At 38.7% G+C, this 71,668-nt stretch overlaps 6 protein-coding genes and 1 long non-coding RNA gene across 8 annotated transcripts; 3 read left to right on the forward strand and 4 right to left on the reverse strand.

The window, feature by feature from the left end:
- Positions 1–5,908: 5,908 nt before the first annotated feature.
- On the reverse strand, positions 5,909–7,488 carry LOC102786016 (adenosine receptor A1-like). Its single transcript, XM_006782828.3, has 2 exons — positions 7,150–7,488; positions 5,909–7,019 (listed from the first exon to the last, which is right to left on the reverse strand). The coding sequence occupies exons 1-2, from the start codon at positions 7,476–7,478 to the stop codon at positions 6,389–6,391; spliced, it is 960 nt and encodes a 319-aa protein (XP_006782891.1). The 5' UTR covers positions 7,479–7,488; the 3' UTR covers positions 5,909–6,388.
- Positions 7,489–18,309: 10,821 nt separating this feature from the next.
- On the forward strand, positions 18,310–20,998 carry LOC102785748 (adenosine receptor A1-like). The gene is made up of 3 exons (XM_006782827.3): positions 18,310–18,665; positions 18,793–19,115; positions 19,906–20,998. Exons 1-3 carry the CDS (start codon positions 18,636–18,638, stop codon positions 20,513–20,515), a joined length of 963 nt encoding a protein of 320 aa, XP_006782890.1. The 5' UTR covers positions 18,310–18,635; the 3' UTR covers positions 20,516–20,998.
- Positions 20,999–21,820: 822 nt separating this feature from the next.
- Positions 21,821–22,754, forward strand: LOC118453692 (uncharacterized). Its single transcript, XR_004843408.2, has 2 exons — positions 21,821–21,985; positions 22,098–22,754. It is a non-coding gene; the product is annotated as an uncharacterized LOC118453692 (long non-coding RNA).
- Positions 22,755–23,684: 930 nt separating this feature from the next.
- rplp2a (ribosomal protein, large P2a) lies at positions 23,685–25,652 on the forward strand. The gene is made up of 5 exons (XM_006782826.3): positions 23,685–23,799; positions 24,922–25,045; positions 25,119–25,167; positions 25,259–25,354; positions 25,523–25,652. Exons 2-5 carry the CDS (start codon positions 24,923–24,925, stop codon positions 25,597–25,599), a joined length of 345 nt encoding a protein of 114 aa, XP_006782889.1. The 5' UTR covers positions 23,685–23,799; position 24,922; the 3' UTR covers positions 25,600–25,652.
- Positions 25,653–27,769: 2,117 nt separating this feature from the next.
- On the reverse strand, positions 27,770–31,789 carry LOC102784867 (uncharacterized). 2 transcript variants are annotated; one of them, XM_006782825.3, is made up of 6 exons: positions 31,496–31,789; positions 30,342–30,938; positions 30,103–30,213; positions 29,794–29,855; positions 28,563–28,823; positions 27,770–28,300 (listed from the first exon to the last, which is right to left on the reverse strand). In XM_006782825.3, exons 2-6 carry the CDS (start codon positions 30,928–30,930, stop codon positions 28,262–28,264), a joined length of 1,062 nt encoding a protein of 353 aa, XP_006782888.2. In that variant the 5' UTR covers positions 30,931–30,938; positions 31,496–31,789; the 3' UTR covers positions 27,770–28,261. The 2 variants fall into 2 exon arrangements, with proteins under 2 accessions (XP_006782888.2, XP_087697478.1); XM_087841352.1 differs by lacking the exon at positions 31,496–31,789 and having other exon boundaries at positions 30,342–30,975.
- Positions 31,790–39,446: 7,657 nt separating this feature from the next.
- On the reverse strand, positions 39,447–41,231 carry LOC102784402 (potassium voltage-gated channel subfamily A member 10). The gene has a single exon (XM_006782823.3). The coding sequence runs from the start codon at positions 41,229–41,231 to the stop codon at positions 39,540–39,542; it is 1,692 nt and encodes a 563-aa protein (XP_006782886.1). The 3' UTR covers positions 39,447–39,539.
- An 18,835-nt stretch (positions 41,232–60,066) lies between these two features.
- On the reverse strand, positions 60,067–67,303 carry LOC102784117 (potassium voltage-gated channel subfamily A member 2). The gene is made up of 2 exons (XM_006782822.2): positions 66,513–67,303; positions 60,067–65,561 (listed from the first exon to the last, which is right to left on the reverse strand). The coding sequence occupies exon 2, from the start codon at positions 65,422–65,424 to the stop codon at positions 63,928–63,930; it is 1,497 nt and encodes a 498-aa protein (XP_006782885.1). The 5' UTR covers positions 65,425–65,561; positions 66,513–67,303; the 3' UTR covers positions 60,067–63,927.
- Between the last annotated feature and the right edge of the window lie 4,365 nt (positions 67,304–71,668).

The following is a 71,668-nucleotide window of genomic DNA, read 5'->3' on the forward strand; positions in this document are numbered from 1 at the left end:
AGGAAAACTTCCCAGCCTGTAACAAAATATGAACCACACACAGAAGCCTTCGAGCCTCATCGCAGTAGTAAAATACCACGAAATAAACAAACCCACTCTTGCACTTTACTTCACATTAGATGAAAATGAAAATGAAAAAAGTGCAAGTTGTCAGCATTAGCCTTTTAGCAGTAAAATGTTATTTTAGTTTAGTCCATGGTTAATGCACAATTTTCCTCAGTGGAAGTGTTTAGAATTACTAAAATAAAATTGCAGTGCTTAAAGTTTTCAATAGTATCTTAAAATATCTTTACACTGCTTTTCATTGGAAAACAAAACAAAAAACCCCCAATTCAGATACCATCGAGCTGAATGTATTAAAGAGGAAGCCGATATGTAACCACTGATAACAAACAGCAACAGCTTATATGTTAAATAATTTTAAACACAGAATTTACTGCATTTACCGCAAATCAGCACAGCAACTCTGAACTATAGACCAACTGAAGTCCACACCAAATGTCCTTCAGATCTGGGCATATTTTATTTGTTATAGGGTCAGAGATTCAAAAACTAAAACCAGTCTAATGGTATTCTAGCATGCTGTTGGGAGTTAGCCCCGTTCGAATCAGAAGCAGATATTTAATGGTGGTCCAGTGGGTCTACCTTGTCACCACAAGAACGAACACCAGCGTGTGGGATTAGACCCAGAGACACTTGAACATCTCCACCTGGAGCAGAAACTCATTCCCACTCATGCATAGTGCCCTTTTCTGGCTGAGAACCATGGTTTCAAACTTGGACATGCTAATTTCTCACCCCAAGGCAGTGTAAGCTGATGATGATCAGATGACCACATGATCTGCAAAATGTAGAGATGGGATCCTGACCCCACCAAACCTAACACTCTCCACCTCTTGGTTGTGCCATGAAATTCTATTACTAAAAATTAACAGAATGCGAGTAAATAACAAAGAAATTGAAAAAAGTCAGCTATTTGATTTTCAGTTGACATGAAATATGTTTTAATATAAAGACATACTGCCCACAAGATGTATATTCACTCTTTTTTACTTTAGTTTAAACAGGATCAGGATGGACTCAGACAAAAAATAAATACCTGTTCAACATATGGACAAAGCATGCTTATGGAACAATGGACCTTTCTTTAGTAGTATACACCTAGCTTACATAGCTGGCAATGCACTGAGCATCTGGCAGCAGGCTACACCACCATACCTTACTGTGTGGCATCACAACCCTTGTCTGACATGGCATTCTCTGATTGCTTGGCTGCCAACGCTCTCCTCCCCCCTCAGTTATGGGCTCTGCCATGCTGCATCCACGACATCACCCACTTTTGTCTCACTGAGATTTAGCTTGGAAGGCAGACAATGCCCATTTCTTGGCACAAAACATTGGAAGGAGCAGCATAGGAGAACCCAGATCAGTCCCCGACACTCATGCCCTGTATTCCGCAAATCATCACGGACCAGCGCCAGTTTGAAATGGGTATTTTTTATGCATTATTATTGTCTAAATACTCAGTTTGCTATCTGAGCATTTGACAACACAGATTTTGTTAAGAAGTCGTAAGATTGCTGCTGTGAAATGAGCTTCTCTGGGCATATATACATACCCGAGGCAAAAGAGAATAACCGTGTCAGTGATATACTGATTGGAATGCTAATTGTTCTGAGTATCAGAGAAAAGTTATGGATGAACAACAGAGCAGCCATTTTCCCTTGATCTGCAGCTTGTGAATATGACTATTTCAAAGCGTCACTTCTGGTTGCAAAAAGCGAAATTCTTCTAAGAAACATATGAGTCTAAACGGTCACATATCATGTTACATTATGCAGGTGGGGTGCAAGTTTATCATGCTGACTGAATGGAAGAAATGGTGCAAGTTATATTATTACTGTAAACAGGTGTTAAACCTAGCTATAAATTATTAGTGAATCGTATAGTGATAGTTGGTCACAACACAAATTTGATTTGTTCTTGCTTTCTCTCCATCCCCTCTGCATTGGCCAGCCAGTTAGAAGAATCTGGTACCATTAAGCATCTGATTAATTCATCATCTCAGTTAATGCCACTCACTCCCTCAAGCCCCAGTGAGCATGCCCTGTCACCACAGCCACACAGACTGCCAAAACATTTCAATCACTGTTGACATTAATTGGGCCAAAGAGGAATTCAGAATGTTAATGAGCAGCCAAGCGGCTTTTCAGTGACCACCGTTCACATGCAAATTTATGCAAAATGTTCCAGCCTTTTCACGGTCTGGTCATCTACCACAACACTGCCTGGGCTGAGCTGTTTCGACCAAAGCATGGTTCTGTCTGGACTTGGACAGCTCCGCCCAGCTTGTGTCCCAGACTCCAGCTGGCACAGTAAACAAACTTCTTTCTCAGTGGTTTTAAATTGGCTGTCACACTGAGCAAAAAGGGCAATTTGAGAAGTCAAACCTTCCGTTTCTCTATTAAAGACCCCCCCACAACAACCACCACCACCAAAAAAAAGCCCAAGAACAACCAATTTACATTGCTCTTTGTACATTCCCCAACATTGTTTGGAGAGGTCTATGTTTTCAAGAATTGCAAGGAGGAGACAGTCGCTCCACAGATGTTGAGGATGGGTGCCAAACAGCTCCCTAAAATGGCTGAGGTACAGCCATTTTTCTTCCTTCGCTATGCATTACTTTCTGGTTGTAGAGATGGAAGGAAGCAGACTATAAAAAAAGACATGATTATAAAGAACGTTGTTTTTCTAGTTGTCTTGAATTATGGACAAATTATTAGAAACTTTTGTCTTGCTTTATGTGCTATTTTTTTTAATTAACTTTAATTTTACAGGGTAATGTGTCTGTCACATTTCAGTCTTTAACACTTGTCAAATATATTTCATATGTCAAGAGCCAGTAGTCAGATACAGGATATCCGTTACACAAACACAGCAGCTCTATAATGAACTTGATTTTAGAGCTTAGGTTACAGTGGAATGTGGAAATGAAGCTAGAAAGTAATTCTTGGTAAATCTGATACCATACTACATCATTCTGTGGTATCAGTGTATTTAATCGATGTGGTCTATAGTGGTCAGTCGAAAAATGAAGAAAAGACACTAAAATATTTCATCAACTGTTTTTCCGAGGTGAATACTGATATCTAAAAACGTGTGTTTTTTCTCTTTGTCTCACAGTTTGACTGACACATTTTCTACTGCTACGTGAAAAACTATCTGTCCTTAAGGTTGAGGTAGTAGATTGAATAGTTGTGGGGTTTACGTCCTCCTTTTGAGATAACTATACAATCTACTGTCTTTCCTAAGGAAACAGGTTAATCTGCGGAGATGCCAAATCCTATATGCACGAGAAGCTCCCTGGATAAAGGAACGCATCACTTATGAAAATACAAATAATCTACCCACACCTGTTTAAAGACAACTGCAGTCCAAAGAAAGACTGTCATTTAATTATGTAATCGAACAGTAGAACCTGTCTACCCTTTCTAATTGGTGTATACTGACCAAAGCCTTGTTATTAAGGCTTTTCATTTGGGTTTGAAGTTGAGCCTAGCAAGGTGAGGTAGTAGGTTGTATAGTTTGTGGGATGGACTCAATCCTATTCAGGTGATAACTATACAGCCTATTACCTTCCTTGAGAGGTACAATAAGTGCTTGGAATGACATTTCCTCACTGAGCTAAGTGATGAAGGAGCCACTCTGATGCCATCTTGTGGCAAAAAGACTATTATAGCTCCACAAATGATCTTAACTTTGGGACCTGTATTGTATTGTAACCTGCATTGTATATATCTGATATAGTAATAACAGATTTACAGAATAAAAAACAGGCATATTTTCACTTGACAAGTTAATTTTAAATGAGCTGCAATATAATTCAATGACAAAACGTATAGCTTAAAGAATGCATTTCAATGAGCAAATGTTAGCCATCTAATTTCCAGTATGACTTCAGATTTGTAAAACAATTTCTTTGACAGAATATGTAAATCCACAAGTATTTAATATCCAGTGTCACATTAGGGAATTTGTATTGCGTTGAAATTAATACTGTCAGAAAGATCACAGTAAAAGTTTTACATGAACAGACTACTAAATGATATATTAGGTTTCAAAATTGTGCATTTTGCAACTTAGTGGCAGAACTATGCAACATTAGGGGCGATCGTGGCTCAAGAGTTGGGAGTTCGCCTTGTAATCGGAAGGTTGCCGGTTCGAGCCCCGGCTCGGACAGTCTCGGTCGTTGTGTCCTTGGGCAAGACACTTCACCTACCGCCTACTGGTGTTGGCCAGAAGGCGATGGCGCGATATGGCAGCCTCGCTTCTGTCAGTCTGCCCCAGGGCAGCTGTGGCTACAACTGTAGCTTGCCTCCACCAGTGTGTGAATGTGAGAGTGAATGGGTGGATGACTGGACGTGTAAAAGCGCTTTGGGTCCCTAGGCGGGACTAGTAAAAGCGCTATACAAATACAGGCCATTTATCATTTACCATTAGGTTAGCAGACGGGTAAACTTAAAACTAAATTCTTGATAATATCGCAACTAACCACAAAGTAACAAAAGATACAAGACCTATACATACAAGAAGAACTCGAAGCTCTGTTTCCCACGTTTGCCTTCTAAGCTACAATTTTTTTCAGGTTCTTTAAGATATGTTTGCAAAGATATAAGGAAAGTTTGTATAGAATAGATCTGTACTATAGACTCAAAGAGAAGAATACTGCCAAGAATATTGATACTGCCAGTTGAGTCTGATGAGTTTTAATGTACAGTAATTTACACAGTGATACATATAAAATAAACGTACTGATTGTCTGAAGTTGTTTTCATTACATTTATTATCCAAAATCAGTATTTTGGGTCTGCATCTGAGGGCTAAGGGGAAGGTAGTCTGAGTTATGTATGTATGTACCCCTCTTTTTTTAATCCCTATCTTTACTGGCTTGTATTTTTTATAGAAACATGAGGATGTCAATGTAAATGCCGGCCCAAAGGAAACATTTCTAAATAAACATATCTGAAAACATTATCCAAAATCAGTTACTATAATAAAATTTATAATAAAATTAAAAGGTTGTAGGTTGAATTTTTTCCTTAAACCTAGCATAATCATTTCTTTATTTAGTTTATTTTATATATATATATATATATATATATATATATATATATATATATATATATATATATATATATATATATATATATATTTATTTTTTTTTATTTTATTTTTTTTTCAGTTTTCTCTACACCGCTAAAACATTAAATTCAAGGGGTTCCACGAAAATGACGCATCAGTGGCTTAAGAATTTTATAAATTTTCCTCCATTTTCATTTCATTTTAATGAATTAAATATATTACTGCCAAGCAGTGTCATTATCAAGGTCTGGAGATGTGGGTACTGAAGGTACTGAAGATGTGAGTGCTGACAGACATAACATGATGAATTGCACACTCTAAAAATGCTATACTCTGCACTGCAAATTACTGCAAAACTGATTGAACAGCGCTTCACAGTGCAAATGGATAATTACTCAAAGCATACTGCAAACACAACCCAGGAGTTTCTGAAGGCAAAGAAATGTCATTCTTCAATTCTGAAGTCAATGACTTTTTAGTTTAATAAAAGTCAGAACTCAGGCATCAGTTACCCCTACACAATTTCATTTTATTTTACTTTAACTACCACTTTAAAGAACAGTGAACATAATTTCCGAACAGAATACACTGTCTGTTGATATTAATGGAGAGTCTTCATATCAACAGAAACAGAAACAGAAAGAGTGATATGAAACTTTATCTAAAAACTTAACTTTAAAAACAAGAGGAAGTTGGCCTTTTTTTCTGCAACAGTTTACACAATATAGACAGAAACACATGTTTTACATCAGTACACACTAGGGCTATCTCTAAAACAACTATTTGCAAGCCATACCCTCAGCAGTAAGCTACAGCAATGTTTAAAGCTATGGCTAGATAGTGAAACTGCTATATTAAAAAAAAAAAATTAGTTGGCCTTAATGAAGTTTAAATGACATGGACTCCAAGGATGTAAGCTGAGATGGATTAGATTTCCACATTTAAAAGAAACTAATATTTAGTGTGCCCAGTGACAGACTGGCAACCTGTCCAGGGGGTACTCCCACCCCTTTCCCTATAACAGCTGGGATCTTGTGACCCTGAATTGGATAAGAGAATAGATGGATGGATGAAAATTTAAAACTGAATACCTAGCAAACATATGAGTATCTAAATAATATAATATTTGGTTCTAGGCCTGACACACACCAAGGTAATCATCAAGTCACTGGTTTTAATACATACATTTCAAAAGCAAATCAAATTTGATCCCTAATAAAATAGAATTAAACAAGGAAGTCAGCCTTCATTCATTTTTGGCCAGACTTTCATCGTTACTGCTGGACTTGTCTGTTGTCTGGCTTATATGTGATTCCTGCTTTTCTGTTCCACATGAAATGCACTCTTTCCAGATCTTTAGATATGCTCTTTTGATTTTTTGTATTTTGAATGCATAGACAACTGGGTTGACAGCTGAATTAGCATGAGAGAGCACAACTCCAACACTAAAAGCTTCTTTTGGTACCTCACTATTTCCAAAGTGCTGAATACAGTTCATTATGTGGAGAGGGAGCCAGCACAGGCCAAACAAGGCCAGCACCAGAAACAGAGATCCCGCCAGCTGTTTCTCTTTCCTTAAGTAGTTGTAAGAATTTCGGGCATGGCTCCCTGGTTTGTCTCGAAGGTTTCTTCTGATTGTGCAAAAGACATAGATGTATAAAGCAGTCATTACCAACAGAGGCGTCAATGTGCAGAGAAAAAAGTTGAAATAAACCAGGTATGGCATTGGGATGACATCTGTAAACTTGCAAGTTGTATAATTTAAAGTTTCATTCTTGTGCCATCCAAACATAGGAGTAAAGCTGAGAGGAATTGCAGCAAGCCAACATGCTGCTACCACACAACAAGAGAGTCTGTGTGTTACAGTCCTTTTGTACCTATAAGTAAAAAAAATTACTATTAGTTTCACACTAATTGTAATTATTTTTAATTATATAAAGTTGTCATAAAGTTATTAGTATGGTGAATGCTTATAAATTAAAGATGTGGTTATGCAGGCCATCCTACCTGATAGGGATCCACACACGAAGGAAACGATCTACAGCAATAGCTACAAGGCACAGAACTGAAACAAAAGTCAGCAGGATGATCACGCAGCTGATGAAGAGACAGGTCGTGAATGAAGTCTTCACTTGTCCATACACCACTACAGCCAATGGTATTGCCACACAACCTACCAGAAAATCAGCCACAGCCAGCGAGACAATAAGGCAGAAGGTTGTCTGCTGAATGTTTCTACTGATCCAAAGGGCCAAAATTACCAGCATGTTACCCAGACAGCAAGTAACGGCAATGAGCACTTCCACCACGGTATAAATAGTGTCTTCCTTCTTCATTGTGCGTCCAGTCTGGTTGGTGTGTGCAGGTTAATGGTGCTGCTGCATTGTGTGCAAAAAGACTATTATCACCACATCTCCTTCCGGTGAAACATTTGAGGAAGTTTTTTTTCTTAACTTTTAATGATGCTTGTTTTTTTCTTGATGTTTGACCACACACTAAGGTTTTGCATGATTTTCATGATGCATGTTTTAACGAATGTCTGGTTGCACTTTAATATTTTTCTGGCCTAACAATAAAGAAAAAGAAACCAAACTGTAGGCATGTTGCATTATGTGGTTTAGAAAAACAGTTTAAAAAAAGAACCCTCATAGTCTTTCTGCTGAAAGGAAATGAGTTATATCCTGATAACAACTTGCAACATAAATATTTTGTCACTCCATTAGGGAGTCCTTGTTTTGAAAATATCATTCTAGAGCCTGAATGGGTAAGGTGACCAACCCTTAATCAGACCATAAATAAGGTTTGCCATATATATGTGATTTTACAACAACTCTGCCCTAAGCTGACAGGACAGTTGCTGACTGGTATTGGCCAATATGCTTAAAAATGGCATAATGTGAAGTATCAGTACTAATTTTTAACAGTGAAACAGATCTGTACTAAAAACAATTTATTTAAATTACAAAAATGCAGTATAAGAAACTATGTATACCGTGAGCATGCATGGTGACAGTTATAAAAAGACAAAAAACAACAGGTCCATTCCCAGCTTGTTTTGGGAAGTGAGTGATTCTCTCTCTGCTGCAAGTATGTGGTTATAATATAACACATAAAGCCACAGCACTGTAAAGTGCAGAAGGGGTTCTTTAGTTTACTTTAAACCGCCATAACCAGTGTACCAGTCATCTAAATGTACCATGTTCATTTCACCAGTTATTAGGGTCATGCAATATCATACTGTCCATGAAAATACCAATATAAATGTTATGTAACATGCAAGTGCCATGTTGCTATAGCAACACCATGCCTTTGTGCTCCCTAGTAAGTGTGCACAACGAGACAAGCCTAGTCGTCAGGGCTTGTCTGAAAGTAACAGCCACCAGGGAGTCTCCAATAATGATAAAAAGTGAGCTACTTCAACAACCCTCAGTTTTATTATGTGACGATGTCATGCACCTCCTGACGAGTGACCAGTTGAATCTATTTGCAAAACTAAAGCATTAAGCAATAATGTTATACTTCTATTTAAAATGTCCAGGGAAAGCACTAGACCTAGGCTACCTTTGACTCATACCATTTCACCTATACTGACCTCTACTGTTGCACTATAATGCTGCTGCTTGCACATTGTTTCAATAAAAACTACAGTAGCTAATTAAGAAATACGGATGGAAAACGTCCTTCATTTACTTGTCTACAAGCTGCGAGCATTGATAAAACATTCTTTAGTTTAACATGAGCATGCCAGAGAGGCTTAGACTAAATAAAAATGATCATGATTTCACCACATTGGAAAGACTAAATAGTTCCACAGTTTAATAATAAACGTTAATTTTTTTTTAAGCAAAGATTTTCAGGAGCTTAAAGATTTAATGAATCCAGAGAACTCAAAAGGCCTTAAAATCATATTGAATGGCAATCATCGACTTGTGAAGCACTGCATTAGCAACAAAAAGGATTCTGGAGAAATCAATTCATGTGCTCTGAAACAATTCTGAACACATTTCCATTATTGTTCATTTAACATAAATAATAATGCAAGTATTTACTGGCTGAGCACAAAACTGTCAGGATCTGTGTGCAGCAGGCAGGAAAGTAGGCCCCAAATGCAGACTTGTGGAAGTGAAACTTAAGCTAAAAACCCACAGCTTTATCTCTGGCATAGGTCAAAACAAAACCTGAACTGGGGCAGCTAGAAACTGAGTTAGAAACAGAGCACACAAGCCAGAGTGAGGGTGTGAACAATCAATGCAACAACAAATAGGAACACACGCATACACTTCAAAATACTACTCTACTTAATTTATTAAAATATTTAGATCCAAATTTAATATTTAATATTACAGTTTGCCTTTTCTTAGAAGCTAAAATACTGCTTGACTGTCAATAACATTGTTTGTAATGCAATGAAGAACCAGCATATCAACCCTGAGTGATCAGTTGATCCGGGTTAAACTATACCTCAACTTTAAAAATATAAAAACAAAGCCCGCCCCAAGAAAACAATATTGTACATTCAAGGTAGGGTATAAAGCAGATTCTAGACCCATAGGCTGTCTCTTATGTTCTGCATTAATTAGTATTTTTCAGAGTAGGAAATAAGTACAACTAGCATCTTGCTAATGCTATTAGCATAACATTAGCTTATCTTATTTTCAAAACCAGACTTTTCTTGTATTTTCCAAATATCCAAAATACATAAAGTATAAATTGTCATTCTGGTCTAGATATAAATATATAAAATGCCACAATATTTGCGAACAGTTAAGTAGTGTGGCATCGAAACGTCAGGAGACGGATTAAACAAATGATATTGCTAATAGTTGCATGAAAGATTTAGGAGTCAAAACAAACATAACCTACGGACTATCTAATATTTAACAATAAAATGTAAACTCTTAAACTCTTTCATAAATAAAAACTAACTTACCAGTTTGTGTTAACAACAATCCAGAAAGCAAGCTGAAATTTTCTTGAAATCAGTAACCAGATCAATCCTCCATTAATACTATTGTCATTGGTCTGTACCATTCCTTCAAGTCTCCTATTCAACCCCCCCCCCAAAAAATAAATAAATAAATAAAAATAGTGAGCGTATAAACAGGTTACCCTTTACAGGTTTCACTCAGGTGCAGATGTGTATCTTTGCCTGAGCACAAAAGGGATGAACAGTGCTCTGAGGAGTGAGGAACAGAAGCGACCTATGGCAACCTATGTTTTTGTTTTTTTGTTTTTTGGCAGCCTTTACATAGAGCCTAAGGTGTACAATCAAACTAAGAGGTGAATAAATTATTGTTCCTCCCTTTGAAACAACAGCGGCCACAGTGACAACTGGTAACATAAGTGGTAACTACAGGACTTTTAACCTCTGACCAATTATTTGGAACATCTGTTCATTTTTGTGGCCATTTTTCGAGTTTAGGGTCATGGGGGATTGAAGTCTATCCCAGCTATAAGGCAGGGTACATCCTGGGCAGGTCACCAGTCTGTCAAAGGGCTTAATGGGAACACAGACTATGAGTTGCAAACAGTGTTAGGGAGTAACAGAAGACATGTACCGGCGTTACGTATTTAAAATACAAAATATGAGCAACTCTATTCCGTTACAGTTACCGTTTAAAAAGGTGGTATTCAGAATACAGTTACTTTGCTGAAATAAAAGGATTACACAGCAGTCTTTTCCTGTTTCATATGTTAGGCTATGCCCTCTCTATTTCTGGTAATTCCACGCTGGTGGAAACCCAAACAAAACACGCATTAAGAGGCTCTAATGCCTGGGTCTTAATCCCATGTCACCTCTACTTGCGGCCCGCATAATGACGTGAAGAAATATTTTTTTTAAATTATTGTTATTGTTCAAAAAATTATTTAATATGAAGACAATAGGCAGAGTGTTACAGGCATATCCCCAAAGAATGTAGCCTCATGGGCAGTGTAGTCCAGTTGTAAGTAAGCTATTCAGACTCAACTGTAAATTGTGTTTGTGTTTTTCTCGGAAACAATAAGTTCCATTGGAGCAGCCTTTCAACGCCTCTCTCGGTCTAGTTTTCGGCTGCAAGCCCAACACAGAACCCGACGTATTAGCCAGAGGTCCCTTTATATGTTTCGGAGCCGCGGACCTGTTTTATATACGCGCGGAATAGTTTTCTATACCAGATCACTGCAAAAAGTGCAGCCTTACCTAATGTCCACCCTACTGTTACTCATTTTATATTAAGATTTAAAAATCTAGTTGGTATTGGTACGGTGAGTAGCCTTCAGTAATAGTAATAAATCACACAGCAATAGTACATTCATGTAGTTGTAAAACGCATGATAATATATTAAGTAATCCAAAGTATTCAGAATACGTTACTCTCATTGAGTAACATAATGGAATACGTTACAAAATACATTTTGGGGCATATATTCTGTAATCTGTAGTGGAATACATTTGAAAAGTAACCTTCCCAACACTGTTGCAAACTCATAATCTCTGTACTAGTGTTGTGATGGTCGCGAACGAAACGGCTCTTAGAGGCCGGCTCTTTGAGGGAACGAAGGGAGTGTTTTTCTTTCTTTCTCTTACCCTCTCACTTTTTTTTGCTACACGAGCCTTGTGTTTGCTGAGCAGAGGGGGGAGGGGTGGTAGTTAGACTCAGGGTAGCACAGGAACAGAGCAGGAGTTAAGAGAAAGAGAGCCAGGCGCAACAACAAGAGATAACATTGTCACATTAGAAAGGTATAGTAAAGAAAATGAGTGACACTAAGAAAAGAAGCAAAATCTGGAACCATTTAAATTTTATTGACAATACAAAGGCAGAGTCTGCAAGAAAAGGATATAGAGCCGGCTCCACAAATAACCTGCACTGGGACCTGAAAACTGTCCACCCATCAGTGCAATGAGAAGAAAAACACAGTCTGTTGAGTGTGATATTAATGAAGGTGCCAGTGCATCTACTGCAACTGTTGCTGCTGCTGCTGCATCTACAGCATCATACGGTATTCCACCACAACCACTTAAATCAACCCAGAGCTCTATTACACAGTTTTTGCAGAAGTCTGTGACCCCAGCATGACAGAACTCAATTGATAAGGACCAGCCAAAAGTGATCGCACTTGATTTCCAACTATTTTCAGTTGTGAATGATAAAGAATTCGGAAAGTTTATTCATGCACTGAATCCTATGTATGTAATTCCAAGCAGGAAAACACTCTCCCAAAAAAAAATCCCATCCCATCCCAGGCCTATATGAGAGAGAATGGGCATCTTCTTTTTGTTTTGCATATTTGAAATCCATTGTGTTGTGGTTTGCAGTGTTTTGTGTTGTTTCACTTTAAATTTGTTTGAAAGGAAAAAGATGAAAATTTAAATAGTTAAAAGTTGAATTGTAAATAGTTTTTGGATTTTATAATTTATTTTTTTTACATTTTATGTGGTGTGAATAAATAAATGTATTTATATAATAAATGTATATATAAATATATATTATATAATAAATATATGTAAATAAAAACATATCTTTTTACATTAGTAATTTATTTTGTGCATAATTTTAGATTATTGTTGATAATAAATTAATTAAAACAACAAAACAACCTGAAGAGCTGGTTGAGAGCTGAAAGAGCCGGCTCTTTTTAGTGAGCCGAGCCAGAAGAGCTGGTTCTCTAAAAAGAGCCAGAATTCCAATCACTACTCACTACAAAAAAGGCTGGACTGGTAATCTGGCATATATTGTCTATTTTCATTACTGACACTGGATTGCACAATCAAATCTCTTAAGGCAACCGACCGTTGACGTACCTTGCCTGTGCATTCATGCACCCTGTAGAACAGAGTTTAGTGTGGAACAAGTGGTTGGGAAAGATGGGCAAACAAAATTTTTAAAAAGTGGCACTAAAAAGCTAAAAAAAATAAAAATAAAATAAAAACAGATGCAGCAAACTGTATCAAATTAGTAACAATAGTTATCAGGGCTGCTGTCGTAGTAGTAGTATTAGCCACAACTGGTAATGAGCGCTTGCAGTCACAAGAGGCTGCTGTTGCTGGCTTGCTTTGGAGCAGTGTAGGAGGTGGGACAGCAGTTCTAACAACAGAGTGAAGACATGGAGAAAGGTTGTAAGAAAATAAATGGAAGAACATAATTAGGAAGGGAGAGATTCAAGGATACAAGTAAAATGATAGTAAAATGGCTACTTTCAACCCCCCCCCCCACAGCATCTACCAGCTAAATGATTATGTCAGAGTGAAATAAATTCTACATTGCAACGGGATGCTTGGTGGTATGTGGTTTAGAAAAACAGTTTTAAAAAAGAACCCTCATAGTCTTTCTGCTGAAAGGAAATGAGTTATATCCTGATAACAACTTGCAACATAAATATTTTGTCACTCTATTAGGGAGTCCTTGTTTTGAAAATATCATTCTAGAGCCTGAATGGGTAAGGTGACCAACCCTTAATCAGACCATAAATAAGGTTTGCCATATATATGTGATTTTACAACAACTCTGCCCTAAGCTGACAGGACAGTTGTTGACTGGTATTGGCCAATATGCTTAAAAATGTCATAATGTGAAGTATCAGTACTAATTTTTAACAGTGAAACAGATCTGTACTAAAAACAATTTATTTAAATTACAAAAATGCAGTATAAGAAACTATGTATACCGTGAGCATGCATGGTGACAGTTATAAAAAAACAAAAAACAACAGGTCCATTCCCAGCTTGTTTTGGGAAGTGAGTGATTCTCTCTCTGCTGCAAGTATGTGGTTATAATATAACACATAAAGTCACAGCACTGTAAAGTGCAGAAGGGGTTCTTTAGTTTACTCTAAACTGCCATAACCAGTGTATGTGTGTGTGAAATAAATTCTACATTGCAACGGGATGCTTGATGAGGATGTTGAGAATAATTTTGTTGATTGATACCGGTAATAGAAGTGTTACTGTCATGTAATCCCTGTGGCACATGTGGGAGCGGATCCCTGCAAGGCCATAATCAAATTTATTTTTTCTGTTTATAGGTAATGATGGTTTGTGCGTAACACAGGTTGTGGAGCAATCAGGTGGCTGATTTCATTGTACAGCCTGTGACAGATTGGGACAAAAATATTTTGTGTAAAGAAATTTAACAAGTCTTCACTATGTTTGATAAATGTATCGCCACTACAGATAAATTTGTAGTATGTTCAATATGGGCTCTGCACTGTTATGTGTGTGACAGAATAACCGCCTTACTTACTGTGGTGCAATTCACAGATTAAAGGGGTTCTTTTCTATTTTCATAGTACCTCATGTGAGACAGCATAAATAATAGGGCAACATACTAATCAATCTTTTGGTGTGAGGTAGACTTGTAGTCAAGACCGCCTAAACCAAGCACCAAGACAATACCAAGACCAAGACCAGAGATGGGCAGTAACGCGTAATCCGATTACTTTTTTAAAGTAACGAGTAAAGTAAGGGATTACTATTGCAAAAACGGTAATTAGATTACCGTTACTTTCCCGTAGGAACGCTGCGTTACTGCGTTACTAAAACCGGGATTTTTTTGCGAGAATGTCTCATGACAGTGACGTAAGCAAGTGCGACGTTCGTGACAACAGCTGTGTGCAGATCAACAATGGATAATATATCGAGTGCGGGAGAGAGTATGACCGTGCAGCGTGACCTTACTTTAAGTTTGATTCCATAAAAAGTGACAAAAACATTAGTGTCCGTTGTGCGTGGGAAAAAAACTTCTTTTTACAGCGAAAAAAACCCCTAAACTTCCAAGCAAGCACGAGTGCGCTACTACTTAATGGGAAATTCACAGAGAAACTCGCAGATTCTTCCACTGACCGCTGCAACAGGGTAAACCTCCTCCACACACAAAAAAAATATTTTATGTGCTGGAATGTGCAGAAAATAGGTTTAAATATTAAACAAATTTCTTCCAGTCAGAGAATGTTGCAAATTTTTGCTTGATGCATAAAGTTAAAAGATTAAAACTAATAAAACAAGTTTTAAAAAGGGACTTTTCCATTTGATTACATTTTGTATGATGGATTATGTAGAAAAAGTAGGAAAGTAATCAGTAATTAGTTACTGATTACTTTTTTCAAGTAACTTGACCAACACTGACCGAGACAGACCGAGTCAAGACTAAGACAAAGGCGAGACGAGACCAAGACAGAGACCGAGACAAAAAAGTATTTAAACTGCAGCCAGATGCTGCTTCGTTTACGGGTGTCAGGCATATTTATGTGTTTTTGTGATGCACTCGCACAGCCCTCCTCAGCGCTCTCTACTGTCTCACTCACTTACTGAGAGGACAGACGGACGCTTCACTTGACTGTCGCGTTTCTCACCCTCTCTGTTTTTCACATAATGATAATATCCTATATCAGGGGTGTCAAACTCAAATACACAGTGGGCCAAAATTCAAAACTGGAACAAAGTCGCGGGCTAACATTAATATTTATTGAAAAAAAAAATCTTCCTCCAGATATAAGAATGAATCTTTTCTTATGGACTCAAATAAGTTTTGCTGGAAAACTGAATATGGAACAAGCAAAGCTTAATACTAAACAATATATATATTAGCTGTATAATACCAGTAGGCCAGCTCTAATAGTAATTTGGTATGGCTTCACGGGCCAAATGTAATTAGGCTGCGGGCCAAATTTGGCCCGCGGGCCAGAGTTTGACACCTATGTATATCCTCGCATGTGATTGGCCACAATACGGAGGGATTTAAGTATAGCTGAGCCACTGTGTGAGAGCTGAGCAGCAAAAGGAAATTAAGTGGGGTTTTGCACATGACACATTATCGAACATTACGTTGTGTGTCATGGATACTGTTGACTCCAAATCTCCCGACCACTATATTGATCTGAGACAGCAAGACCGAGACAGCGAGACCAAGACAAGACCGAGGGATCCGAGACCAAGACCAAGACCAAAGTCCGTCAAGACCAACACAAGACCAAGACCACGTAAAAGTGGTCTTGAGACCAGTCTCGAGACCACTTTTACATGACTTTACAAGACCGGTCTTGAGACATCCAACTCTAGTGTGAGGCGAAGAAAGAAGCCTGTAAAACCAATGCGTGACAACTTGATGGGGATAGATAACCATGACTTTGAATAAATAAATAATGGAACCAAATACATTTTTCTTAGGCATGTTACATTAGCTTTTAATAACCACATTGCCACTAAGGAATATTTTAACTTTACTGGACTGTTTCACGAGAAAAAGAGGGAACAAGCAAACTGCCATAAGGATATGGATAAACAACAACAGGGTTCTATGTTACAGTACTCTGTATTCACGGTTATTTCCTCAGTACTGATAATGTGTATAGATTGATTATGGAGTGACAGAGGCCTGTAACTCTGATTCAGTGTTTTCTCACAAATGTCCTAATGCATACACTCAGGCCTGAGATCTTAGGCAACTGGCCAAAACAACATCCAGAGTCATCGCTTTCTTTAAAGTGAAGTGATCTTACTGAATATACTTATGGACAGATATTCAATCTGCTTGCTTAAGCAACTAAAGACCATCTCAGTGATTGCTCGCTCAGTAATGCTGCCAAAGTCTTTGCATCCTTGGATGGACAATTAAATTAAGCTTTATAAGTAATTGAAGTTTTTTCTACTACCTGTGGGTAATTCATGTTATAGAAAAACAGTTCAAAAGAAAGACCTGGGAAACAGTTTGTGTTTTAAACTTCAAACAGTCAAATGTTTATTAGTTTATTTCCACATAAATGTGCATTTTCACATTTAAGCTGCTCTAAACTTAAGAGGTATCTGCAGTAGACTGATTGGAATTATATCTGTAAGTGAAGCGAGCAATACAAGAGAACTTGACCTGTCAAATTGTCTTTGTTTATATAAATCTCTCTTTTGAAACAAATGATAAGCATTTCAGGTGTTTTCTTTATTAATTTATGCAGTATAATGAATATACTATTAGCTTAGTTGTCCTGTTAGCCAAATTTTGGTTACTAATGTTGGCTAGTAATAATTTCTGCATTAGCAAACTCTGTGACTGATGCTAACTGATTGCTCAGACCATGTCATTGGTCAGTTGCAATGTTGATCCTGGTCCAATGAGGATGTAGGAACAATACAAACACAGGGATATCAGATCATCCGTATGTATTTGTATGCTAGCAATAATTTCCACCTATACAGTCTATGAATGTCATTTGCTAAGCTGGCTAAAATAAGCTGATAATGTAGCACTCCACACCCTGATCCAAAGTGGGTCAAAGGCATGCCAGGTAGGCTTTATGCCAGTGTGCCAACACATGAAAAGCCAGAACTACAGACAAGACATTTCAGGCATTGCTGCAGTAGTATTTTCTATGAAACTTTCCTACTCTCTTCTCTTTTCAGTTAAAAGGCAAAGGCATATTTTTTTATAGAATAACGTTTCTTGAATTTTGCATTTGGCATTTTGTTTTTGTTTTGTTATTTTCAAACAGTGCTTTTTAGAGGATTTTTTTTATTACATTCACTTCAACTTTGGTTGTAGGCTGATATATGTAAATCATTTTACAATACCATTGTACCACTTCATTTATAAAGCACTTTTAGAAAATAACAAGAGGGCTGACCAAAAAGCAGAAAGGGTAAGAGATGCAGAAAAACAAAAGAGCTGTAGAAGTTAAACAATAAAATAGTACATAAAAAGTATCTCAGAATAACTGTTAATATCTCTCACTGGGTCAAAGGTCAGGGAGTAAAACTGTTTTTTTTTAAACAAAAAAAAAAAGAGAGTGACAGAGTGAGAGTGACTTATGGGTACAGCAGTTCAGACAGATAAAATGGAGCACAACTGTTAAGAGACTTTAAACAACTAAATGGATTTTAAAATGGATTTGTAAACAAACCGGATGCCAGTGAAGGTAAGCTAAAATTGGAGTGACGTGCTCTCGCTTGCACCAATAATTTGAGTGGCAGTTTTTTTTGCACTAGCTCTGGGTGAGCAATACAGGGCTGGCTGATTCAGATAAAAATTGCACTGCAGTAATAGAGATGAGAAATTATGAAAGCATGCCTTAATGTTTCAAAGTGAGTTTTGACATAAGACCCTTAATTTTTGACAGGAGCTTCAACTGGAAAAAGCAGGATTTTACCACCATACAAGGTAAGATAAAATGAGTTCTAATGCAGAGCCATCTTGAGGTTAAAGCTCACTATTATTAAGCCCTTATGACAGTATTTCCTGCCAGTTATTACAGACCGCAGTTCCTCTCAAAAACCGCAAACACACACACACAGTCACACAGATACACACTTAATGCAAGTGAAACTCTTGCTGCAGGATGCTGCAGGAATCAAAGTCCCTCCCCTTGATTTTATGACTTGTGAGAGAGTGAGTTGGTGAGAGCGAGAGAGTAGAGGACGTAGAAGAGTGGTGATGCAGGGTATCCAGTCCTGTCCAGAGCTTGAATGACATTCTGAGGTTCAGTTCTTCACCATGCCACCATGAGCATAAGCTCCACTCACTGTGAAAATGGCACAAATAGGAAATTCCTCCACTCAGGTAAGGAACATAAATAATGATAAATGGAAAGAAGTCTGAACTAAATGTATTTCTTTACAATATGATTTAAGATAAGTGGGATCTGTGAAGTGTAATAATGACTTCCTGTCCTGTCCAACCTCACGAGCACATGGATATGGTGTACATCTCCATTGAGACCACTATTGCTCTGGCCTCTGTGGTGGGGAATGTACTGGTGGTGCTGGTGGTGTATGAAAACCGGGCTCTCCGCAACGCAACCTTCTGCTTCATTGTGTCTCTGGCCATGGCTGACATCGCTGTGGGACTTTTGGTCATCCCTCTAGCTATCGTTATCAGTGTGGGATATTACACTCAGTTCTACACATGCCTCTTCCTGTCTTGCCTGATTCTGATGATCACCCAGAGCTCCATCTTTTCCCTACTGGCAATAGCCATCGACAGATATCTGCGAGTCAAAATTCCTACCAGGTGAGGAACTGCTTTAAAAGCAGTTGTTTGTGTGTTTGTTTTTTATTGTTATTTGTTTTATCTGAAAAAGTAAAAATAAATTGATTGGAATAAAGTAGTGAAAGTTGAGAATTACAGTATCAATGTAGTAAATCATGATCTGTTTACATTAAGAAGATCTCAATATTCATAGCAGAACACCATAGGAAACTGATGTCAGCATCCTCCTTGACCGATAAAGACTGCCTGATCCAGTCCATTGCAGCTTTCCTGTCCAAAATGAATCATGCAAATTAGTCATCCACTGATCTAGGTTCTGTACAATATTCATCCTACTTATAAGCATAAATGTATTTCACAAACATTTTAATTGATATCACATTATATAGCATGTGTCTTTTGAACTTGAACTAGCAGAACATATGGTGTTAATCTCTTTTTAATTGTCTTTAGAATCAGAGAGCCTAATATATGCTCAATCGAGGGAATTAGGTTCTCCATCTTCATGACTGATATACAGCACCATATATCTTTGCAAGGTTTAATGCAAATAAAAAGCTTTTAAGCAAATTAAAATGTTCCTGTCTGTGTAAACAACTGACAGAGGTAACATTTTTTATGAAAGCTGGCGGTCTACCACACAACATTTTTATATATCAGTTGGATCCTGATGTCAAGTGTCAGTTGTGAAAACTTCTTTGAAAAATCTCAAAGGCTGACATTGGACCAATGAAACACTATAACTATAGTACTCATATGCGCATTTAGGTGAATCGGAAACCTGTCTTTTCTTTTTCATCATACTGCTCAGGTACAGCATCATAGTGACTAATGGGCGAGCGTTCGTGGCAATTTGTCTCTGTTGGATTCTTTCCTTCCTCACTGGATTGGTTCCGATGATTGGCTGGAATAACCGGGATACCGCAAACCGCAGCAACGCCAGTGAAATATGCTGCCAATTCATCGCTGTTATAAGGATGGACTATATGGTGTACTTTAATTTCTTTGTCTGTGTGGCACCACCACTGCTGATAATGATCACTCTGTATGTGGAGATCTTTAGGGTCATACGGAAGCAACTTAACCGCCGTGCTGAGGCCACCTGTGATGGAGACAAGTACTTCCGGAAGGAGCTGAAACTAGCCAAATCGTTGGCCTTGGTGGTGTTTCTCTTTGCTTTGTGCTGGCTCCCAATACATATCATGAACTGCGTCACTTTATTTTGCCCAAATTGTATCAATCCGATAGCCTCAAAGGTAGGGATTTTCATGTCCCATGTAAACTCGGCTCTTAACCCGCTGGTTTATGCATTCAAGATGAAGCATTTCCGTGCCACACTCATCCAAATCATTCGCCGTTGCATGTTATGTAAACCCGTAGAAGCGACCGCATACCCTACAAGCACAGTAGTCCTAAATTAGAGAGTGAATTTAAGTGTATAAAAAGGACTGTGATATTTCTGTTCTTGGCTTCCAGTGATGGTGTATCAGCAATACTAATGGGATGACATGATATATGGAACTGATAAGGAAAATAAACCCATTAGCTGGAATAACACAGCACTTCACTGAGTCTTGGGAAACACCCATATCTTAACCACTTACATTTCTGTTAGTTTCATTATAATAAACCAAGGTTGCAGTGAGAGGAAAGAAAATGATATCTTCATCAGTCTGGCTTTTGATTTGTTTTGTTTTTGTTATGAAGTTCTTTCCTTACTGATTCATATTGAATTTTTTAATCATTGTAATGTGCTGTAGATAAACATCATAAATGATACATTCAATATTTCATGCTCAGAGTGCTTCAAAGTGGAAACAAGAGATGTCTTTCCCGTTTTAACAAAATACATTCTACTCAGTGAGATGTTGCAGGTATGTCTTAGACATCGCCAAAGTTATTATATTTCAAGGACATTATCCATGTTTGTGCGAAAGCCAGTGGCATTCCATTGTGGGCAAAATATTGCAATATGTGCCAAAGTGGTCGACTGACTTATAAATGAGATTAGATTCATTGCAAAGATTGAATTTGGAAAACCACAAACTAGATGCTGGATGAGTCACATGAACACAGTCAGAAGAGTGAAGAGATTTACTGGCATAATATCAATACAGAGTACAGTTTGTTCTCTGGGTTTCACATAAACAGTTCAATATATGCTGAGATGAAAAGGCTCTGCCTTGAATGCAAATTAATCAATTCAGGCACTACACCAAATGAGACAAAAACTCTGCCAATATCAAAGCCTTTCAGCCATAAGTCTTTATCGCAGGATGCAGGGGCTTCCTCAGCGAATTCACATAGTTGAGGCCATATTTCACAAGCTGTGGCAGAATGGTGAAAAGGCTCTGGCGCATTTAAAGAAATTAACAACAGAGCATTATGCTCAAGTGATTTATTCCAACTCCAAGGCTAAAGCTTCTGCTAAAGCCGCATCGGTTCTGCATCGTCATCAGTTTGACCTCAGGACTACATCCACTCAGTACTTAATACATAAAAGCGGTATAATCCTTTTAGAATATTAAATGATTTTCCATTTGATATGCTCAGAACACCAGGCTTTGTGTTAAAACAATGGGGTTCAAAAAGGTATTTAATTATCGCTCTTTCTCTGCCTCTCAATCACAAACACGTCAATATGCACTATATATTACCATCTCTAACCTTCATCCTCGCCGAGGGATTTGAAACTGCTGAGTGTGGTCTAATCCCCAGCACTCATCTTAGAGAAGCAGGTACCGCATAACCAAGCTGGCATTTACTGCCTTTGCACCACACAGCCCTGTGAGCACGGGCCTAACAATAGCTACAGTAGAGAGGTAAAAGCATGGTGTAAGTAGGAAGTGTCTATCGTGACTTCATCACACAGAAACTGAAATCTTCGCAAGGTAAGACTATTCATATGTATATTTGGAGAAACATTTAAGGCTTCTACAAAACGCTATCACTACATCAGTTTGCAAAATCATTTCTCACGTTTGCTTTTTTAACATTTTCAAGCAGCAACAGAATTTTGCATGCACAACCAACTATAAGATGGCTGACACTCACAGAGAAGGAGAGGAACAAGGGGAAGAACAAGATCTAGAGGCTCCAGAAGAAGAGATGGATGACGAATATAATTCCTTGCTACACTTAAGCAAATACCGTGAAGCTCAGTTTGCAAAACCGTGGGAGCAGTGGACCTTCAGAGATAAAGCAAACTATTACATGGACCGCATCTTCCTTGGGCTTTTGGTCACTTTTTTGGTCATTTTTATTGGAGAGTGTGGCTATAAAGTCTGGTACGTGACAAACGTGAATGCGATTGTGGAGTTTGTTTCAGATTTGGTGGTCTTTTTGTTCGATTGGCTCTTCACGCAGGACAGACAGGAGCAGGTGGCTGAACTATAGGCTGCAATGAAAGGATTACTTGATTTTGTCTTTTTTTGTGTGTATTTTCTGCAATGTTTAAAACCCAAAAGATCACTAGAAAATTTGTCTGCATCTTAGCAAGGATTTTTTGTAATATTACCAGTACCTGAGCACTATTTCTGATCCTTTTTGATGGAAGTAAACATATTGAATGAGCTGTCTCACTGTCATGCACTTCAATGATTTGTACCATGTGGTTTTTTCCCCAAACCAACTATGTAATTAAAAAAATTATTAACTTCAGCTATGATTTATGAATGACAACTGCTATAACTATGTTAGTTTCTGTTACGGGCTAATTAATATGTTAATATATTTTAAAGTTGGAACATTGAAACACGTGGTGTAAATGCTTCGAAGAGTGCTGTAAAGCTGATTTAAAGAACTAATTTTTTTAGGTGCCAATTCCTGTTTAATTCTCAATTTCCTTTTCTCCTTAACATTTAGATGCATTTTATTAGATTTATTAGATTACATTTTTATTTATATATATTTAGAATTGATTTATATTTACTCATAAATATTAAATGTAGATATGTGACTTAATTGTTACAAGCCAGTTAATTTACTATCCAGTCTGTACATGGAAAGTGAATAATAATAACAACAATAGAATGTTTTTAGTGTATTTTTATGAAAGGTGTCATTCTGCTACAAAACGTTTCCACTAAATCATGTTATATAAAAAATTAACTTATAATGGAGCGAATACAAATGTAACTTAGTTTTAGTTTCCATGAATTGTTTGACTTCTTCACCAAAAATCAATAATAACATGGTTTCTTACTTGTAAAGTTACATTTATAGGTGTAAAATTTGGCAAATTATAGTAGTAAAATTAGAATAGCAAGGATCCAGTGCACAAAAACGATTTTCTGTGTGCTGTTTTCCTGGAGATAAGCCACCTGAGTTGTTTGCACAATGGGAAATAATTTCACCAATATTTTCAACAATAAACACAAAAAAGTTTTCCCAGAAATTATTCTCAGTTGGGCACTTCCAGAATAAATGTACAGTGGTCTTTAGATCCGAAACTGCAGTTTAGACCAGCGTGTATTTAATATTGAAATTATAATAATTGTTACCGATTTATTTGGTCAGTGAGACGCTTGACTTCATTCTGTACCACATTACCCACAATCCAAGTCCAACATATGACGTATACATCTGTCATCAAGCAGACCAATGAAATCGACGCACTCCATCTCATACAACCTCCGGTACCGCCTCTCTTCCTCTTCCGGATTTTCCAGCGTGACCGACGTTTCGTGTCTATTTAGACTTAAAAGTAAGTCCAAATATCCGTCACATTATAGATGTTAGTTTGTATCTCATTATGATTTTTTAAGGTGACCCGTGTTTGATGGTTGATTTTATTCGGCTACAAATGTGTCGTTGTTGCCTAAATTACTGTCAGTAATGGAGGACTGCTACAGACAAACACTGGGCGCCATGCTACCTCTGTCAGTCCCAACTGATGTATCCCAGCTTATATGGTTTACACCAGCATAGAGGCTGTTACACCATGTGTTCTTGGAACTGAATACAAAGTCGAACAGCGACCTGCATATTTAGTATGGTGATTTTTCTCCGTGTGTAATGTTTAGTATGTTTATTTGTAAAACATTAGCTACACTATAGCTAAACCTCTAAACCTGGGTTCTCCGAACATGTTTAAAGACTCACAAAGTATAATCTTAAAAACACTAAAGAATCAAAATATTCTTATAGAACTACTAGTAGTTATACACTTCAGGTTTTTGCTTTATGAAAGTACTCATCGTTGTCCTTAAATAAAGTAAATAAATATACCGAGGGTGCGTGCCGGCCCCCTAGTGGCAAACCTGGAGTATTTCTAAGTGTCAGACTACTCGATAAAATACAATTTAGAAATCACCTTTTCCTGCTTTAAAAAAAGAAAGGTGCTAATCTAACGTATTTTGGCCTTCCATTCAAGGGAATATTGCCAAGACTATGATTTATCATATTTTTAACCAGCTAGTACTGCATAAAATACACGTTTGTCGATCATACGGGCACCAAAAAACCCGACATTTCTGTTGAGACATGTAGCAAAGACTTGCACTGCTTTAACTATATATGGACTATTCATGTTTTCATGCGTGGTCACCCACTACAGGCCTATTTTGAGAGAAAAGAAATACAGCTAAGCTTATGCTTTCTGAAATTGTTATTTTTACCTGTTTATCTTCTATTAAACAATTCTTTAGTAATATAATTAGCAGCACCAGTGCTCATTATACTCAAGTTATCTAATCTCATGATTTCCCCTGTTAATTACTTAATGTAAAAAAAATCATCAGGCCATCAAGACTAACTGTAACACAAACCGGAATATTGAGGTAACTTGGCACACAGATTCTTCACTTCTGTTTCGTTATCACTACAGAATGCGTTACGTGGCCGCTTACCTCCTGGCTGTTCTCGGTGGAAACGCCAATCCTTCTGCCAAGGACATCAAGTCCATCTTGGACAGCGTGGGAATCGAGGCCGATGATGAACGCTTAAATAAGGTTTGTTGCTAAAACATTGAGCCTTTTTTTTCCTCTGAAAATGTGCCGTGGCTAAGTTGTCTCTTCTCTGCAGGTCATTAGTGAGCTCAATGGTAAAGACATCAATGAAGTTGTGAACTCAGGTAAAGGCCCTTCTTTGAAAATAACTGCAGAGGTCAAGATGATATACACTGGAGCTGGCTAACAGTTGTGTATCACTTTTTTCTTCCACAGGCCTCTCTAAGTTAGCCTCCGTACCAGCAGGCGGTGCCGTGGCGGCACCTGCTGCAGCTGCCGCTGGTGGAGGTGCTGGGGCTGCGCCTGCTGCTGGTACGTATATATTTGTATATCTGTCATTAAAGAATAAAATTTAAGCTTCTGCAAGTTTGGATGATAAATTTGTACTAGCATTGAAAAAGTTTAGCTGTGTGGGATCTTAGCGCTGGTAACTACTCTCTGTACTTATCTTTTCATTAAACAACATCTTCTTGTTTGCAGTGGAAGAGAAAAAGGAAGAGAAGAAGGAAGAATCAGAAGAGTCCGACGAAGATATGGGTTTTGGTCTCTTTGATTAATCTGCCTTCTCTGTGTTTAAAAAGCAATAAAAATGTAAAAGGTTTACACAAAATCACCTTTTCTTACTGTCCTTTAATTGATATTTATTTTAAATAACCCTTACCTAATTGTGACTGGGCAAAAGTAATCATTCACAAAGATATTACAGTTGAAGTGTCTGGGGCTTGACGCTAAAGCTTTTGTTTCATGTTAAAAATAGACAAGACTGGGAAGCCAGTCATCATTAGGCAAACCAGACCTTCTGTGTGGTCTGTCTGTCGTATTGTTGGTAAGATAATTGAAACCACATAATGGTATGAGCAGTGAGGGACAGTCCATGAACCAGACCAGACAAAGTTGGCCACACAAAATAATAAAAAACAAGACTGAAACTGGTGTGTTTAAGGTTTAGGAAACACACAAATGACCTGTAACAACAATTCAGTCACAAGGAGAAAAAAAGTATAGAAATTTGTAAAACGGGTCTTTTGGAACATGGAAAAAAATACCAATAAAGTGTTGATAGTATAAATTGTATAATTATCAATGCAGCCATACAGACACAATGATTCTTAATTTTTAAAATTAATGCAAGACTCACGACAAAAGGATCAACGGGAAGGGGGGAAGAAGTCAATCAGTAGATTGGTAATGTGCTTCAAACAACAGCTAGCATAATGTTCAGTGCTCTCAATAGTTATTTCTCATGGTAAAGACGTTTGATTGCCCAACAAGTTAAATAGTAATGCAGCTGGCATGGATGGACACCTTAGTGACCTGTCATTGATTACCTGTGTGGTTTCTCTGTCACAAGCCAAAATGCTGCAAGGGCATAAATTAGAAGTGAGTCATTAGTCACATCACAATATATCTTTTGCAATTGATTTTTTTAAATTGCATGACAGAATAAATAGTCACTCAGCTGTGACCTGGATTTTTCCACTACCTGCCATTCTCCACAAACTGCTTTTGCCTTACATAAGATACCCGAATTTAGGTCAACGAAGTAAGCAACTTAATCTCTTAACGCTGCCTTTGAAATGACTAACTACTCAAAGAATTAACGCTGATGTGTGGGCTTACTTTGCTTCAAGTTTCACTAAATCAGATCTCAGTGGTTCATGTCATACACAACACTCATAACTGTGTTGTGTTCATCATGCAGTTCCATTTATCTTTTTCTCGTTTTTTGTAGAGCACAGCACAAAATCACACATGTTCATTATTTTTAGTAGGATACTGAGACAGTCATAGTACTTCATAATGATCATATTGACTGTTGATTTCCATTTAATATTTTCTTATTCCAAATATATTAAACTCTATCAAATGTATACAGATTCTTTACTGTCAATGTAAAGCTTTGTTTATTTATTGCAAAGCTGATGAAAACATACTTTATTTATAATTTATAATAAACTACTATAATTGCAGTAGTTTTAACAAGTCAGTTTTATTGTCAGGGTTGTACAGCTTTTAAAATATGTTGTTATATGTTAGCTGTAAAACACAAAGGTGTGGCTGACCCAAGGTCTTTTTATTGCTTCAGCTTGCATTCATCTGTTAGAACAGAGTTTCTAAGTTTTTGTTACTTTGACATGAGGTCATGTCTAAAGTCAACCTGCAGCTGCATACATTGTATGGACAAAAGTAGCGAGCCACTTGCACATTATACCTACACGAGCAACTCCCGTTACAGTACTATGCTGGAATTCGGTGAGCTCTTATTTCCACAGAAGTTTGGAAAGGTCTACCACATGGATAGGTGCCTGATTTTATATAGCTGTGGCAAAGGGATTGAAAACACCTGAATTCAAAGGTTAAGAGGTGTGGCCCATGTATGTCAGAAGCTGATGGCATTATTTCTCGAAGCCTGCTTCCTAACAGGTATAAACAGAGATCTCTAGCCTCTCCTAAACAGGTTTGAGCAGGTATGTAATAGCCTCAGGCTGATGCTTGATTTGTTCTATTAGCTTCATTCTTCTGTTTCTCAGGTGGTGGAAGGATAAGGAATTTTTTTGAATACTCTTCACAATAATTATTTTTCCAACAAATTAAAGGAGATGCAAGTCTTAATTTTTGCTGTTTTTATTGTCAAGTTGATCTTAAATTAAGCCAGCCTTTAGATATACATCATTCTCAATGAAAAAAAATATAAACATCTTTTTAGTATTTAATATGAATGCCAGCATTCATGAAAAACAAACATCAGTCACATTTTAGAATACCAAAATATTCAAGAACCTTGCACCAAGTTGTTTAGCTTATACATAAAAAATTGCACTGATCTTTCACATTTTTACAAATTCATATACACAATTCAACCTAGCAAAATGTCACAGTTTTTTCGTTTTGTGAAACCAGCTGTGTTTGTTAGTAGTTTACTTATATCTCAGTTGAACCATAATGTGAAAGACAACACTCATGCACTCAAACAACACCCAAACAGTTTTCTCAGCAGTCGTTCTGTTGCAAATTTATAGTTTAACAAGCACTCAAAAACAATATTAAGAAAACATAACATAGATTACAGCATGTGTCTCTTTGCGGGCTTAAAGCATTTCTTAGCTAGCCCCTTTGTAAAAAGGAACTCAGGTGTGCAATGCATCCTTAACCACATCTGCAGTGCTAAGAGGGGTTGTCAAAATTTAATGTGCAGCTATGTTTCTGCTTGGCTGCTTCTCAGTCATCACTGTCAGACCATGGATGATCTGTGCATGCCTGCAAGAGAACATAAGAGTTTAAATAAAACAAACTTTTTCAATGTCATTATTTAAAAATAAACAATATCGTACGCTATATTTAGCATCTTTTTTAGGGATATACGTTCAAATATTGAAGCAAGGGAACATTTGCATTCCCATTTTAATCAATAATTAACTGATAACATGGTTTCATTATTATGAGAACAACACATAAAAGCTGTTTCTTTCTAATGTTTACTCTCTTTGCTTTATCTCTCTCCATTTCATCTGATCCTTACCTGTCTGTATTCAAATCGGTCCTGTAGATAACGGTTTCCCAGACCAGTAATGTGGCCTACATTCTGTTTGGAGAGTCCGGCTATCCTGGCCGTGAAGTCGAGTGTGAAGGCCAGTTTGACCAGCTCTGGTGCTGTTGGTAAGACAGTTGGAGGTTTTTGGGTCGATGAACCTTCTTTCTCAACATATGCATCAGCAAGCTTTTGGAAGGAAGAGTATGTCATCTGTTGAAAGAAGTAGCTCAGGGTGGGGTTATCTTTCATCTGTAAGACATAAGGAGAAGAGGAGGTCCGTTAATACAATCTGCTTTTGATTTACTAAAATAAACATGAAGTCAACAGCTACTGAACATTTATACAAAATGGGATAAAAAGCCAATTACAATTTAATAGAGTGCAAGGCCATCTTATCAGGAAGCCTAAAAAATCATTAGTTGTAGCTGAGAGAACAGAAAGCTTTTAGTCTGATTCACGATGGGTGCAACTGATGATCATTTACATTATTGATTAGCAACCCATTTATTTTCTCTTTGTACTGATTGTTTGGTCTATAAAATGTCAGAAAATTAAAAATGCTCATAGCTCAAATGTGGATAATATCTCTAAAGGCCATATTTACATTTGCAAATGTTTTTGAAATATACCAAAAACAATTTAGGATCCAATAATACAAAAAAAAGCAGCAAATCCTCAGACTTATGAAGCTGTAGTCATGAAATCTTTAGTATTTATGCCTGATCACATTTCTAAATTGTTTGTATTGCCAAATGCAGCCATACTTATTTAATGTGTGAACCTGTTGTATGAAAAAACAAAAAAAACAACGGTAGTTTCGAAACACGCTGACATGCTGCTAAGTAGAACTTTGCATATTTAACTTTACACCTCTTCCTGTTCTCATGTAGGCCTCGTTTACTACTATTCTTATTGCAAAAACAGAGTAATGGGCATAGTAATGGGCATTTGCAGGAGTAAATGCCCATGACAAATTCACAACAACCCATTAAGTATTGCAGACAAACACAGGAACTTGAACATGAATTTGTGACGGAGGTGGTAATGGTTATCTTTATAATAATTTGAGATTTATTAGTTAGCTTTTGTTTTCTGTTAAAACACATTTGATCTGTGTAATTAAAAACAATTTAAATTCAAGGCATTATATACAGGCCGACTATTTCACATAAAGTATTTCAATATTTGTAATTTTCCAACACTGACAGTTAATACCAACCTTGACATCTATGGCATCCCCCTGTTCCTTCATCAGAGCAATGATCCTGTTAATTACTTCCTCTGAGACCAAACAGAAAGAAGAAGTGTAATTAATGCTCTGAGCAGTTCACAACATTGTTCACACCACAGTCTGCTACATGTAACAATGTGGGTTTAAGTGTATAGTATAGTTACATTTTTAGCACAAGCCTTCCATTTGGTTTAGGAGTTGTTTTACTTTTCTTTCATCAAATTTGTTGCCAATACTGAAGTATTTTCAGACTGACATATACATGACTTATATTTAGAGAACTAAACAGTTTCTTACCATCTGAAAGTGGTGCAACCTCTTCTTTTTCTTTGACCTCATGGACAATTTTTTCCAGTTCCTCTGACACCTTCTCATAATAAGAGTATGTTGGTGTTACACTGACAACAGCTGCAAAATGAAGATTTGGTTATTTTTAAATGTGTATTTTTTTTATATTCCAGTGATTTGGCTTACTATAAAAATGTAAAAAAAATAACATTGATTATTAAATAAGGTCAGTTCTCTCACAGGCATACCTTCAACTCCAGTGATGTCAGCAGGTTTGTTTGGTTTTGTCAGAGATTGCTGCCTTTTTGAGAATCTTCTTCTTAGGGACTTTTTTCTTGTTGACTTCTTTGGTAAAGTGACTGGTGTAATGGGCAAGCAGTTAGTTACTGTCTCAGAGGACTTGTACATGTCTGGTGGACTGTCCTGCTCGTCGTCTTTATCCTCATTGTCCTTCCGGGTGAAAAAGCCAACTATATTTTTCCAAAATGAGGTTTTCTTGATCTTCTTTGATTTTTTTGTCGGTTTCTCTGGTTCTTCGGGACATTTCTCGCTTTGGTTTGGTGCATGTTCGACCGGAGAGAACGTATCAATTTCTTTGCCATCCACATTCTCAAGTGAAGGGGCCAAGTGAAGGGAGGGGTCGCTGGAATGATGTCTTTGTCTTTTTGGCACCGTCACCCATTTTTCTTTCCTCCCAGCCACTTTAAGCCCATGAGTGCTATCATTTAGGCTGAGGCTACGTTTTACGTACACCTCCAGGAGACGGACTGTATCCTTGGGAGGCACGGAAATTAACTGGCTGTGAGGAGGCCTTTGTTTTTCTTTCTCCGTTTCCATGTTAGACTCTGAAAGGTGAAACACAACACCACATATATAACACATCCTTAACACTTTTGAAGGATACGATTTCAATCAAAATGACCTGACAATGGATGGTACCATCTTCTCAATTGTAACAAACAAAACAAAATTGAACAAAACTGAGAAAAATGTAAACATTTGTAACAATTTTAGACCCTCAAATTAATAAATGTAGCAAGAAAGTAGTCGGCACAATAATCATTAATTGCAACTAAGATGGCAAATGTTTTTTTTTTTAGTCTGTTGTTAAATTGGAATAAATAATAGTAGGTAGCTCCATATAACCCGTATGGAGATATTTAACTTCCCTTATCTGATCAACAGCACAACCGAAAGCTAAACAGAAAAACAAATACGAATCTGGGACTTTCTGAAACCAGGTTGCTATCAAGTGTTTGTTAAATGTTTTACTTTAAACTACAAGCGGTAAAAATGTAGAGGCGGTTTATACCGTTAACAAGTTGGAGGAAGAAGAAAGACTGCAAAACAACAAGAAGAAGCGCATTAGTACCATTGGCAGTAGGCCAAAATGTAGACTCACCTTCACACACCAAAAATATCTTAAATCTCTGCAAGGATCTGTGCAAGTCTGGCTACCACCACTCACGGTTCTTTTTAAAAAGTTATATGGCTCCAAAGTCCGGCTGCCTGCTCAAAAAGCCTCCTCCTAACTCCTTCGCGGAGTGGGCGGGAAGCTGGGAAAACGCCACCTGTCTTCCTGCTTATTCGTGTCCAAAGCCGACGTCAGACTCAACGTGTGTTTACAGTTTCACCCTCGCTCTCGGTTCTGCTGTAAAACAATATATCCACCGGGTGCTTTGGCCGATTTTTACAGGAAGACATTTTGCTTCCTTTCAGAGGCTGCATTTAGAGGAAGCAGTACAAAACGCGACGTTTTTTTAAAATGACGTAATTGTAGTGATTTTTTTTAGTTATATTTAGGTCATTCAACCACTCTTGCGCGTGTTTTTCTTGATTTGTGATAATATGTGGCTGTCTCTTTATGTATTCTAATACAGATTACAGGAAAAATATTCACGAAACTACTACTTGTATTATTATAATAATATGATTAGCAATAGTAGTAGTAGTAGTAGTAGAGGAATAACATTGTTCTCATTTATTTGCCATTGTGTCTTTAGTCCTGTGGTGGGATTCGTTTCCAAGGAAACTACTTAACTAACGATCAATAGTACTGTTTACTTTCCACTCACTTTTTAAAGCATATATTACAAATGTTCCAGAATTTATTTTTTGTTGTTATAGTTTAAAATAGAGCACGTCTAACATTTCACTTGGATTTCACCATTTGCTTTCCTTTCCTGTTATTAAAACCTTTATTCCCATAAATTGACTGGTTGCTCTTATGACAACATATGATAACACAGTTCCCAGGATTTTGTAATCACAACTTTTCCCTTGCAGTTTTCCAAGCATAGAGCACTGTTATGCATTGTGGTGAAATATTTCCAGGAAGTGGTTGTGATCAGAAAAACTCTTTTTGTTTAATTGTAAAACATGCCTATCCCTTATTTATGTGCTTACTTATCAACAGTCTTTCTGTCTGCAGCTGACTCTTATCAGTAGTCTGTTATCTGGCTGATTTACTGGAAGTCCATAGAAGGTGCAACGTTAAGGCATGTTAGTGGCAGATACACAACAGGAGACAGTAGTTTAATAATCTTTCAGTGATTAATTGCCCCATAGATTCCTTCATTTGATCTTATAATAGAAGAAAAGGTTTCAAACCACGTCATATATCAATTTAATTTGTGCAAGTTTTTGAGTTTCTCTATACTGAAGCATAGTCCATTCTGTGTCCTACAACAATCACATACCTGTGCTTTACTGGTATGGTGGTCTAGGTTATAGAGCTCAGTTTCTGTTGAAAGTAATTTAGAGAGTTGTTATCTAACTTTATGGTAATTTTGCAGGCTGCTGATAACCTTACTGAATTTTCTCTTTGTATAGGCGATTAAAGATTAACAGAATCCCAAACTGGAGCCTCTCATGCCGCTAAGCTACATCATGTTTTATGAGCCTTTAGTTCATCAGTGTGTTATTACATAATCTGAACAACAGAAAACAAATTCACACAAAAGTTATGGATACCATTGTGGTACATAGACTCACCATGTGCATGAATGTCATGGCAATTTTGCAGGTTGTTCTTTGTCCAGGGTGGAATGATTGATACATTTATACTGTTTGTAGTACCAAAGTGAAGCCACTGGGTGTCCCTCTTAAAACATGTTCTGGAGGCTTTCACTGTCAAACAAGCATTTACATTATTTCCCTGCAGGCCATAAGCCATAGAGTAGCTTACTTTTCTTATAAGTATTTAATCTCAATACACATATGTAAGTATGTATGTAAATATGGTAAGCCTACATAATTTGTTGTTCCACAGTATACAAAATAGTTTCACTTTTGGTATCCACATGTTTGCGTGACATTTTCAGTTCCACAGAACTGTGCCTTTATGATTGCATCATTTCCAGTAATTTTTCACAAACAGACTGCATCAGATCCCTAACCCGACTTTATGAAAAACCCTGGCTGTTGCAGATGTGCAAAGCACCTTGTGGTCTTCAAGGCAATGCATTACTGTCTGGTCCCACATGATACTTCAGGTTACCTTTTTCATTTTTCATGGGTCTTAAGCTGGACAAATGTGAGGCTCACATTTCGTCCCACAAGATCTGGTCATTGACCTCCAGGGCTGACGCAGTGCAGCGGAGCAGCCACAGCGCGTTTACCTGCTGTAAATCTTTATCTGTTTGAATAATTACTCATCCTCTGTCTAGGGACTCTCCAGTCTTAAAATGATAGATGATTATTACCCAGGTAATGCAGAGCTGTGCTAACAAAACACATATAGACAGATACTAGGGCATACAGTGATTACATTAATGTCTCTAGCCAATAATACTGCTGTACAATACACCCTAGAGGCTTTTTGATTAAATGGTATAATAGAGTATACGATGCATTGAAAGCCAGCCACCAGAAAGTGAAACTGAGTTATGTAGGTTCATCATCATGTCATTTAACAACTTAAGAGGTTTCTGAAACAAAGTCCTTATACTTTGAACGCTGAATCAGGGAGGAAATACAAGCAGGTATCTGTTAATGTGTAACATAGTTTCACATTTATTGTAGATGTTAAAGAGGAAGGAAATCCAGTTCACTTAAGACATAAATCTAAGCAGTACATCCAATTTTACTGTAAAGCTCAGTGATCTTAACAGTTGGAGACTACAGATTTTAGTAAATAAGAATAAAATAGAAATAAATAGTTTATTTGTTTTTATATATGTTACTCAGTAGGTTCATGAAAATGGCCACTTGAGGCTAACTATCAGCCCAGCACATCTACAGAATGGCATAACAACAATTTAGTTGCTATTGCTAATTTTCCTCATCCTTGAAACTGTTTTTAAAAACACATCTATTTAAATTAAAGTGGACCTAATCTGCCCATTTCTGCCTCAATATTTTTTTTAATTCTTGGACTCCACTAAAGTAGTTTTGCATAACTTAGAGGTCAAGCTAATTCTTATTAATCTTCTTTTTATACTGTAAGATGCTTGACACAGCTGTTTAAGCTCCTTTGCCTTTAGGACATTTTTCCTTGAAATCAGCTTTCTTCTGATTGGCTAACCCTTACAGACTGACAGTTTAAACACCAGGTGGTTGGGCTTAAGTCTAGGATTATTTTATTTTAAAAAGTGTAAACCGCATGTATGTGTAAACTTCACACTATTCCTTTTGGAGAATGTAAAACACTCCTTGGTATATAGAGATATCCACAACACCTCGTTGTGTTTTGCCTTGGTTTTTGTTTATAATTTATTGTAGTTACATAATGTAGTTATATTTACATTTTTGAAATAAACTAGTCAATTAATACAAATGAATAATTAGCAGAGATCTGTGCCTACATGTTAAATCTATACAGTCTAAAGCTAGTTTTATACTTTCCATGTCCCAGAGTCCATGGGGGTCCACTTGGGTTCCAGTGACGTAAATTTCATCAACGGACGGTGAGTGGAAGGGTCCGTGGATAATTTACCTTACAATACACCAACTACGCATGCACTGAGGTATCTGTGACTGTGTCCGCAACTATAATCCAGGCTTAAAGTCCGTTGGGGTATGTTTTGGTTCTGGGTGACTTAAAATTCTCATTTGCAAACATGTCTGTCTCTGATATTTTCTTGTGTCACAGACTTTAGACTTACATTAGTCACATTACAACGCCCCAGCTGGTGGACTTCGAAGAAGTATTGTAGGGATGACTACTTGGTTGCAGTGTTCCTAATTGCTATTTTTTTTACGTTAACATTAAATTTGCTAATGTTAATGTTAATGTTAGCTCCAACTCATCTAAATATGGTCGCTTCATAACATGGTGTCATAAAACCCAGATGGTTTTCGCCAAATGCCAAACTTTGAGGATTCAGAAAGTACCAGAAATAACGTCACTTTTATATAAGAGAGTGTTGCTAAGTCTTGCTAAGAAGGAATTGTTTGGGTTATGTTAAATGATATCTGATCTTTACCTTATGATATTAAGTAACATTTACTATAATCCTTTCATTGATTAAATTTTTTAATTACATTTATTGACAATCAGAAACATAAAATATCATCAGCCTTATCCAAATAAGGAGGACTGAGATATGAGGTTCTTTAATTATTACCTAGAAGTTGACTCATGTGTGACGATTACATTTTAGATGTAACATAAATGATCTCCAGCATAGGTGAACAAACAAAACAACAAAACGGTTGAAAGGACTTCCCAACAAAATCCCATCTGTGGAGCATCGTGTTATCACACAGTGCCAGGATGCCTGATCCCCTCTCCACTGAAAAGAGGTGTACGTCCACCTGTCTGTTCATCATCCTCGAGTGCTGAGAGAGCAGATGGAGTACCTTGCAAGATTGGTTTGTCCTGTGCCAAAAATCTACTGCTCATTTGTTATAAAGCAGCTTTTCTTTGGTTTTGTTTTTCTAAGGTCATCATATTAGTTCTTTAGTTAATAAAGAAGCTATAAGAGTAATGCAGAAGCCATGTCTAAAAGTCCTCAGTCAGCAAACTTATGGCACAGAATCAATGATTCAAGTAATACCGTAGGTGAACGTGGCAGAACTTTAATCAATATTAAAGCTGTGAGGATTGCATTGCCACTCATTGCAGCGCTGCCTTCACACTTTGATCAAAACTCTATAACAACAAGGTCATCAAGCATTGTTTTTACTGGGCTTGTTCCAGCATCCAAGTCACTGGAAGAAACTGGAGACTTTTTAGAGTTTTATTACAAACACAAGCTGCAGAGGTCCAAGTGACTTTGCCCTCAGGAGGGTGTGAACTACAGTACACAGGCTGCTGTCTGTGCAGCTTTGAAATTGGCTTAACGTGTCTGCTGACAAAACAGTAACCCAATCTACTGATATGAGACTCATTGTCTGAGCTTTCATGTGAGACCAGTCCATTGTTTTCTTTTAAAGCAACGAGACAGAGCTTGTCACTAACTTGGAGAGTAAAAGGATAAACAGAGTCATGCAACAGTGATATTTTTAGATCCATTAAGGGGTGCAGTACAGTGTGCTGTGTCACAGTGACTGGACCATCTGCTTTGAATGGATTTCTTGGGGTGAATCTTTATGTAAGGCAGGATCGATGTGATCTCTTCATTAAACACCCAATGAATTATAAATGATAGCCTCACATTAGCTTTGACCTTGCCAGAGCCACCTGTCTGTTAAATGCTAAAATGCTACCAGACCTTGTCTTTGGGCTATCACCGTACAATCAGTGATCAGTGGGGCAGAATGGTGGCCCGCTGACCTGAGTGTTAACTAGAGACACGAACAGGGCTCCAAACAGACGGTAATAAAACAGTCAGTACGTTTCAGCATGAAAACACTGCAACTACTTTTTTGATGGAGGCAAGACAAAAAATGCATTAGATATATAAAGTCTACACTCATAATACCTTGATATCGTTTACACACACCAACTGAAAATGTTTATTTCCTGTGACTGTATGGGACAGTAAGACAAGTTAAATAGTCAGTGCCTAGTCTTAGGAGCCAAGATAGATAGTCTTATAAATGATTCATAAGGTCTGCATATTTAATTTGGTGCTTTTGCTTCAGAAACGATCCCAGTCAAAGGCATTGTTAGGCACACAGTATTAGAATTTCTCCATCCAGTGACGAGCTTTGCCAATAGAAAGGAAAAGCTAATCACGTTTCTATTTCACATTTTTGACTCAAAATCCCTCCATTTTTAGATTGCTCTATAATTTGATAATCCCTTTTTGATCTTCACACCTATTTCTGACAGAAATTCTATTCTTTATAGGCTTTTTTTTAGAGAACACACAATGACAAACATCTGCTCCTCCAGTCTTGATATACATCAATATTTAAAACAGCCTGACTTTTTCTGTCTCGTGATGTGACACAGTGTTAGGCATGAGTTTTTATAGAAACCTGAAGATACAGAGAGGGATGCCATCATGATATCAGCAGAGAACCAACAGCGAGTAGGCGTTAATAACAGCTAACACGAGGCGTTAATGAGTATTCATGCCTAAAGCTATACACCGAGACTTACACCTCCATTCATCACCATTATTATTAAACACAGGGGGGAAAAAGATGTTTTAAACATTTAAATTAAAACACAGGTGCATTTCATCCCAGAAAAGAAATTATCTAAGGAAACTTCACACTTTTAGAATACACGTTTAATGAAAGGCACTCTTTGCTGATTAAATAAAACAGCAAATTATGACTTGAACTGTACAATGTTGACACACACAGTAAGAGTCCTTAGATATTAAGTGCTTCATGACATTGTAAAGTGCTGAGTACCCAGGTGACGCTGATGTCACCTTATTGCATTTTAATTACAGGTATTGCTCTTTCCATGGGTGAAAAATAAATTTTTTTTCATCCGCACGTCACGTCATTATTGCATATCGTGAGGTTATTAGAAAGGTACCAACTGTTTTTCAACTATATCCATTTACACTTTAGTACAAGCTGTATTTATATGTTTCATAAACTTACATACAGTACATTTTCAAGGTCAAAATGTGGCATGCATATATAGTACCAATTCAAATAAACTGTGCACATTTATCATTTGTTCTCTTCTTTTCCTCAAATCCACTTAAGGTATTGGCTTTTCCCATCACATGAAATACAATGCTCATTACTATTATGGTTAAAATACTACAATGCATTCAGCCACAGTAAATATTCAAACGTTCATTTGCTGATAACAAGAAGTAAACCTCATTCCTGCACACTATGCCATGCAGTTAAAAATGAGAGAAAGAAGGCAAATGGAGATATGTTCAAATAAGAGTGCAAAGTCTTTTTTTTTTTTTTGCCTTTGTCCTTTCTCCAGCTCCCTCAGATACAAACTGAAGACACATGTTCTTTCACATTCTTTTTACACATTTTTTCCCTGCCAACAGTGGATGATGCAAAATTCCAAAAGTGCTTAAGAGATATGTGGAAAAAAGCATTAAGTGCATTGGATTGATGTGTTTTTTAAAGGGTAAATTCACATTACACTTTAGAAGGTGATCCATATATCTAATGCGCATAATTTGGAGCAAAATCCCAAATAATAAAAGAAAAGTTGATTTTGAAAGCTGAAACTTTTTCATGCAACTACTGCATGTACTACACTATACTCTATTATATTCGATTTATATTCTTCAGCCATCTAAAAGATTTATGGCGGACATGCTAATGCGCCAACTGTTTATCACACAGATATTGTTATGCTGTGTCATATGGAGAAGTGCTGCTTCTCCACAAGAATAGATTTGCTGATAAGCCACTGCGTGTGCTGATGTCCTCTTGCCTGGATACATTCATCTGCCCTTGAAAATCATGCCAAGTCCTCTCAAGATTCTGCTGATTATGATGAAGTATAGACTGACATGGGACTGTGATGTAATATGAGTACTGAATATACTTCCAGTTCTACTGCCGCTCAAAATAATTTTTGATTTGTTTTCTTCTGTCTCTTAGTCTGCTAATACAGCCCAGAGGGACATTATACAACTGCCTATCCCGTCGTTACAGTATTTACTCTAACAATAACATTTTCCAAGATTAAGTATTTGCCTCAAGTACATAATTGCTATGACATTTTTCTTCAAAGTGCACTGAATGAAAGATAATATGTTATACCTTTCAGTCATTCTCATAAAGGTAACTGACAGTAGTTGTAGTAATTGCACTTTGACACATTCACATGCAGGCAGACAACTTCTGTGAAAACTGTATCGCCAAACATACATCCATAGATTTATCCATGACCATTTATCTAAGTCAGAGTTGCAGGGTGGCTGGAGCCTATCCTGGTTGCCACAGGACCACACGGTTCTTATTAATACTGTAATTATCTGCACAAATGCTGCCATGTTTGTTGTATAAAATAGAGAGAAAGATAAACTGATTAGCCAGTCTATCTTATTAATGGATTTGTTTGTTTTGTCCATTTGTTTTTCATGCCCTTTATATAAATAAATACTTGAGTTTCTTTATCAGTGCATGCCATTCTTTTCATTCTGCCAGGTGCTGTTACTTTTGTTTAGTGAAAGTGTGCTTCCACATTTATTTGCAGCTGACATTTTCTGGGCAGCCTCTGCTGCTGCATCCATCACCTGTTTCTCCTCCTGCTCAGTCTCACGGTGGTAAAAATAGTTGAAGTTGGACACGATGACAGGGACGGGCAGGGCAATGGTCAGGACACCAGCAATGGCACAGAGAGTGCCGACCATTTTGCCTCCCATGGTGATGGGGCACATGTCGCCGTAACCCACAGTGGTCATCGTCACCACAGCCCACCAGAAGCCATCAGGGATGCTGACAAATTGTGTCTGGGGCTCATCCACTTCTGCAAAGTAGATGGCACTTGAGAATAGGATGACTCCTATAAATAGGAAGAAGATTAGCAGGCCCAGTTCCCTCATGCTGGCTTTCAGGGTCTGCCCCAAAATCTGAAGTCCCTTTGAGTGTCGGGAGAGCTTAAAAATTCTGAAGACTCTCACTAGTCGGATGATTCTTAAGATTGCTAAAGACATGTTCTGACTAGAGTTCATATCGTCATCAGGTGTTGTAGCCAGCTCTGTTCCCAGGGTTACAAAGTAAGGAATAATAGAGACGATGTCGATGATATTCATGATGTTATTGAAGAAATCACTTTTGCTCGGGCACACTACGAAGCGGACACCGGCTTCAAAGCAAAACCAAATTATGCAAACAGTCTCCACTATGAAAAAGGGATCAGTGAAATATGCTAGCAGGTTTTTAGTGGTCTGATGAAGGTTAGCTTCTTCTCGGGTGCCATTGATAATTTGGGTTACACCCGGAATAAAGTCATTGTCCTCCCTGAACTCTGGCAGAGTCTCGAGGCAGAATATGAAGATAGAGATGACAATAACAAGGACAGAAACCAGAGCAACAGATTTGGCCGCACTCGAGCTCTCTGGGTATTCAAACAGTAGCCAAAACTGTCGCTGGAGTTCATTGGTGGGCAAAAGAACTTCTGGCTCTTTGATAAACCCTTCATCTTCACGGAACTGCTCCATTGCTTCATGACCCAATTCATAGAAAACAATTTCATTTGCAAATATATCTAAAGGTACATTGGCTGGTCTGCGGATTCTCCCTCCTGACTGATAGTAGTAGAGAATCCCATCAAAAGATGGACGGTTTCTGTCAAAAAAGTACTCGTTTCTCATCGGGTCAAAATAGCTTATCCTCTTCATAGGGTCTCCAAGCAGTGTCTCTGGAAACTTATTCAGGGTGCTGAGCTGGGTCTCAAACATCAGTCCTGAAATATTGATGACAACTTTCTCATCTTTTTCTTCCATGTAGTGCTTTTCAAACAAATCTTCACTCTCGTAATAATCCCTCGGCATCTTGCTGAAGACACTGTTGGTGGGAGACTCACTGTTGATCAGGAGCTTTAGATTAGAGATCAAACTGCCACTGCTGGAGTTGGCTTTAGTGGTCAGTGTAAGAGGAGTGGAAGGTGAGAGCCCCTCTGCACCAGACTGATGGCTGCGTCGTCTTCTGTGTGGTGACTGTTGAGGAGAAGTCAAACGCTGGGTTAAAAGGTTCTGATCAGCGGCCTCTGATGTGGGTGAGGTTGGGTACCCAGAATCACTTGGGTCTCCCAGGTTGATGCCAACATCATCCATGTTCTCAAAATTAACAAGTGGCACCTCCATTGCCTGTCTTGTCACTAGCCACAGCTCTGTCTATCAACGTTTTTTTGTAGACAGAGGAGACACCACAGCCAGTGCCACACGGATGATCCTGGCAGGGGCTCCCTCCTCCTGGTTATCATTCAGGCAGCTGTACACTACTTTTTGGATTCAGACCTCTGTGTAATCTGTGAAATAGGGGTGGGAAAAAGGAATGTTGTGAAATTGGACAAATGCTGCAATACACCTCTGTCAGCTCCTGTTTAGATAAGCAGAGTGCCAGCCATCTGATACTTTGCTTGTGCAGTTATCCCCCCCCACCCCCCAAATTCTCTCCAATAACCTAAACGAAAACACAAACTTGGCAAATTTGGCCCTGAAAATGCTTACATGGAGTATGGTATTATTGCTGATATGTATGGCAAAGCTGTTTCATTATAGAAAAACATCTGAACTTTCATTTGTGACTGAAAACAGAGATTCATCAAAACCAAAGCACATTTATTTTGTCTCAGTATCTAAATGTTTGTCTTTAAGTACCTAACTAGTGACTTGTTTAATCGATCCAGACGCTGTTCAGCCTCAGGATACTCTATCAGCATCACATTTACCTTATCTCTAAAAGGCTGTTTATCATTCCGTTTGTTTGGTTCGGACAGGTAACCAAATCCTGACACACGCTCGAAGGCTGCAACCTCTGTGTCCACTAGACACCAAGGGGCCTGACAGACTTGGGACTCAGTTTCCACTTGCAATGTAGCAGATAATGTAACAGTCTGTTCTTATGTAAGAATATTATATAGAGGTTATGCAAACAACTGAAATGGTATATTGATATATGTTTGGAAAGGAGTTACTGAGCCCAATAAAAAAAAAAAGACAAAAAAGTGCTTTTTGAACAACGTTCTTGAATCTCAGACATTTGAATCAAATATTATTATTATTATTTTTTGCTGCAGAAACCTTAAAATTGAGCTAACTCAGCATTATCTCACACCAAGATGATACTGAAAGACACAACAAATGATATTATTACCTTAACAAGGTCTGAACATCAAAGCGCTCCCAAATCACATCCAAATTTTCAATTAAAAAGTTAAAAGTTTAAATCCAGCTGTGTGCAGATGCCTGTACCACTCACCCATGTCCCCGCTCTGCAGAAGTTATTGTGTCCTCTCTAATCCTGCCTGGCAGCTCCGCTCTGCTCCCCTTCACTCCCTTCACTCTCCCTTATCCAGACTCACAATCAAGAGTGTCTCAAGCTCTATTAAAGCTCCCACTGGGTAATTTAACACCGAATACGAAACCAGAGATGCCAGAGGTACCCACACATACTCACAAACATACACAGTCGCGCACACGCAAACACAGACAAACTAAAACACACGTAAAGCGAACTCACTGTACTTTAAATGTGGGGGTCACCTGGCTTTGTTCTCCCTCCTCCCTCCTCCACCACTGGAGATAGGTAAGCTCTGTGATAGGACATTTACTCCGCAAGAGCCAATCGCTGTTTGATGAGGCAAAGGGAGTGTGGGACCCCCTCTTTTCCGCCTTTCCTGCAGAGTAAGCACCCACATACAGGATCATCCAACCCACCCTCACCTTGGGATTTAACCATATTTTTCCCCTGTTACAATACTTGCCATAGCTCTCATTACCCTAAGCAGAAGAACACATCATCCTAGGGGCTTCACCTCCCTTTTATTTACACATGTACACAGATGTGAACTGTTACTTCACCTGCCATTGACAAAACTGTCACAACTGTTTTCTAAATCTTAACATAAATCTGCTTTTTACAGTGGCTCTGCAAACATGTGATGCAAATCTATAACGTGCTAATTCTAGTGTGTGAAAAATAGGAATTACAACACATATTTTAGTGAATTCTATTGATAAATGGTTGAATTTTTCACAGGGGTTTAGTATATTCTGATTGTGCTCTCCCCTTGGGGTGTGAAGACTTAAATACCTCTGCACCTTCTGCAACTGAGATTTTGTCAGATTAATAAAGCAGCTAAAGTCCAATTGAAATTGAAATACTTTAATTACAGAGATGCTATACTAGTTAGTATAGTTTAATTGAACATAACCTTGCACTTTCTCAGAATGTCATCCTATTTGGCAGCACAGTTTGATTAATATGTTACTGGATATAAAACCAGTTGATGGAAACCAGAAATCCTTCCTTCATCTCACTTTTGCTCTGCTGCAGCCAGGAATCGGCTGCCTCCTGAGCCCCTGTAATACTGAGCAGGACTACTTCAGGCATAGGCACATGGCTTCAAGGTCACAGAAAACTTTACAGTCTGTGCTTTCCCATTCATCATCAACACTCACCTCTTGACATGTCATTATGTGTTCTCACATGAACATCATGCTCATGTACATTCATAAATATTAACTTAGGGGAAATTCGTGCACATAGAGCATGGCCACCCAGAGACTTGCATGTGCAAACATCACCCAGCTAGGTCAACATTCTCAGTATGTAGGGATCTTTTTCTTGTGTGATCCTGTTATATCCTGGACATGTCATTGAGAGTGCAGTCAGTCGAAGCATGACCTGTCACTTAAACACTTCATAATAGAATTTGCTACAGACAAAGAAGGACAGGAAGATGGACAGCGAGGGGTGTTCATATACTACACGAGTCAGGCTGAGAGGGTAAATAATCGATGTATTCCTCTGCAAAACGATTTGTCACTGAAATGAGGAAAGGGGCGGTAAATGCCTGAGATATGAGCTCCAGGATGACGTGGACTGCAGCTGCTGCAGTGTTACTTGTCTCACGAGTACCAACAAGGTACCAGAGGGATAACGTCCCTCCCTCTGCCCTTTCATGCAGCCCTCAATCCATCATCCATAGCTCCTCCCTCCCAACATTCAGCCCTCTCCCCGATGACACTGTCACCTTACCGATAAACACGGTGTGTTGACAAAGCATTTTCTCCAACGTGAAGGCTTGTGTGAACCATACTGACGCTGCATGGGTACAAATCACCTCCTGCACACCTTTATGGAGCTTGACTTTGAGCCATGGACACCTGCTAGAAATAGTAACAACAGCTTATGAAAGCTTAAAATTTGCAGTATTTGAAAGAAGTGAAAGAAGTATCAAGTTTCTTTAGTAACCGTAGCAATGTCACACCCTGAAAACACGGACATAGGTAAAAATCCAGCATTTATTTTTTAATCTAATGAAGAAAAGTAGTATTTACTTTAACTAGCACTAGGAAATACATTATTAGAATGCTTGATTAATCTGCCTTTTGCTCTGCAAAAAGTGTACTTTTGCAGAGCAAATATGTATGTGACTACAGTGACTACATACCTAAAAGATAGTTATGCTTCCATAGAGATTAAGAGGTCGTGTAGTTGATTAATATAGTTGATTAACTGATTATCAGCAAATGTGCGCCCCTCTATAAAAGCAGAAAATTTGGCAGTTTGCTGTCTAGAGCATTCAGCTGTGTGTTAACACATTGCAGAGAAGAAAAGACATTAACAGTGATCTTAGAGAAGCAACTGTTGCTGCACATCAGTTTGCGAAGCAGTTTAAGGCCATTTTCAAGCATTTGCAGTCCATTATTTTACAGTGAGAAAGTTTATTCACGTGTGGAAAATATTCAAGACACTTTCCAAAATCTTCCTCGGAAATTTGGTCAGACTGTGGAATGCTGAAAGAAGCTGAACAAAGCCCTAGTGCTTCATCTCACACTTTATTGGCCTCAGTTAAATGTTTGTTAAGTGCGATTTGGTATCTATCAGCATCAGCTGGGCAACTCCTCCGTATGCCAAAGTATTCTATAGTCGATGTGAGACCATCTGTCCGACAGCTAAAGTTTGGCCCAATCTAGGTCATGCAACATGACAATGATCCCAAGTCTACAACAGAATGCCTGAATAAGGAGAGTCAAGGTATTGTAGTTGTCCAGGTAAAGTCCAGATTTCGACCTGATGGAAATGTTGTGATGGGACCTTAAGAAAGCTGTGAATAAACAAATGCCCACAAACATTACTGAATTAAATTAATATTATACAGAAGGTGGGGTGTTTGGTTTCTAACAGACCGCAAAGAATCCTGGGAAAACACTTTTTTTCCCCACATGACTATTTGTGAAATCTCACAGGTAAATTTACATTCTGACTGATAGAATTTTGTGCCCAAACTATATTATAATTTATTGGGTAGTTTAAATATATTATAAGTGTAATTTCTCAACTCTTTTGTTCAACAGGGACAGCAGATATTTAAAAGGCGAAATGCCAGAAAGGAAGTATAGCTGAACACTGACAGACTGCATGGTCAGTGTCTTAAATCCTCCATCCACCAGGATGCCCCAAGGGTTTAAAACAATAATGCAGCAAGCTTATAAAGCTGTCAAATAAACATTATGTTCTGGCAGGTTCAATGTTTTTGAAATGTATACTTCCTTTAACTTGAAACCACTGACTTTTTTTTCCCAAATGCTCAACAGCAAACATCTTTACAGCGTTATGCATAAAATAGTTTTCATCTCTATAGCAAATTCCCCTACTTATGACAGCTTGCTAGCAAAGCTTTATAGCATTTGCTGATAACATTAATTGCTCTAACACCCATAACCTGCCACCAGAAGAATCTCTCAGTCTTTCTCTTTTGGCAGTTGCTCCACTATCTTCAACGACTACTCCTCAACTGCTTGCTGTTTGGAAATGTTTCTCCTTGCCTGCAGTAGCCTTAAAACAACACCACAAGGAGAGTAACAAACAAAGTAAAGTTGTGGGGGCAGAAGCTAAACAACGAGCTGAAAATTAATTAATGCTGAGCAGGACCACAGATTCAGTTGACAATCTGCTGTTCTATGGTGGAAGAAATGTGCTTTACACTGTAATTTGAAACACTGTAAATAAAAAAATATTGATTTTAGCTTTTTTAACTACTGTTTTCTAGTGAATGTTCTCAGTTGCATTCAACAGCTACACTATTTAGTCACTGCTAAGAGACTAAATACATCGTTTGAAATGACAATGAACATAAGCTGGGAACTACTCATCTTGTGCACATGATTTAGGTAATACTATCTCAGAAGCCCATATGCTCAGAATGCATTGGCTTGCCCATTAAGGGTGACAGGATTTCAATGTGCATGTCAGGTAGCACGGATTAGACATTCCAGCCTCGTAATCTTATAGTGAGGTAACGGCATCTGGTCTAGTAATCCTATATATTGCAGCAGAGGTGTCTTCATTGCAGAGTACTATATATAAAACCCTTACACAAGTCAAAGTATAATGTTAGGGAAGCTAAAGTGACATGCTCATCCAGGAGGATTTAAGATGCAGATCATATGACTGCTGTATCCCGCTATGTTGTATCTTTGTTTAACCATGGAAAAAAAGATTAAAAATCTAATTTTCCAAGATTCATTTTCTTGTGAATATATGAAAGGATTATTAATCATCTACAAATAGCATAGATTTCAAAATACTGACAATTTGTGAAGTACTGGCCGCCCACACACATTCAGATCAACAGAGGGCCATTTGATGCAAAGACTCCAAAAAGCTCAAAATTTAATCACAGGCTCTGTAGGTAAGATTGAAACTGTTGCTGTCAAACTGCAATCAGAGAGTCTGCACAAATTCGACCTGCATGGGAGGCACACCAGCAACAAGAAAGCTTGGCAGTCAGCAAAATCCCTCAACACAAGGCCTTTTTGCCAGCAAACACATTCGCAAATTCTAACATAGTTACTCTAGAAAGATGAATGAAGACAAGAATTTCTGGCCACAATAAAATTAGATATGTTTGGTGCAGACCAAGGATACCAGCTGTAAAGCCTTAAACTGGAAATATTGTCATTTGGGGTTTCTTCACAGCCTCAAGAATCAGGTAGCTTCAAGTTTTCAAAGTGTTGCAGATGAAGCAATGTACCTTGCAGTATGGGGCACCAAGTCAGTAAAAGACTGATAAAGAAGATCTTGTAAATATATAAACATCTAAAAGAACAGATTCATGCTGGGGTTATAATAGGCCAAAGGTACTCAGTTTTTCCAATAGAAGAATGATAAATCTCTGTAGTTTTTTTATTGAATGAAATGATTAAATAAGCCACTTTCTTTGTGATGCTTTCTTTGTGATGTCATCTACTACATATTCCCTTGTCTGTATGCACTTTAGTAATTGCTTGTCAGATGACTGTTTAACCTATTTTTTCACAATGCTGAACATACAGGTCTTGAACTGAGGTTTTAGGTGACGAACATGCTAGTAATTAAGTCTTTATTCCACTCTACACACTTCCCTTCAGTAGACTAAGGATTTGGTCTGGATTGGATGATAGAGAGACTCCAGTGTTCATTCTGTGGACTGAGGACTCCACTAAGGAGATTATGTAATATAGAAGATCAGCCTGGAGAATCACCCTCACAGATAAACTGTGATGACTAAATACTACAGACTTAATTGAAATGTCTGGATTGTTTCCAGCCAGACTCACTAATCAAACGACAAGTGCTAATCTTAACTGACTCTTTGGACCCATCATAGCAGGAAGAGGTTAACACTGAAAACCAACCAGTCATGGTGCAGCCACAACTATTAACACCACAATCCTCTGTGGTGGCTTAAACTCACTGGTTAAATTATAATTTTCCTTTACCAGCAGATCTTTCCTCTATTCCTTTTATTGTTGTTGTTTTCAAGTACAAAAACCATCTTTTTGAATTTTTTGTATAACTAATGCATACTATCATTTCAAAACAAACAAGAAATTCCTTCAAAGCAACATAACACACTGTGGGAAGAATTATTCTGAAATCATACAGCAATGATGAATGCCACACACCACCCACTGTTTTGATATCAGCATTGCTCACTGTTGGACAGGGAGGTTCCATAGCTGCAGGCGCTGTTTGCTCATCCAAAGCCTCCTGAGTTACACCAAGCCTCCTCCTCATGTTCCCATATGGCCTGTTGATGTGTACAAAACATTAGAATGATGAGATTGATGAGCGAGATTCACGAGAGAGAATCCTAGCTGAGATTTTTTAGCATTTAAATATTTTTGTGATACAAAAACAAGTATTTTTATATTCACTAGTGAAATATTTCACAATAAAGACTCATCTGTGTAACTGTAATACTGTTCAGTATTATTCTTAGTAATAAAAAACTTCACTGCTAAACTGTAAAAATGCAAGCTAGCAAATATTGTTGCTAGGAAAGTTTTCAAATGTATTTTATTTGATGCAAAACTAAAGATTTGCTATTGGCAACAAGCAAAAACATGTCAGTCCAAATATGTTTCCCTATAGTTGCCCTAATACATTTTTCTAAGCCATATAACAAGAATTACTGAGTTACCCAGGAAACTAAGCTACAAAACAATCTTAGAATTATGTTTGTTTTGCTACTTCATTCCAAAAATAGTACAAAGTCTTCTTATATTAATAACTGTGTAATAGTAACACACTTTTTCAGTGAAATGTAAAGCCTCTATTTAATTTACCTCTTCATCCAGCCGTGAAAGAAGCTTGTCTGCACTCCGTCACGCACAGAGTTTGATTAAATATCTGACCGGGCATTTGCAGAGTCTTAAGGAGCAGTTGTAAATCTCTCCAAAGCGTGAGGTTTCGACAGAAGGGAGGGCAGTTACAGTTAAATATACAAGACAGATGTTTTGAACAACAACAAAATTCGAGTCATTTAGTCTTGTGCAGCATGCAAAAATAAACACAGTAAACGTTATCTCATGTTGATAATGTTCTTCTCATGTTCTTTAAGCTTTTTGCACAGGAAATGCACAGTGTGTAGGGAGATATCCGTGAATGTAACACTGTAGTAATCAGCAATAGCAACAAAATGACTGCACACAGGGACAGTAGATGTCACTGTAAAACGTCTTTGTGATTTCTTAGTGGAAGCTTCTTCTTTTCAGTCGTTTGTCTTGTCCATCTGTCCTCCCGTCGTCAGTATAACAAGCCTGAAAGGAAAGCACACCTGTGTTTATGCAGCATTGGGATCGTTTTTCTCATTGCTCGTAAAGTCCTGAACCTGTCTGTCTGCCTGCCAGGTGCTCTTGTGTGGCTCACTATCAAATTTCACACCCGTGCGTAGGATTCACTGGTCACATGCCAGTGTTTTTTCTCTGCGCGCTCACCTTTTTGCCCTCACTTTGGTCCATTTAATGTTTTTTTTGAAAGTCAGTTGGGGTTGATAGACTTAAGGGAGAAAAAGAAAATAAAGCAAATGAAACTGAAATGTTATTTATTTATTGTTTGTTTTATTTTCATGTCTATCTGTGTGGGTTGAGCCACTACACAGACACAGGTTCATTTCGTATCATTTAATCTTGATTTTATATGACTAAAAATTGCTTTTAACTCAATATTTTAACCTTTTTGCTCTAGTAATAGTAATTTTGTTTTATTAGTCATTTGCCCAGCCTAGGAACCCCATAGTGTAGTGGGTTACACATTTGCCTAATGAGCACCCTGGTTCAGTTCCACATGGTGACACAAAAGCCCTTGTGATTTGCGTCAGGAAGGGTATCCTGTGCAAAAAATCTGCCAAATTGAATATACAAAGCTGCTTACTGTGCTTACAACAGTATCTCTCTCTCTCTCTCTCTCTCTCTCTCTCTCTCTCTCTCTCTCTCTCTCTCTCTCATTTTGGATCAGGTCTGTGTTAACACAACTTTACAATGGTTCCAGGAGAGGACATCCTTGCAAATTTCCCCCAAGGTCAAGCTGTGTAATGCTCAGAGACATTGCAATAAAAACCCAAGTGCTTCATCACAGACTTTACAGGCCTCAATTATCATGTTCAGGGCTAAAGTTCATGACAGTACACTTAGAAAAGGACTGAACATGTATGGGCTGTTTGGATGTATTGCCAGCAAGACTGGAATGTACAACACCTTTTGCCAGCTATCAAGCATGGTGATGGAGGAGTGATGATTTTGCAGCCACATGACCGAACAGAGCATGACTTTCTCTGTATTAAGTCAAATATGAGGCAATTTGTCTGACAGCTAAAGCCAAAACTGGGTCATACATCTGAACAATGATCTCAAGCACAGCTGCAAATTAACAAGAGAATGGCTGAAAGAGAAAAGTATCAAAGTGTTGCAATGACCCAGTCAAAGTCCAGGCCTCAATACAACGGAAATTCTGTTTGGCACACCACTGGGACAAAGTTACAATGATTTCATGGCCTGAGATTACATTAATTCATATTCAATATTCTAATAACTTGGGTTCAGTGATGGGGAGCAGTGAACTAGTAATTTAACTATATTTTGTCATAGCTTAGTAATTCAGATAATTGACACCAATGACTGAATTTCTTTCATTTTTTTTTCATTTTTATATATAGTTAAATGCAGAAAAAAACATTTTTGTTGGAAAAGGAATGTTTTTTAATGTTAATCTGGTAAAAATAAGACACAATATCTAATAATATTATCAAAACTGAAGCTTAATAAAATAATTTCCCCTAGTCTCAGATACTGCGTTTGGACACTTTAAAACAGCTTAACTTAATGATACAGACAAAACTGTACCATACGACTTTTTGCTTAGCGATTTATTCTTTTAGAATGTTTTTTTTAATAAATCCAATCTGATCATGCTCTGTTATCCATCACATTTCAGTGTAAACATTGCAATGCAGTAAACTGTTCTATCCCTAATAAACGTGATTAACATTCAGCACCTGTCTTCCACATAATGCAGGTTCTTGTCTCTGAAGCCAACATAGGCCTTATCTCCACAGTACAGCTCTAAAACTCACACAATATGCACGGTGCAATCCTCTGCTTCTAATACACTCTCCTGGAATACCACTTCTGTTTGGCTTATAAAATATTTCTGTACCAAACTCTTGTCTTTAATCCTCGTGAGGTCTCTGGTTGCTTTGTTCAGCCTCCGTGTATTTGTATGTGTAGGAATTAGATACCTCAGCGTGTGTGACAGAGGTGCTGAAAAGCCCTGCTTGCGGCCATGTTGGTGGGGACAGATGGACAGGTATTCAACTCTAAACACTGGGTATCTTCTTATCCAGTGGAAAGCTGTTGGCCATTGTTGCCATGGTGTGGCTGCACGGGCTGTTGCTTCAGGAGAATAGAGCAGCTAGCCTATAAATCTTTCAGCCTGCAGAAGTCTAAGCGGTGGTTTTCACACACCACTGTGGTTCTAATAATGAAAAACTAGCTAATGGCAGTTTATTGAGAAGTGCTGTGTTTACACTTCTATACTTTTCTTTATAAATGACTGAAAAACATCCCAGTTTAACCTCTACGTATCAATGGTATTGAAGTACCATCCATCATAAAACACAATTTCACCCTACTATTATGACTTTGCATTCCTCAGTGGTACTTGATCACTCTCTTTGATCAAACATGAATAATGAATGAAAGCAACCTTCTTGCACCTGACATGAATGCTCCACCCTGGAACTCAGCTCCAATTTCTCAAATGATAATACAGCCCTTTAGGGTCAGAAGGCATAGAAAATACTTCTCTGCCTTATAGTTCACTGCATTAATTGCTTATTTTTCAGCAATCAGCAATTAAATCAGTTGATTGCTGATTGCTTCAGGGTTTTAACATATTTAGTCACTCTTACCTTTTACTACGAATTATTCTGCTGCCTCAAGTGGCAAATAGCTGGTACTGGCTTAAGGGATAATCCAGTTGTTTTGAGTATTTTCAAATGTCGAACTGGACACCTTGGCAATATTTGACCGTCTATTGGTTATGTGCTCTGAAAGCATTATGCCTAGAAATCAGCAATGAGGTGAATTCATTTTTTATCCAGATTATCTGCACTATTAGATTTGGCACTATATCTGTGGCCTAATTGCACTGGAAGAGTGTACACATATAGCAACATACAATACAATGGGTTGAACATAGATAACACTGTGTGTTTACCACAGATAGTTATGTAACTGTTTTACCTTTAAACTTTATTTTCCCTACATTTTATTTACAATAAGTGTAAATGTAGGCTGCCTTCTTCATTTGTAAGATAAAATGAACTTGATGATTAACATCTTTTACAAGCAGTGTAAAGCAGTAAAGGTTGTTATTAATCTGAGTTATCTTTTATAGAAAACCTATAAGTATTTTTAACTGCCACTGCTGTTAAAACCCCTCACATTTCATTAAACTCCATAAAAACAAGTAGTGTTGTTGGAGTGTTTCTGGGCAAAGAAGCACCAGCAGTGCCATCTGTACAATGAAGATGATGCTTTGTTTCAGACTCCTTCATCAAGTGATCATTGCATACATAATGAATAAGCTCAGTGGATGCAGTGGGACACACTGAACCACACATGGCGCTGCCTTCATTCTGCTGCTCAGCTCATTTTCTGTTTGCAACTCTAAATTAGATTGCCTATTAAGCACATTTGAATGCCCTCTTTTCATCAAGATTTAATTTCCTTCAAACGATTCCTCTCTGTTTGATTCCATGTGATAGAAATCGTATGTGCCGAGATAAGACAACCAACATTTTCTATAAGGGAAAGGTTTGCATTTGCAAACCCATTAGCAGGAAAATACATTTTTGTTGAAAAATAGAAAGTGCACAAGCTGTGAGAATGTGAAGGGAAGGCAGTGAGAAAAAGCTGGTAGGTTTAACCTCCTAAGACCCAAACTCTTTCATGGCATGCATTTTTTATTTCTCTTTGCTATTTGGGTTGATTGGGACCTGATGAATGTAAAAACAAAGAATTACCAGATTTTTTTTTTCCACATATGAGGACATTCGTTTTAAATTTTGATAGAACAGTGGCAGTGTAATGTCCTCGTAAGTGGATATCAGGCCCTTGTAGAGCAAAATTTAGTATATTACATATATATATTACATATTTAGTACATATGTGGACGACAGGGCCTAGGAGTTTAAAACATAAAGTATAGCGTTCCTGCTTTGTGCACAATCTCAGAGTTGGATGTGGGATGTAAAAGGGGGAAGAGGCCTAGGGACTGAGATGTTGATAAAATATTAACTCACACAGGATATTTAAAGCCTCTGACATTCTTTCATTGCTCAACATGTTAGAAATGGCCTCCACAAGATGTGTACACAGCCAGCAGCAGGGATGGACTTTTCCCCTTAGGTTAAGTAATCAAGAAAGATCAGCGATTGATCAGAGTGGACTGGGCTGATTAACATGAGGTGACAGCAAGTTTAATGAACCTACAGTTTAAATGGAAACTGCTAATTTAGATCATTGATATCTGCCATTTTAATCACAATTACATTCAGTGAGTTTTATTTCTCAACTTCGATTAACATTCACTGAATTGCAGTGACTGCATAAATGTTTTATGGACACATTGTGTGGTGTATTTATAGCATTTATTGGTGCTCCATTCTTGATCATGGCTCACTCCAATGGAAATTACTTTCTGTTTTTGCCATTTATATATTGCTAAATACAGATAAATAATTTTGGTAACTAAACGGAATATATATATATATATATATATATATACAGTGGGGCAAAAAAGTACTTAGTCAGCCACCGATTGTGCAAGTTCCCCCACTTAAAATGATGACAGAGGTCAGTAATTTGCACCAGAGGTACACTTCAACTGTGAGAGACAGAATGTGAAAAAAAAATCCATGAATTAACATGGTAGGATTTGTAAAGAATTTATTCGTAAATCAGGGTGGAAAATAAGTATTTGGTCACCTCAAACAAGGAAAATCCCTGGCTCTCACAGACCTGTAACGTCTTCTGTAAGAAGCTTTTCTGTCCCCCACTCGTTACCTGTATGAATGGCACCTGTTTGACCTCATCATCTGTATAAAAGACACCTGTCCACAGCCTCAACCAGTCAGACTCCAAACTCCGCCATGGCCAAGACCAAAGAGCTTTCGAAGGACACCAGGAAAAGAATTGTAGACCTGCACCAGACTGGGAAGAGTGAATCTACAATAGGCAAGCAGCTTGGTGTGAAAAAATCAACTGTGGGAGCAATCATCAGAAAATGGAAGACATACAAGACCACTGATAATCTCCCTCGATCTGGGGCTCCACGCAAGATCTCATCCCGTGGGGTCAAAATGATCATGAGAACGGTGAGCAAAGATCCCAGAACCACACGGGGGGACCTGGTGAATGACCTGCAGAGAGCTGGGACCAAAGTAACAAAGGTCACCATCAGTAACACACTACAACGGCAGGGAATCAAATCCCGCAGTGCCAGACGTGTTCCGCTGCTGAAGCCAGTGCATGTCCAGGCCCGTCTGAAGTTTGCCAGAGAGCACATGGATGATACAGCAGAGGATTGGGAGAATGTCATGTGGTCAGATGAAACCAAAGTAGAACTTTTTGGTATAAACTCAACTCGTCGTGTTTGGAGGAAGAAGAATACTGAGTTGCATCCCAAGAACACCATACCTACTGTGAAGCATGGGGGTGGAAACATCATGCTATGGGGCTGTTTTTCTGCCAAGGGGACCGGACGACTGATCCGTGTTAAGGACAGAATGAATGGGGCCAAGTATCGTGAGATTTTGAGCCAAAACCTCCTTCCATCAGTGAGAACTTTGAAGATGAAACGAGGCTGGGTCTTCCAACATGACAATGATCCAAAACACACCACCCGGGCAACAAAGGAGTGGCTCCGTAAGAAGCATTTGAAAGTCCTGGAGTGGCCTAGCCAGTCTCCAGACCTCAACCCCATAGAAAATCTGTGGCGGGAGTTGAAAGTCCGTGTTGCTCAGCGACAGCCCCAAAACATCACTGCTCTTGAGAAGATCTGCATGGAGGAATGGGCCAAAATACCAGCTACTGTGTGTGCAAACCTGGTAAAGACCTATAGTAAACGTTTGACCTCTGTTATTGCCAACAAAGGTTATGTTACAAAGTATTGAGTTGTATTTTTGTTATTGACCAAATACTTATTTTCCACCCTGATTTACGAATAAATTCTTTACAAATCCTACCATGTGAATTCATGGATTTTTTTTCACATTCTGTCTCTCACAGTTGAAGTGTACCTCTGGTGCAAATTACTGACCTCTGTCATCATTTTAAGTGGGCGAACTTGCACAATTGGTGGCTGACTAAATACTTTTTTGCCCCACTGTATGTATGTATGTATGTATGTGTGTATATATATATATATATATATATATATATATATATATATATTAATCTAAACTCAGACTTGGTGAAAGTGATTGGACAGGGATTTGTGCCAGTCTGTTTTATACTGTTAAATATTAAGTAATTGCATGGATAGCTTTAAAAAAACAAACAAGTAATTAAATTTTTTGAGAAACAAATCTATCACTAGATGTCACCCATTAGTCAGTGAGCTCCTGTTTTAAAGCCTTTGACATTAAACCCCAATGTGATGAGCAATGGGCAACTCCAAGAAACTGCAGGATCCCCATTCAGGTAATCAGTTATAGTAGACCCTAAAACACAATCTTCTTTATTTTTACTATCAATTTGAACCTTATTTGAAAAATAAACATTATTATGGAATAATCATTCGATTATATCTTAAGATAGACTTTAAACTAGCAAATAACACAATAAACTCAGCAAGACTTCACTTTTCAGACTTTGAAGCTACACCCATCCTGTCTGCATAGTTCATGGGGGGTAACAACATTCCTAGCTCTGCCCAAAAGTTAGAAATATCCAAAAGAAAAACTGGAGTTTTAAATTTAACTATATGGAAGAAAGCGATTAACAATCTTCTCTTGAAAAGTGACTGATGGATTCCATTTAAAAAAATTATTAGAGTTGCACAAACTCTTGATAAATGATTTTTTTTAATTTAGATTATGCAACTGAAAAAAATATAGATATAGTTAGTGAAAAAGCACACATTAAAGAGCCATTAGTTACAGTTTATAAGCTGTGACATATCTCTGGCACACTTACCTCCCTCTATCTGTTACATTGTGCCTCTGCTCTTTCAATGATAACTTTGGCCTCTTCAGACCGCCTTCGGACAATCTAACATTATGATATAAACAGCTCAGAGCTCCTAAACATCAACTTCCTTTAGCTGTCACTGCCTCAAATGATAGACTGCAAAACCAACTTGTACAAAGATTAAACATACAGTAGTCTACTGTGTTTGACTGTTCTGGTGTATCTCAAGTTTGTGGATTGTTGTGCATGCCCCCAGCACAATACACAATAAACTGAAATTTATCAAGGCCATTAATCACTGGTTTCTATGTGACCTACACCCCCGTTCTTCATTATGTAAAATCTGTTTTTTTTTTTAATTGAACACAGGTTTGTTGAGTTTGTTTAAATCAGTTGACTTCAGAGTATCTGGCCATCAGTAGGATGTTTTTAACCCAGCCCATCTGTTATCCCAGATAAGTGGAGTGTGCGGTCTAGTGTATGAATGTATTGATTCTCCATTGACTATGAAGGAGAACGGTCCTACTCCATCTAAACTCCCAGGGCTATATTATGTATCTCATTAGACTCAATTACTGATTAGACAATCAAGAGTGTTTATGCAGAGAACAGCCTAGTATTTTATATATATTTTATATTTCAAGCAGCTGTTTAAGCAAACTCAAGTCTTATCTTGAGGTACTTAGATTTTGCACTTTTTATTTCTCTATTTACCTTTTTTGTTATCTCTAGTTTCCAGATGTCAGATGTAGGGACGTAAAAGATTGCACATAAAACAAAACAATGTTTTATATTTTATTTTAATATAGAGTGTATATAAAAGCTTAATCAGGGCCTTCCAGCCTTTATCTCTCTTAAAATTTACAGAAAAGCATTTCCCACTGCTGCTTCAGTTGTTCAAGGGCAAAACTAAATTTGAAAAGTTTGAAATATTTGGTATAGAGAAAACAACAATAAATTTTGATTTTTTTTTTTACTGGCTTTGATCATCTCATGATCCTTCAGAGGGAGGCTGACTCTTCAGAGGGAGCTGTGAACCACTAGTCCAATTTCCTTAACCCTGACACACTGTTTGTGCCCAATTTGATTTTCATTTTGAGAATTGACAACAATATAAATTACTTAAAATCTTACTTTTCAGTCAGAAATTTGATTACTTTTCCTAAAGTGACCCAAAATGTACAAAAAGAAAAACATATTGAACCTGTTACAGATCAAATAGACCTTATATCTATTCAGATGGACTTTAGAGCCACCATTGTGAGTCAAATGAAGGAAAATGGTAGTTTTAGGGAAATCCTGAAACTGTCAAACTATAAAAGGCATGTCTGTGTGTATTCCCATGGGGCAGTGGTGATAGAGTTAATATGGGACCTTCACATTGTCACAAGAGCTGTCTGTCTTTCCACCACATTTGCTCAGGTTCCTGCAGAAACAAGCACTTGCTGGTCTTTGGAACAGTGAAACAGTGAAGTACAGGAATGATCATATATGGGGCACAGAAGGAAGTCAGATTCAGAAGGTGTCTTGACAGAGACATGAGATCTGCACCTTGACCTAAGACCTATGATCTATGATAGACACGTGATTTTGACACATATTACAAGTTTTTCCTTAAAAGCAAGTATCCTCCCTGCTCGCTGGAACATTTTTTAAGACTTAATCATCCATTTATAAATGTCAGGCTATTTATGCATTTTGAGTTTAAAAATATAGCATAGAATTTAATGCATTCTTGCATTAAATTCTTCTTTGTATATATATTACATAGAGTTAACTTTGTACAATGTATACAGTTAGGTCCACATGTTTTTGAACAAAGACACCATTTTTGCACACCACCACAGTGAGTTTTATATAAAGAAGGAATAAAATATTAAAATGAAAAGAAAAGTGCTTGTAAGAATGGCTTTTGGCTTTAATTCAAGGAGTTTTACAAAAACATTGCTTTAACTGTTAAGGAATTAGATTAAACAGAGCTGCCATTTTCAGAGGCTTAAAATTTTCTAATATGACAGAATCATATTTTACATCACTCATTTACTCACTCACTATTCATCTGCTAAATTAATATTTAACTTTTAAATCTTTGGAATTCAATCTCAGGCTCAATTAAGAATCTCAATACTTCTTCCACAAGGTGTTTTTAACAAATTGATTACAATTACAGACTTTGTGTAGTTTCAGCAATGCCACCCTAGAGGGCAGTAATCATTTCTTCCATCGCTAAATGGTTTTACAACTAAAACTCAATGCAAAAAAACCTTCATTTTTTTTAAAATGCTAAAATATAATAAAATGAAATAAAATAAGCCTGTGACTTGTACACTGTTCTAAACAGCTAAATTTAACAATTTCAAAACACTATTTCCAGGACTGGATTTAATTAGAATAAAGCTTAACACCTTATAATAACAGGGTGTGGTCTGATGCTGGGCAGCCCTGTTGGATTAGCTCCAAGTCCCACAGCACTCGTCTCCTAATTACAAGCTGGTAAGCACAGTGCAAGCCTGTATGACTACTCATCCATGCTCCTGTGGGTATGCTACCATCCCTGACAAACAACACACAGTCTCACTCGTTGCTCCCTCACAACAGTTCTGTGGCAGTGGCAGCAACCTGCAGCAGGGCTTTGTTTCTGCTGCCTGTGTCCTTGCTCAGGCTGCTCTGTCCCATCTGCCTGTCGCTGTTTGCCCCGGTTTCAGCAAAGAGGCTGCAGAGAGCTGCACTGCATCGCTGGATCAAAGCAAGACTAATGACTAAAGCAGAGCTGTAGCTACAGCACCAAGGCCCCAAGTGCTCCTGTTCACAATGCATTGGTGTAGTTAAAGCACAAGTGGACTAAAGATAGAAGAGCACAAGGCAGCAGCTTGCAAAACCACTCAGGTGTAGATGTGTCTGGTGAGAAGATAACACAAGATATCATAAGAACTCAAGAATAAAAGAGTACTTCATAGATATATAGGAATTTTCAACGGCACATTTTATGGATCTAAACGAAGAAAAACTCAAATAAATAAATAAAAAAACCTTTATTTAACTACATACAAAACAAGCTGTTTTTATTAGTGCATTTTTTTCCTAGTATGGATTTTTACATTTGGATGTCAAGACCAGAGATCCACAGAAAGTTCACTGAATGATTGGATTTCTTTAAAAATCTTTCTTTCTCTTCACCTTTCTGTGTCTCTGCTCACATTCTCCTCCTTCTCCTATCTCTTCCACCAACAAAAAGCTATTAATAGAACACCCTGCTCTCTCTTTTAAACTGCAGGGAGCATATTCCATGCACTTAAAGGGAGGCAGAAACTGAAGATACCAGGAGGCGTCTGCAAATGTCCTCTACACTGCCCGTGGCTACAAAGATGCCGGCTGTCCTAAGAATAACAACAAAGAAGCCTTTGATCGATTTACAGCATTTTGTATCAGCACAGATGCTCTTCAGCTAAAATTAGCACCTCAAATCATTTTCAGACTAAATACCTTGTGAACATTGTGACATGTGGGAAAAAGGGTGGATAAACAATTAAAAAAACACCTCTGCTTGTACTGTGTTCATGCCAAAGTCAATAAAACACATGATTTTATGACCAAAAAGGGGCAGAAATGACACACAATAAACACACACAACACAATTTCAAATGAGTTATTATTGGCTTCATTATTGATATTACTTTGTCATGGTTATGATCATTTGGAAGGATTATATGCCTTTTTTTTAAATTCTGCATGTTTTTCTTGTCCATAGATTGTCCTTTTTGTTGTAAAGTGCAGATAATACTATGTTTTAAATTCAGACTTCACATACAGTATATAGTACATGGTTTTTACTCCATCATCCATTGGTTACTATTTACATTATTCTGTCATAGTTCATTTCATAGAAAGAAAATCCATTATCCACTGTATCAACATTGATGGATGTTTTCAGGCCTCTATGAAATGGGGAGGACGAGGGAAGGGGGGGGGGGGGGGGGGTGAGGTGAACAACTGTACAAATTTCAGTGGATGCCACACTATCAGGCTCTGGGGTCAAAAGAAAAAAAAAAAAAGTCTTAAACACACACATGCATTAAGATTGCATATCGACTGTATTGTTTCCTGTATGTATGAGCCTTGTCACACAGAGCTGACATCGCGGTTCAAACAAACCCCAAAGATCAGAGAGCTCATATTCACATTCAGCTAACATGTGAGTGTTTGACATACAGCAGCAGAATATTGCAAAAGTGTTTCATTTTTGCTTTGAGGTTTCTTTCAAAGGCTTTGTCAGCTCTTGGGATCGACATGGAATTTATGCCCGATAAAACAGAAAAAAATGTACTGAACCTTCTTTCCCCCCCAGACTACCAGCTAATAACCAATCTCTGCATAGATTTCTCAGTGTATTCACTGTTGGGCACCCTTCTCATGGAGTGGATTTGCTGGTGGGTCCCTCAGCAGGTGAGAGATGAAATTCTTAGAGGCTGTGGTGCTCCCCATAAAACAACACAACTTCATGTATAATTGACTTTGTTTAGACTGAAATTTAAAAAAAAAAAACATTGTGCAGATTAAATCTGTAGGTTTACAGATGAGCATGATTCTACTTGTCTTTGTGCTTTAAGCAGAAATAATTGCTGATATACAACTACAACATTGTGAACTCCAGTAAATGAGTTGCTACAGTGAAGTTGGCTGAGGTACAATAGCATGCCTACTGTCAAACAAATAGTTAAATGCTAGCGTGTAACATTTATGTTAAATTTCTGTCCAACAAAATGGTAAAAGCAAAAAAAATGACAATAGGATTTGACGCATTGGCATGCATAGACATATTTTTTGGTCAGACTGTGAGTGTTTTCTCTTTTCCCCACATACAAAGATATGCAAATGGCTGTTGCATAAATGCAGCTGTACAACCAGGCTAATACACTGACATTCAGCAGTTCTCCTTCTCTCTCCCTCTCAGACTCAGAGACACACTCACACACACACATGCACACAGCTCAAACACCCAAATCAATACTCAACTATTGATCAATAAGCTCTTGGTTAAATCGTGGAGCTCCAAAGAGGTTAATTCTTTCTTTCTTTGCGCTTTTTAAGAGATAGCATGTATGCTTTTCACACCACCACCTCTACCATATGATCTTGAGAATGTTGCTAATCAGCTGCTTTTTTTTCCCGGTCCTACTTTGAGTTATGACCTTTTCAGGATCTCAGTCCACCTTCAAGCTACTCTTAAAAAAGCAACACATGCAGTTTACTTACTAAAATCCCCTAAAAATGTTTTGAAGATACAGAAAAATAGATTTGGACAAAGAGAGGATGTCAGAAGCCTCGGGTCAGGCAGTTGGACGAGCACATATTGGCAGCGATGTTGTTAAATCACTTTGCTCCTGCAGTTTGAAACTGCAGTGAGCAGAATGAAACCCTTAGAATAAAGATGTACATCCTGACATGACAGAATTCATCAAGACAGTTCTTGCTACAGACCTCCTCCTAATCCATCACCTTTCTAATTACAGAAGACATCTGTGAAAAGATGTAGAAAGGCAAGAGACTCGGATATGAAGTCCGAGGACCCTTAGGTTAGACAGTATCTGCTACACTACTGCTAATTATCACTTCCCATATTGATGTTACTGCCTTTGACTGTTACCTTGGCAGTGTTGAGCAAACAGTGGAAAATCTTACCTGGAAACAAGAATCAGAACCTAATTCACATTTGATGGTAACTTTTAAAGACAGATTGTGCTTCTGGCATTAGAGTATTTTCAGCGGACAGCCAGACTCTATTTAGATTCTGGCCAATTTAATGTCAATAAAGGCTTTCTGAGAAAAGATTCTGGTTAGGGATGACACAGTTCAGTACCGCACGGCGCCTTTCAACAACTACTTCACAAAAGGCAGTTTTGTATAAAGTGAAGCAAACGTCTAGTGTCTAAATCCAGGACGTGTATCAGGTTTGCTGAGAACTCACCAGCAAAGAAAATGGCTAGTGGAAGTGTGTCTTTGGCACTCCAGACAGGCTCCGACACAGGTGAACAACAGTGTTCATAATTATCATTTAAAAAAAAAAAAAAAACATGGCAATGATCTGCACATTGTGGAAAGACTCTTGCTTTCTCTTAAAAGTTTGATATTTTAGGTTTTTTTAAATTCTCATATAGTATATGAGCATTATATATATGTGTGTGTTTTGTCTGTATACATTTACTGTTTTATACATAAGAAATAAATATGTCTATTGTAATAATTATACTCTTTTTGTCTTAGAGGCTTCTTCTTTGAGCTTAAACACATGCTAGGAATGTTTCTGAGGTCATGCAACACTAGGAGAGTAGCGTAAACCCAGATACAAGGCAGTTTGGGGGAAGCATTTTTCTATACACTAGTCCTTAAAAGTTAGTATTTTGATCGTGAGGACGTGATCATGTGACAAACCTGTGAGAAAAAACACCACTGCAAGTCTATCACATCTGCAACTGCGATACATGTCCAAAACTAGGGCGTGAGTTAACGCTCAAAATCACAGCTCGTAGCTCAGTTTACAGCGACCTGGCAAAAGTTAATTGGTAATGACTTCTACGTGGAATGTTAATATTGACAAGGATACCATATCCTGTTACATGTAGGATTTTGGCTTTATGATTATTTCTTAAGAAATCCTCCGACATAGAGTTTTAGGTTCTTGTAACAGCTACCTGCAGGCATCCTTTTAAAAGTGTGGATTTGTACAGAAGGCAGTGTGCGAACAAATATACAGTGGTGTGATGAAGCAAGTGGCAGTCGAGAAACAAGTGGAAATTTCTCAGTCAGCTAAAAATGTCATGCAATTATCTACTGACTACGTTTACTAATAACAGCACCTACCTACTGGCTATCAGATAAGTCACAGTTAGTCTACCTATCTATATATGAATAAGTACTTTATGTGTGAAACTGTGGAAAACAAACAAAACAAGAAGAAACATTCAAGTTGTCCTCAAAGCTCTGCAATAAGACCAGTTTGGGTGAATGGAGGGAGAAAGCTTGCATTGCAATACGTACAGTACATGTAAGACCAAAGCAGTGAAAATTCAAGGCCATTCTCAGTCATTCATCAGATACTGATGTCTACTGGGAACAAAGGTGTCAAACCATGAGCTTAGTGCTGATGGCCGTCATTCATCCTTGAAATTATGTGGTGTACTTAACCACCAACCTCGTCACAAGTCACCCACAGGCCGTGCCAGCGCTGGACTGGGCTTGCTTTATGCTCGCACGTCCTTTTTATCTCTAAATAGTGTAGCGTAGTTTTGTTTCACTGGCTCCAGGAAGCAGCATATGTAGCGCACAAGTAGGGCTCTTCAGAAGCGCATGGCAGAGCAGTGTGCCTTGGGAAATGAGGGATCAAGGGACAGGGGACTTAAGCGGGACTTGTGTGACTTTTTTTTTTTTTTTTTTTTCATTTTGAAAGCGATTCTTTTCTCACTGTGTTTTCTCCACTTTCTTTTTGTGTGCACTACTACTGTGAGCGGGAAATTTGTAGGTCTTATCATTTACTTTTCAAAACAGTCACACAGAAAAAAGCCAACTCCATGCAGAAATGCTAAATTTTCAATTTCCACTCATTAATAAGGAGTTTTAAGGACAAGCTGTGACGAGTGAAGACAGGATGGGCGTAGGAGTGAATGGTATTTGCAATATTTTTCAGTCAATCATCAACAGCATGAATTCTATTGCCTTGATATTTTCAGCACACATAAGATGGGAGGATGTATGCCTGTCCCACCCAGATGCTCAGCTCCACATTTCCCACTGTGACAGGGAGGAAAATATAAGATGACTACACATCTGTAAGCATTTTGGTGATGTTTACATAGTTTGTGTTGGCCAGCGTGCAGTTGGCTGTCTTTAGGTTCTCCTCCTGAAAGTCCTCGTTGCTGTTGTTCACAGCCTCCTGGATCTCCATGTAGTCCGATTTACTGATGGTGGAGCCACTCCGACTCTTTTTCAGCTCCTCCGCTGAATCAGCTTTGGTCACGTTGACCTGCAGATACTGCGCCTGTTCTTCACCTTCAGTCTCACGGTGATAGAAGTAGTTAAAATTTGACACAATGACAGGCACGGGCAAGGCAATGGTCAGCACACCTGCAATGGCACAGAGGGAGCCCACAATCTTGCCACCAATCGTAGTTGGGACCATATCACCGTAGCCGACTGTTGTCATCGAGACCACAGCCCACCAAAACGCATCTGGGATGCTTTCAAACTGTGACTCTGGCTCATCTGCTTCAGCAAAGTAGACAGCGCTTGAGAATAGGATGACTCCTATGAAGAGGAAAAAAATGAGGAGGCCAAGCTCTCTCATGCTGGCTTTCAGGGTCTGACCCAAAATCTGAAGCCCCTTAGAGTGACGAGAGAGCTTAAATATTCTGAAGACTCGCACCAAGCGGATGACCCTGAGAATGGCTAAAGACATGGCTTGCTGACCTGCTTGACCATCCTCTGGTCTGTCTGCTAGCTCTGTGCCAAGAGTGATGAAGTAAGGGATGATGGCAACAATATCAATAATGTTCATTATATTACCAAAAAATCCTGCTTTGCTGGGGCAGGCAAAGAAGCGCACTAGAAACTCAAAGGAGAACCATATAATGCAAAGAGTCTCTAGGATAAAGAAGGGGTCAGTGAAGTAAGTGGCTGTGTAGCTGATGATTGTGGTGTTGGTCTCAGGCGAAAAGACTTGTGCTTGAGACTTATGCATTTCCTCTTCATCATTACGGAAAATGGGCAGTGTCTCCAAGCAGAAGCTGACTATAGATATGAGGATGACCATGACAGAGATTATGGCAATAATCCTTGCAGGACCTGAGCTCTCTGGGTACTCAAACAGTAGCCATACTTGTCTCTGAAACTCGTTGTCAGGAAGAGGCCGCTCCTCCTCCTTGATAAAACCCTCGTCTTCTCTGAACATCTCAATTGCCTCCTCACCCAGCTCATAAAAGCGAATCTCCTCTGAGAAAATATCTACAGTGACATTGACTGGCCTTCTTAGTCGGCCTCCTGATTGGTAATAATACAATATGGCATCAAAGCTGGGTCGATTTCTGTCGAAAAAGTATTCGTTCCTTAGTGGGTCAAAGTACCGCATCCTCTTTTTGGGGTCCCCCAGCAGAGTCTCTGGAAATTGGGAGAGCGTTTTAAGTTGTGTCTCAAAGCGCAGCCCTGAGATGTTGATGACCACCCTCTCACAACACTCATGGTCAGCCTCTGGGTCGTAGTCCTGCGGGTGACCCGGGTGCGCCGCCGCCTCGTCAGAGGGGTCGGCTGTGGCGACAGTCATTCTGCGGGGGGAGGAGGCCTGCACTTTTCAGTGAGTCTGGGTCCTGCAGCCTGAAGAACTGCAGGCGGAGGCCAGGAGAGGGAGGGGGCTCAACACTGTAAAGACCTGACGGCCACAGGATGTCACCTAGGATCTGACTGCATATGGAACAGAGAAAGCAAAGACAGACAGCAAGGTCAGGTAAACCTGAGACATGATTCAGCACTCAATACTTCTTACGTTTAGTGCAGAGATGTAAGGAGTTTGCGTAAGCCTGAAGATCAAACAACTCAAAATAGATGAAAATGAAGCCACCCTCTAAAAACTGTCATAAGATCTGATATGAAATTATGTAAAGTTAGACTGTCATGAGAAAACTGTCAGAGCTAAAATGAACAAGTGGAAACTTGAGGCTGTCACTCCTGCTCTTGACTTTGGAAAATTAATATGTAAATAAGCAACCCGCCTTGCATATAAATTACTTCAATGCAGGTAAATGCAGGGGCTAAGGGGCAAATAACACTTACAGGAGCTCAGAAATTAGGACACTGATCTGCTGCAATGAACAATATGTGTTGAAATGAATGGGAATACCTTTTTTAGTGAAGCCAAGCATGAATATGGCAATGCAGCAGACACCAAATTCATACAGACAGCTTCCTGTCTAGAATATCATCGAAAACCACTGCAGTCTAAACACCAATGTATGTGACATGCTTAAGATTCACTGTTGTGCCAAACAAATGCAATACACAGCTGCAACATAGACATGACTTCAGTCTAGTTTTGATGGAGCATTTTAGTCTTGAAATGGTGCCTGTTACTGAAATATTCAAAAACATGTATAAATAATTTATCCATAGAAGGAAAAAAGGTTCCAAGAGAAAAACTGTATCTCTCCTCTGCATCATCTCCACTCACAAAGTAGGAGCACAGTTTTATAAAATAAAATAATAACGCTTATGACACACACAGCAAATACATAACTACAGGTTTACATTCTTCTGCTGCAGCGCAAATCATTCCGCCAACTCCAAAATGCTACGACTCATGTTCACATTTAATGGAAATGGAAATGATAGGTAAAGCTGCTTTAATTTCATACATACGTGCAGACATCTTTTTTCCCATCTGGATGTGATTTGATGCTCCTGCTGGACGCTGGTATTAGGCAAGTGAATAACCAGCTGCGCTCACCGGGCGATCTGATTCCAGTGCAGGTATAAAATGAATTTCCAATTTGGGACAGTCGATGATATTCACCTCATGTTGTCTGCGGCATCCTTGCCGTGTACACTGGGTACAGTATGTGCGGGTGTGTCCTCGCTTTCCCCTCCCCGACTCCTTTCCTCCGGGTACGCTGTCGTGGGATGGCGATTGGCAAAAAAAAAAGAAAAAGAAAAAAGAAAGGAAGAGAAAAAAAAGGGAGGAGGGAACCGATCAAGGAGGTGCTGGTGCTTCCCTTAATAACCAAAGGTGCTGGGATCAGCAGAAAAAAATCTTCCACCACTGTTCTCCTCCACGCATGTATGACTGTGTGACGAGCTGATGGCTGCAGACAGCCTCAAAGGTAAATAGTCCCCATAAGGTGCTCAGAAAGGCAACATCTGCAAAGGGGGGGACAAGGCGAGGCGCGGGGGAGGAAGGGAGCTTAAAAATATAATCTTATTACCACGATTTAATAATTTGAAGGCGTGTGAAAATAATTCGGTTGCTCAGAAGAGTTGATCTATGCATGCGTCAGACAGTCAATTTACATTTTTATTTATAATTTAGGCATAAATTAGCATCTCCACCAGATTCCAGACTGAGATGCAGATATGCTCAGGCAGTGCATCCCAGTATCTAACGCAGAGACAGTTCTGAGAATCTCCTAATAGCCTACATGGTGAGCAGAGCAGCCTCCTCAGACACTGACTTGAAACGACATGCGTGAAAGAACCGCCCTACGTAGTGGGCTAGAAGATTATGCAATTTCACTGAGCAGGAGACCCACGCACACACATAAACACACATGTAAAGTGGCCTTTATGGTCCCTGCATGGTGTCAGCACGGTGGGAGGCGAGAGATTTTTACATGAAGAAAAAAAAAACTTTCTGTTGTCAGCTTCGGCCGCAGGACTGGTATATAAAGCTTAGTCAAACCTGCAGTCAGGCATTGCTATGCATACCAAGAGACGGGCTGGTGATGGAGAAAGGCAAGGGCGGAAAAACGCGCTCCCCATCTGCACTATAGCTTAGCGCTCACCTTATCTGCAGTATGGGCAATTTAAAGGGGTACACAGCTCTACCACTATTCAGAAGCACTGCTGATGGTTAAAAGATGCGATCTTCTCAAATTGCAATGCCAAAATTAAGAGTAAAAAAATATTCATTTCTGCATATTTAATTTATCTTCGAGATGTTTTCAGGCATTTGATAAAAAGCAATAACATTAGTGTGATGATATATCAACCTGTGGCTACAGAAATATATGAGCATGTTCATGCATGACTGTTATTGCAGAAACAACATAAATGCTTGTGGGAGAAGCTTTTTTGATAATCTTTGTTCTCTTGTGCGTTATTAGTATAGTGGAAGTAATAACAGCTTTACTTCTTTTTAAATGCCTGTTCATGGCAGTTACACTCGCAGTCTTTCCTGGCAACACAATTCATGAATAATAGATAGAACAGAGGGACTAAAATAGAGCAAATCCTCCATCATTGCCCCTTGCTATATTCAGAATAAAGAACAAACTCTATCCTTTCATCACTATTGATACCTGAGCTGGGAATCAATACTGGAGCTGGGAATGAAAGCGCCATGGCCAGAAGTGACCTCCTCAGAAGCCAAAGGTCAGTGGGATTCCCTTGGACGAGCAAGGGAGGGAGGTGATTCAGGAGAAACAGGCAGTGGGGCAGACAGCAGGATGATTTGTGTGAGACCTGACTCTGCCAAGGCTTGTCCTGCCAGACCCCGAGACCATCATGGCTCCCAACCTCTTCCCTGCTGTCTGTCTGCATGCCTTCCTGCTGCCACACAAGCTGATACCTCTCTGTATCTCATAATGGCTTTCCCAGGTTACTTATGACAGCATGGTCATTATTTATGAGCTGGGGGCCCGTTAGAAAGACTGCAAATGCTGTCTTTGAAACTCATTTTCTTACTATTAGGTGTTTTTCTTAAATTAAAAAGAGAAGGTTGTCTACACTCTAAATGCTCTGTGTGCCTTAATCATATGGGGATGTTCAAATGGCTGGCTGGCTGTATAAGTTGGCAGGCGAGGGTGTCAAGAATGAATTTGTTACCAAGAGGTATTGATTTCCAGCATCTCCATCAGATGTTTTTTTTGGCTCACTGACATGCAGAAGAGAAAATAAACCTGGTGAAGCCTTTGCTGATTTCTAAGTGACTGTAAAGACAATGAGTGGGGTGTGTGTGAGATTTGTGATTTCTGAATTCTAATTAAATTCAGAGCTGTCGTTTTCATACTTTATTTTAAAAATAAACCATATATTGCACAAATCCCATTCTTTAAAAAAAATTTAGCCTTTTAATGTTTTTTTTTTAGAAAGGTAGGTAGCTTCAGAAATACTGGAAAATCACTGGAGGATTAGCTATATTTAGTGTTTCCAGGTGACACAAAAGTGAGCTTACAGTGTAGCAATTGGTACTGTCATTTAGCTGGTAAAGTCCCTAGAGTGCAGTGGTCTTTTTTATTGATGCTGGAGGTCTGTGATGCCGCCTTACTCCTTCATACTGCATTGCAGCAGCCACAGGTTTCCAGCACACACACAGACACACACAGGAACATAGGGTCCACCATGGATCTCTTCAAAACCCTGCCCTGCCTATTACAAGCTCCATAATAACCAACATAATGTGATAAGATAGAAAACAGGAGGCTGCATATCGCATTCATGTTTGGATTTTCTGCTGCATTAATACAGATTTTCTGCTTCCAGATATGATGATGCAACACTCTCCTGTGTAATTCCTCATTAACAAATTCTGTCATGCAAAATCATCAACAAGACTCCTAGAACAAGAACCTTGCACTAAATCTTATCCTATATATTTTGTGAATATTCTACTGATTCTTTTCCCTCCTCGGGCTATAGAGCTGTCCAACAATTTTGCTGCTAAAGACATTTTTCCAGTGCATCTTCAGTGAGACTCAATTTATTTGACCCTCTGGGAGATGAGTCATTTCAGCATTGCTGCTCAGGAACTGAGTTGCCCTGCAAAAGAGGCAGGTTACACATACAAATATGGGACCAGGAATGTGGACACAATAAATAAGTGGCTATGGTACATGGCTATAAAGCAATATAGCCCCTTTTGTCCTTAGTGTCCCCTGGAGCTAACAGTACATGTCAGGTAGAAATGGAGAAAGGGAGGATAGGGAGGATGGAGGACTCTGTAAAGAGAGGGAGGAGAAGAAAAAGGGAGGGAAGGAGAGAGTCATGCTCGTCAGATTGAGGCCCAGCAGGAAGAGGGCAGATGCTGGAAAAGAGCCAGACAACAGGAGAGAGACAAGGACACTGGCCCACTGCGGTATACTCACCACCACTCTTAGCCAGATACCATCTCAGAAATATGCACATACGGCCACTATACAAGCTCATTTCTCAAAACTTAAAGGCTTGTAGATTACCTGTAGATGTTTGTAACGTAACAAAGCATGTATACTGCATGAGTTATGTTTCTGTCATGCAAGACAAAAGTTAGTACATGCATCATTTTGCATACACAAGAACACCTGCAGAAATGACAGCAGTACGGTCCTGCTGCCGTAGGCCCCGGTCTGGATGGGTCTGGGCTCCCTTCCTTTGGTGGGTGCCGAAGGACGGGGGTGCCTACTGGGGTCAGCGGGGGAGCTGGCCCCAGGGAGGGGCATCTTGCTCCTCCTTTCTTTTCCTCCCCATCCCCAGCTGCCTCCCTCTTCCCGCTCCACCACACCCACCCACACAAGTAGGGCCTTGGGGTGGGGGTGTGTCACCAGGGTGCAGGGGAGGCATCCCCCCCCGTCCTCTTCTGGCCACCTGTGCCTCAATTTTTTTCCACAACTTAGACATCCACATTACTCACACTCTCATAACACATACATATAGGGTCTTGAGGGTGGGCACGTTAACGGCGTCCAGTGAACGGTCTATGTATTCAACCCCACCTCTGAGTGCCCACCTCTCAATTTTAAATCCATGTAGACATTGAGGGTTCTCGGGAGGGGCCGTGCTAACACCTGCTGCTCTCTGGCAGCAGCACCATGCTCTCCCGTGTTTTAAATGCACCTTAGAACAACACGCAGCAACACTACACATGAGCGAGAGGAGGGAGGTTTGGGGTCTTCACACACCCCTGTTCTCTCCTGGCCATCGGGGCGAGGGGGGCTGGGAGGAGGCGTTGGCCGTCCGATTGGGATCTGGGATGCGGTGCCTCCCTGCTGCTGCGAAGCCTGGGGCGGTCTGCTTGCCTCCACCCTGGGGGAAAGGGTAACATCTCCTGGGTCTAGGTGCAAATGGGACAGGCAAAAAAAGAAAAAAAGAAAAAAGAAATGACAGCAGTAAACTGAGCAAAACATTTTGACTCCATTCAGTTCTGTAAGCCACTCTGCTGCTGAAAGGAAGGTCTATGAGTCAGTAAATGAGTGAGTCAGTGTCACTGTTGCAGGATACTCTGATGCTGCATTATACAATGCTTCTGTATGACAAAGTGAAATTTAAGTCAAGGTAAGAGCTTGCAGGAGCACTAGGTTATATTACACCAAGGTCAGAGAAGAAATAAGATACTCTGTGTATCGGGGTAAGAGGGTAAAAATAAAACTTTATGTCAGTAAATGTAAGCTTTCTTTTACATGCACAGGAAGGCTCTGTAAATCAAAGTCATTACTTTGTTATCCACCCTTGAATATTTTGCTAAAGGGAGGTTTTGCATCCTTTTTGTAAAAGTTGAAACGGTGCATGAAAGAATTTGCTTTTTAAAAAACGTGTGTATTAATGTCTCACTTCCAGTGCTTGACAAAAAGTGCAGCACAGATGACCATTATCAGATGTGTGGGATTTACAGTGACAGCTACTATGTCACTGATGATGCAATGCCCTGGTTTTTGTTTGCAAGTGAACCAAAACATGTGCCCCTGCCTTAAGCAGGAGTCTGGTCTGCAGTCGACAACGCTGCTGAGTGCAGCAGCCACTCTGAGTCACAGGACACCTGAGCGGTGAGTCAGGGCTGCACAGTTTCCAGGGTCACAGTGCTTCCAACTTCGAACCTCACTCAGACG

The sequence above is a fragment of the Neolamprologus brichardi genome, chromosome 5 (genome assembly GCF_056152115.1).
Source record: "Neolamprologus brichardi isolate AB-2024 chromosome 5, ASM5615211v1, whole genome shotgun sequence".
Lineage (NCBI taxonomy): Eukaryota > Metazoa > Chordata > Actinopteri > Cichliformes > Cichlidae > Neolamprologus > Neolamprologus brichardi.

Bases quoted from the DNA above. Each gene is read 5' to 3' on its own strand.
- LOC102784402 (XM_006782823.3), bottom strand. From the start codon at position 41,231: ATGGAGGTGCCACTTGTTAATTTTGAGAACATGGATGATGTTGGCATC.
- LOC102784867 (XM_087841352.1), bottom strand. From the start codon at position 30,975: ATGTGTTATATATGTGGTGTTGTGTTTCACCTTTCAGAGTCTAACATG. The intron at 30,214-30,341 runs GTATGCCTGTGA...TTCATTTTGCAG, and splicing joins TGACATCACTGGAGTTGAAG to CTGTTGTCAGTGTAACACCA. The intron at 29,856-30,102 runs GTAAGAAACTGT...GTTTGGTCTCAG, and splicing joins GGTTGCACCACTTTCAGATG to AGGAAGTAATTAACAGGATC.
- LOC102784117 (XM_006782822.2), bottom strand. From the start codon at position 65,424: ATGACTGTCGCCACAGCCGACCCCTCTGACGAGGCGGCGGCGCACCCG.
- rplp2a (XM_006782826.3), top strand. From the start codon at position 24,923: ATGCGTTACGTGGCCGCTTACCTCCTGGCTGTTCTCGGTGGAAACGCC. The intron at 25,168-25,258 runs GTAAAGGCCCTT...TTTCTTCCACAG, and splicing joins CAATGAAGTTGTGAACTCAG to GCCTCTCTAAGTTAGCCTCC. The intron at 25,355-25,522 runs GTACGTATATAT...TCTTGTTTGCAG, and splicing joins TGGGGCTGCGCCTGCTGCTG to TGGAAGAGAAAAAGGAAGAG.
- LOC102785748 (XM_006782827.3), top strand. From the start codon at position 18,636: ATGGCACAAATAGGAAATTCCTCCACTCAG. The intron at 18,666-18,792 runs GTAAGGAACATA...CAACCTCACGAG, and splicing joins TAGGAAATTCCTCCACTCAG to CACATGGATATGGTGTACAT. The intron at 19,116-19,905 runs GTGAGGAACTGC...CATACTGCTCAG, and splicing joins CGAGTCAAAATTCCTACCAG to GTACAGCATCATAGTGACTA.
- LOC102786016 (XM_006782828.3), bottom strand. From the start codon at position 7,478: ATGAAGAAGGAAGACACTATTTATACCGTGGTGGAAGTGCTCATTGCC. The intron at 7,020-7,149 runs GTAGGATGGCCT...TTTTACTTATAG, and splicing joins CGTGTGTGGATCCCTATCAG to GTACAAAAGGACTGTAACAC.